The sequence below is a fragment of the Panthera leo genome, chromosome B3 (assembly GCF_018350215.1).
Source record: "Panthera leo isolate Ple1 chromosome B3, P.leo_Ple1_pat1.1, whole genome shotgun sequence".
NCBI classification, from domain to species: domain Eukaryota; kingdom Metazoa; phylum Chordata; class Mammalia; order Carnivora; family Felidae; genus Panthera; species Panthera leo.
The window spans coordinates 111,585,138-111,649,140 of record NC_056684.1 but is presented as its reverse complement, the minus strand read 5'-3'; the positions used below and the strand labels follow the sequence as shown (position 1 = coordinate 111,649,140).

The following is a 64,003-nucleotide window of genomic DNA, read 5'->3' as shown; positions in this document are numbered from 1 at the left end:
TTTCATTTCCTATGGGTATATACCAAGAAATGGAATCTAGATCATATGATAGATCTTTGGTGGAATGTAAATTGACCCAACCAATATGGAAAACAATATGAAGGTTACCTTGGACACTTTGTATCCCTTTACCACTGTACCAAGCCTCATTATTGTCTATGTTCACCAGCTGTGTTGTTTATAACTGAACCCCAGAATTTGAGACTTCACCACAGCAACTTTTCACCCTTTATGTAAATCATGGAATACACATGGATATATTGGAGAAGGTGGCATAACCGAACTCAGCCAGTTCCAACTCAAGCAATCCACATAAGAATAAGAAATGTTTGCTTAAGTGTATAAAGGTATAAGGCTAAGATCTTTTGATAAGGGCATCTGGACCACTTAAGTCTTACTTTTTCTAGGACACTGGTTTTATGGACACTGACAATGTTTGCCTTTATGGCTTTTTTTTTTTCTAAGTGTCATGGATAACCAGCCCACATTTGTATAGTCATAGTTTTCCTTTACTCATGTCAATTAAATCAAAGGTGTGACAGCAATGTTTTGCTGGCAAAGGTGTCAGAATTTTAGGTAAGATTTAACTTCATGAATTCTAGAACTTTTATATTAATAACCCAAAGGGAGTGTTTTTTTGACAGAAATTGATGAGGCTTGTAAAAATCACCAGGAGAGAAGACTCAGTGTTCCTTGATACCCCTCCTATATCTCCTGGATGATTCATGAATCTGTCAGTGGAATCCAGTTTATTTGCTCTAAATGAAGTTATCAATCTGTCTTTCTTTGGTCCCCAAGCATATCATGTATTGTAATAGAAATTACAGTGTTGCACAATCATAACACTATTGTTACTTGTCAAGGGTGACATGAGCATGATTCCTATGGGTCTGGCCTTGTGGCCAACATGTCTTCCACTCCATGCCTTTGCATTGGCTGTACTGGTTTTTTCTCACCTGATTGATTTCTGGAGAGCTGGCTTTAGAGAGATGCTGTATTCCTCATGCCCTGTATGCAGACTGGGCTGAACTGGGCTCTAAGAAGCCACAGATTGGAACATCCATTGTTATTGCTTCTTTTGGATACTCTGTATCCAGATTCTACTGGCTCAGCCTAGAAGATATTTCTTCAACAGAGGAATTGCAGGCCACTGTGAAAGCCATTTAACTAGCACGAGAGAGCAGAATGTCTTCCTCTGACATCCACATCCCTAGGATAGATGGTCTGAGAAATGCATGCACCTTGTCCTACTATCTATAGTGTCATTTCCAAATATACCTCTGTTTGTATGGTGTGGTAACAAAAGCTTTGAATTAAGATCAATGTGGTTGGTTCAAGTTCCAGTTTTACCACTTATCTTGCGACTCTGGGAAAATGACTTTCTTCTTTATGATATACAATGTCCTCATCAGTAAAAAACAGGGCAATAATACTTTCCTCACAGTCCTGAGTGAACCTGAGAAGAATCTGGAACATGATACAGACTCAATAAATATTCATTTCCTGTTCTCTGAGAGATTTTTAAGGTCTAAGTTAGAGTCCCCATGAAATCCCAATGCCAGATAATCACACAGGGCAGTAGAACTAGATACGACCTTGCAACTCAAATTTTATCTTTTTTGGTGTTGTGAACATTGAAGGGCTGATTTGTCCAATCCTGGGCACGGGTGATGATAGAACAGAGAACATACTTGCTGATCAAAGCACCCTGAGGGAAAGTCTGTGCCTAATCCATCTATAGTTCTCTAGAAGGCACAGCATGGTGCCTACCATTGAGGAGGCCCTAGGTAACTATTTTTGAATTAACTTCAGAATAATCTGTGTTTGAAATCTTAGACTGTAATGTGACAATGTTTTGATTTGAATTTACTTGTCCACACAGAGACACAATCACAGCTGAACAATAGTCCTCTGGGTGATTAAAATGATATTTTTTTACATGGAATGATGGTTTATGGTTAAAGTGGCCTCACGAACAAAATCTGGTTAATCCCTATCCCTACCCAACCCTGAGAGGCTGTCCACAATAACTTGATTCTATCAACAAAGAAAGGTAGCCTGGGTGAGATGAAATGGTAAGACCAATGTCTCCTGTCGAGGGTAGTGAAATGGGACCCTATTGCTATAGCAAACTCACACTGGGTATTGTCCCTAAAATCCTAATAGGCCAGTGGTTCTCAACTGGGGTGTGAACCCCAGCTGCAGTGTCACCTGGGTGTCATTTGCAATTACCCAGAGATATTTATAGTTGTCACACTGCAGGGTGAAGTGCTCTTGGCATCTAGTGGAGAGAAGTCAGGGATGCCTCTAAACATTCTGCAATTCGGGGCGCCTGGGTGGCTCAGTCAGTTAAGCGTCTGACTTCAGCTCAGGTCACGATCTCACGGTCCGTGAGTTCGAGCCCCGCGTCGGGCTCTGGGCTGAGGCTCAGAGCCTGGAGCCTGCTTCTGATTCTGTGTCTCCCTCTCTCTCTGCCCCTCCCCCGTTCATGCGCTGTCTCTCTCTGTCTTAAAAATAAATAAACGTTAAAAAAAAAATTAAAAAAACCCCAACATTCTGCAATCCACAGAACAGCCCCCACAACAAAGAATTATCTTGCCAAAAATGTCAACAGTGCCAAACTTGAGGAACTGCAATAGACCCAAAAGTAACTTTGCCAAAGATGAGTGAAAAATGTCTCCCAAGTTTTCTGAGTTCCCTTGAAGAGAGTTGTATTCTAAGTATGTGCTAAGCTACTGAAAAAAATATAATGTTCCTGTTGGCAGAAATGTCGTTTGCTTCTATAGCCTTGGGAAAGTTCTTGCTTTTATGTTTTGTCTTCTTTTTTGTTCACGAACTCTTGTTCTTGTTCCCCCTTTTGTGGGGACAAAAATGAACTCCTGTGGTCCCTTCATTTTTTTTTGTATCTCCCCACAACACTGGATACACGACTCCCTAAGGACTCAGTACTTATTATTAATGATAATCATAAAAATGAGAATTTATTGAGCACTTATTATGTGTCAGGCAATTATCTAAGCATTTTATATCTATCATATTGTTCTAATCCCTCAACCACCTATGAAACGTGTACTATGACATCTATATTTTACAGATTTGGGAACTGGGGCATCAGGAGTCTAAAAAGCTTGCACACAGAATTAGTAAGCAGTGGCACTGAGATTCATAGCTGGGCTCTGGAGTTTCGGTGTGTAACTGTTTAGACATACAATTTCATGTGCCTGGACAACTTTTAAGACTGTAGTCAGCTTTAAAACCCTGGGTGGTTTTGGTAACCATTAACCATAACCATTAGCCAAAACCCTGGAGAAAGGATCAAGCCCCGGTGACCTCATTTCTAGTGTGCTCTAGGGCTTTCTGCAGGGCAGGAATGAGGCAGGTAGGGGAAAAGGGTATGGAGCTCCTATGGAAAGAACCTGAAGTAGAATCAGCAAAGCTGAGAACTGTACAAATGAACTCTTCCCTGGATGTCCTCTTTTCTCCATTCTTCTCTAGGGTAAACAACAACAACAACAACAACAACAACAACAATACGCAAAGTAGAAAACAACAAAACCCCAGGCCAAATGCCCACACTGTGAGTCTTTCAGCTCGGTCCACTCTTGTCCCTGGAAGACATGTGTCTGCTGCTGCCTCTGATCTGTGTGGTCACTGTTTTGTACACTTGAGCTGCAGTGGCTGTGACATATCTCAGCAGAACTCTCCACAGCTGATTCTTGTGCAGGTAGGGCTTGATTAATGATTTTTGCCTCTTGCTATTCATTAAAGGCTGTTTGCACTGAATGTACTATCAGGTTTTTCAGGATACACTCATGCTGAAGAAAGAACAGATCAGACACTTGGGAGGCACTAATTAGAAATGCCCAGAAGAGGTACTGTGGACACTTGTCTCACTTCTTCTTTCATTCAGTCAGTCACATATTCATTCATGCATTCCTTTACCAAACACGCATCAAGTCCTGTGTGCCTGGACTTGTGTAGTTCCTGAGAAAACAAAGATAATAAAGGCATTGACAGGAAACACGTACATGCCAAGGAATGGTTGCCATCTAAGAATGTGATTGGTCTAATGAAGGCCGGAGAATGCAAATATTCTTGAGCACAGGCTACCGGCTTCATATCTTGACATGGTCACTACTCAGGTGAGCTTGGGTGAGTTATTTAATCACTGTGTACCTCAGTTTCCTCATTATAAATAGGAATAAATATTATTCCTATAAAATAGGATTCTTTTAAATTTTAAAATATTTTATTATGTGATCATTTAAATTGTAAAAGTGCTTTAATGATGCCTCATACATTATATGTGCTCAGTAAAGTTTATTGATTGATTGATTGATTGATTATTCAATGTATATTGAATGAAAATTAGTGTCATCATGTATTGAATACAGTGAAAACAGAGGTGAAAGAGAACCTAATACTGTCCAGGGAGTCAGAAATGTTTCAGAGAAGGTAGCATGTGGGTCAAGACTTGAAGAGGAAGCAGTGGATTGCCAGGAAGACTAGCCAAGTGAGGGCATTCCAGACAAAGAAGACAACATAGGTGAGAGCAAAGAGGCATGGGGGAGGTGGTGTATTTGCGACACCAGTTGTGGTTTGGAATGTCATGTCAGAGAGTATGGCGGGGGAGAGGCTGAGGAGGAGAAAGGGCAGGGAAACAGGGACCCATTTATATACCATGATGGGGTTTGAGATCTGTCCTGTGGGGAATTTAAAGTCATTGAGTGATTCTGATCAGGGATGACACAAAAATGCTCTCAGATCACCGGGCAGCATTGGGAGGATAAGAGGAGAAGGAAAGAAATAGAAGCAGAGAGACCAACCAGAAGGCTCCCAGGCACTGGCAAGAGATGATGATGAGTGTGCTGAGGCACCAGCAAAGGCCAGGAGAGAGGCAACCAACTGAGGGATTTGCGGAGGCAGAACTAGTAAGAGCTGATCCGATGTGAGGGCTGAGAGAAGAAGAAACTTGAACGACTCCCAACAACAGGGCAGATGAGGTGGTGCCATTCCTAAGACGAGAAAGTTGGGGGAGGATCAGTGAGGTGGGTGTTAAGGTGAAGATGTTCATTGGGGAGTTGAATTCATTGGCAGTCAAGGCTCCTCTGGAGAATGTAGAGGAAAGAGAGGCAAAGACCGAGCTCTAGGGGATACATTTTGAAAGCAAGAAAATGTCCCCCAATGTCAACACCACAGCAGAGTGAAGTAACAGAGGACCCCAACATTTCTCATTAGGTTTTTCAGCAGGTAGTGTTTATAAACTTGGTGAGAGGTTTTTAGGTGTGAGACCAGCAGCCAGACTGCAGTGGGTGACAAGGTGAAAACTAGGCAAGAACAACTTTTAGAAATCTGATTGCAAGGGGAAATTACTGGATTTTTTTGAAATATGTTTTTAAAAGATATCTATAAATCTAAAGTGCCCAACAGGGAAATCTCTGGAATGGCTTGCTGTGATAAAGAACAGAATACTAACAAGTAGGAAGCTCTGGTGTAGAGACAATTTCGAAAATGAATCTATGTTAAGTTAGGGCAATTTTATAAAGGAGAAGCATATTTTAGAAGCTGTTTACGTGTTTCATAAGCTCTGGCTGCTAGTGTGCTCGCTCTATCACAAGACTTATAATTTCTAGGAACTTATTTGTATATTGGATTCCCTTGGAACATAGTTTATGTCTTTTTCTGGCTAAACTTCTAATGAAGGTAGTTATCAATAGGTACTGTAGTTTATGAAGTCTGACAGCAAAATCTCCAAATTTCAAATGAGGAACCCTTGTAGTATCAGATCCTCACGGATTTTATACGTTCTGAGATTCATAGATTCACATAAATTTGCTACCCTAAGCTCATGAGACGAAGGCTCATATTTTGCATGGCACATTCACAGTCCCCTCTAAATCCTAAATTCTCACAAAAAAAAAAATCCAAAAAGTAATACTTTCTTTAGACCCAGACCATGTTTTGATTTTTCTGGCCAGAGTTTAATGAAATCACTTTCAAAAAGTGGTGACAGAGTATCAGACAAGTAGAAGAATCTCATACTTGAAAGCTATTTAAAATAGCTTGATTCCAACACCAGATTCTAATACCAGTGATGGCAATCATTTCCCACTGAGGGAGCAGTAGGAGTCTCCATGAGGAAAGTTGTTTTTGAGGTAAATTTGAAGAATGACTGGAATTTTGATGGAGAAATAACCACCAAGAAACAAGAATAACACAGGCAAAAGCCCAAAGACTAAGATGTAAAAAACTAGTTGAAGAACCATAATTTAAAGTGTAGTGCTTTGAAAGAAGTATTTATGAAGAAAATAGTAGGGATAAGACTGGAAATGGTGATTAAGTTCTGTTTTTCCAGAACAAGAATTTGGGGAGTTTAAGAAGGAGCTAGAAGCACATAATTACTTTAGTAGGGTGGCAAGTTTCCTTAAAACTATTTTTGCAAGTGTCAGCCAAATTATGAAATCCAAGCCTGGTGGAACAGAAGCAAGAAAGCAGAATCCAAAAGGATAGTTAAATCCTGGTTAGCAGAGAATGGGAAGAAGATGGGCCAAGGGAGCTACAGTCTGTGCTGGGCTCAAAGTGCTCAGTGGAGGTGGGTAGATGTGGTCATGCTGGGCTGCGTGAGGTAGTTGTTTGCATTGGATTGGTCACGGTAGGGTGGTAATGACAGCTTTCCCCCTGAACTCTGCCTGACTCTGCTGTGGTTTCACAGTGTTGACAAACACTTCTTCCACTTGCCCCTGAATGGTCCTGCAGGACATGAGTTTTCCTGCTTGAATCCATCACCTCTGACCTGGCTCATTCTCCAGAAGCAGAGATTTCTCTGTGTAATGCCAACTGGTAGATTTTTGAGCATTCTCTGGGTCTCTTTTCATTCTTCTGTCTGTATATATAGATGAATATAGATAAATTCTCTTTTCCACTTTTATGAGACCAGGAGAAACTGTTAAGAGGTTAAGTCTAAGTTGAGGAAAACCAACTCATTAAATTTTGAAGTAGGTATCTATTGTCCAACACTCCTTTTCCTTAGGGAAATGCCCATTTTTCTATATTGTGTGATGCTCGTGGGACAATTATTCATAATGCTCTGCTCCATTGAGCCATGGGTGTGGGCATGTGACCCAAGTCTGGTCAATCAGTGCCCCACCCTCAGGTCAAAGTTATTGGACATGTGTGGGCATGTGTCTGAAGCAGGACCACGCAGAGTCATTCTCTGGGCTTTTTGGAATGTATTGGGATGATGGTTAGAATTTCCTACAACTAAGATTTTTCTTTAGTCAGAGAGAATGAAGCTATCACACTGAAAGAAGTAGAGCTGAGGGAGAGAACTTCCCGGTGAGTTCCTAAACTTGGGTGTGTTGGAACCTGATCCCCCACTGTCCATTCTCCCCAGGTTTTCTCTGCTTGAGTTATTTTGAGTTGTATTTTGGTCACTTCAACTGAAAGGCAAGTCCTGATCGATGTAAAAATTATTTGTTGGTTGTTTGCTTTGTTAATGGTTTTGCCTTTGTAACTTTTTTGGTCTCAGATAACCAGCAAAGCAAAGATTTCTGAGGGTAGGAACCCCTGCCCATTTAAAGCCCGGAAGGCATCCTTACTGATGTGACACCTTTTCAACATCTTGTTGTAGGTCTGTATGCTCAGTTCTGTGGAGTTACGCACTTCTAAAGAAATCTCAAAATACTTGTTAACAATGTAGACAGGAATCCCTGCTCTTTGGGTTTAGTTTCACAACAAGAAAAATGGAGTTTGCAGAGTATTTCTGAAAAACAGATGAAAATTGTGGTGATAACGTACATTACATACTAAAAAGAAAAGTGGTTCAGAGAAAACGCATTATTTCTAAGAGTATCATTAAAGTGTTTCATTATATAGTAAATGAGATGCAGTTTCACACCCTCTGAACTTATATTTAGGATGTGTGTGTGTGTGTGTGTGTGTGTGTGTGTGTAACTTTGCTATGGAAAATAGGGTAATTTAAAACCATTGCAAAGCCTTCGATCTTTATATTAGGAAAAGGTTTCACTTGTTTATATCTATATCTATATCTCATATTATATATATGTGTGTATATAATATACAAATAAATATATTCGTTTCCTGGCCAGAAGTGTCATTGCTATCTAAATCCATGCTGCTCAGCATGAGTCAGGCTGGGAATGAGCTGAGCAGAAGGAAGAGCCAGGAAAAGGTCACTGAAACGACATCATCTGAACTAGCCTAGCCACTCAGACTGCTCACTCAGGGTGACTTTGAGGGATGAGGTGTGGCATCAGGAGTAGCCAGGTACCTTGAATGGTACCTGGCGTCTGCAGTGGCAGCATTGTGGTTACGAGTGATTCCTCTCTTTGGAAAAGGACTCCAGGGGGTAATGAAAAACAGGGGACAGGTAAGTTTTCCTCATGCAGCTAAGGGAGCTGGTTGCTGGAACCAGAGCAACTAGAAACAAGACCAGATTAGGGAGCAGGTAAACATGGAGGAGGCTGAGGGAAAGGCTATAGTTCAGGGGTCACCTGGCACTCATCCCTGGGACAACGGCTCAGGGCAGCAAGCGAATACAGCCACTCTGTGACCAGGGTAGGCACAGAGCCCTCTATAGAGCCTGTGCACTGTGTGACTTAGGAAAAATGAGACCAAATATGCAGGATGGGTGTCAATGCTAGAGCCAAGACGACACAGGGAAGGCAGGGACTGACCTGTCCCAAAGGAGGGATTGGGCTTGGAGCCTCAGCAGAATTCTGGGGGCACATTCTGAGGCTGTACCTACTTCTCATTTCCTCCCACCTACGCCTGCCATAGGTGAAGACTCATGGTGTAGGGAAAGGAGCTTAACCTGAACCAAAGGGAATAAGACTCACCAGAGTCTCCTTATCTGTGAATCCTGACTCATCCATGTCAAAGGAACTCCCCTTCAACCACAGGGAGGGCCAGGTGCAGACTTCATGAGTAGGACTTTGGACTCTGACTAACACCTACTCTCTGTTAGCTCATGGGTGGGCCTACTTTTGTCATCCTGTCTCAGGACCCACCCCTCCCCTTGTGCTATTTCTGAGACACTTCACTTTTCATCATGATGATTCAGTGATGCTGTAGGTTTAGTTTCTATTTACAGGGCTTAAAGTTGGGCCAGTTTTACCAGTAGCTAAACAGTGATTGTTGGGGTATGGTTTGAGGGACACCAGGACAGCACCCCCCCCTCCCCCCGCCATGTTCCTGCCTCTGCTTGGAATTCTTTCAGCATCATTTATTTACACTAAGTCATCATGTCTCCCCTACGAGACTGTGCTCCATTAGTTCTGTTCGCTGTTGTGCCTACAACAGCACCCAGCACATGATAGGTACTCAATAAATATTGGTTGGATAAAAGGTCTTCAAGGGATACTGCATTAAGGTGCAAATACCTTTGGAACAGTGCACTGAGCTGTTATCAGTCCTTACCACCCTGGCAAGACTGACTGCTTTTCCTTTGTGTCACTGACCCTGAGCCATCCTTCTCTGTACCCTTGAGGGAGTCACATGCAGCCAAGGAGAGTCATAGATAGGAGTTGTCCCTGCTGGTGCACAGATATTTCCCTCCTGTTCCCATTCTACTCCTGTTTCTGCTTGGCCTAGAATCCCTGACTTGGTCTCTTATTTATGACTCTGCTCCTGCCCCTGGAAGCTGGCCTTGTCTCCCAAGCTTGGATTTCAGTTCTCCCTGAAGTGGGTGGCTCAGCCCATCCACATCTATGCCCTGGCCCTTCAGACTGCCTCCTCTAGGAGGATGCCTTACCCTGGAGGGGTCCTCGGCTCTGCCATGTGTGGTCCTTTCTGCAGCAGAGATGCTTGGAGATATGGCTGTGCATTCTGGGTGGAGGGAAGGTAGGGGTGGTGAGTGGTGTGGATTGTAACGGTTTTCTGGACGGTTTTCCCTCCCCACCCACATTCCTCACTGGCCTCTCCTTCCCACTTCAAACTCAATGCTGCCTCTCTGAGCCAGAAAGTGTCCTAGGATTTGATTGGTCTTGGAATATGAAGCTTCTCTCCTCTGACCTTTCTCCTTTGTGATTTTTTGCAGTCTCTATTTACCTGCATATTCCTCTCTGTGGTTGTCTGCAGCTCCTCCTCCACCTCCCCCAGGTGTATGTTTTAGCCTGCGTTTTCTCAGAGAAAGGCTGAGTCAAGACCTTTAGTGTGGGCAGCCAATTTGGGGAAATGATTTCTGGGGCACAGGGGTGGAGACTGGAAAGCTTGCAACAGAGAAGGTGGGAAGGGCACTAGAGGTGGTGTTCTTGACTGAGTCACTCCTGCAGGCTACTGGGACTCAGCCCCACTGGGCTGCTCTGAGGAGTCATGCAGAATGTGCCCAGAATTGTCTGTTTAAGTGACAGAAGGGAGGAACATCCATCGAGTACTTCGGTATTGCGCTGTGAGTTAACTTCCTTGCAGATCCTGGCTGGACTGCATGCTGTTGTGTCCAAGAAACCCGGAGACACAGCACAACTGAGGCACAATGCTCTCAGCTTATCCCTGTGCAAAGCTGGTTACCATGGCAACGACAGTAGGGGATGTGGGCCAGGAAGAAGTGAGGCAAGACGCAAGGACTAGTACTGCCTTGCCCTGTGCAGATTTAGTGATTTCTGCATTAAGTCCCATTTGTCACAAGGACTTCAAGGTGTTGCCAACCACTCTCCACAAAAGACTAAGGACAGGAGGATTAGTGGAACATGCTATGGTTTGTGATCTCACAAATGGTCTCAAGGCCTTGACCCAGATTCAGCATCTATGTATGTCAGGGCTCCTAGACGGTTAACTACCTTTCATTTCTTCTTTCAGCCCAGTGAAACAGGGGTTAATGACTTTGTCCAAAGAAACAAAAGACTCAAATCCAATTAAAAAGGTCTCAAAAACAAGTCAAGCATAAAGAGTGTTCCAGAAACTCTCCAATTGAATTTTTTTCATTGACAAATGATCCTGCCATCATTGTAGATAGGGTAACATATCTAATTCCTATAATTCTATATCCTTAACTGAAGCCTGCAGGAGATGCTTTGATGGAAAGAAAGATCAATGGGACTGAAAGGAACATATTCCACTTCATTCCCTCTCTCTGAATTCAATTTCTCACCAGGTACTCTGATAGCTTCCCTCTTCCACCCCTGCCTGAAGCCAATTCTCATTTATCCAACCCTAATGAAGAACACAGAGCCAATGGATTCACCAAATGTCTAACCTAGCGAAGACCTCAGCCCTCTCCCAAAAGCAAACATCTTCCTCTTGGTAATTTTGTCTTATGTTCTTCAAACAGAAGAGGAAAATAAATAAACTGGAAAATGACCAGAAAGAGAAGAGACAGAGAGAGTATGGAAAGGCTTAGAGAGCTCACAAACAAGGGAACCTGCTTCAGTATTATAAAGTGTCAACTACACTTATTTTGTGTTTAAATTAAACTTTATTTGACTCTTTTGAGCAAGTACCAGCATCCGAATTATTCACCTGGTAGCACATCTGTGGTCTCCTATGTGACACACAAAGCTACACATCGTCAGTATGCAGAGTAATGGACTTCCTGCCTCCAGTACTGTGAGCAATAAATGTTTCTTGTTTATAAGCTACCAAGTCTGTGGTATTTTGTTATAGCAGACTGAATGGACTGAAAACCATTCTTTCCTTTACATGCTTATGGCTGATGTTACCTGGCCCAGTCCTCTTTGTCTCCCTCCTGGACCATTTCCCCATCTTTGGATCTATGTTCTCTAGCCCACCTTGCACAGAAATGGAAGATTAGCCTTCCTAGAGCGCCATTTTCTTGATCCCTCTCATCCTGGTTTAGCAGGACAGTGAAGCTAGCCCTGTCTCAAACCAGTGCTAAAACTGGATCTGAAGTTAATCCTTTCTTTGAGAATAAAGCCTAATTCTGCTTCTCGCCACATGTTCCCAAACCCCTGGAAACCAAGGCCACAAAGAACCTCACATTCAGTCAGAAGCTCCTTTGTAACCAACTGTCTCTTTAAGAGCTGCAAACATCCAGCAGCACCAAGGGGAGCTTAGATGGGATTGGACTTAGTCTTCTAGGGACGGATATACCAGCATCCAGGACTAAAACCCCATGTGATTCTTCCTGCACATCAGGGCTGTTTCCTGCCATCAGCTCTGACCAGGTCAGACTAAGCTTGTTTCCCTGGAGGCTAAACTCAGATGGAGATGTCAGAGAGGGTATGGAATTGGAGAAACAGGTCTAGAGAAGTGAAAAAATGTCTTTGTTTCTGAATGTTACAGTTAACTCAGAAGTTTCACTGGGCTTAAAGGCCCATAAGCACTGTGGCAGTGGTTTATCAAAATAACTTGCTTACAAAGTATCCATATTGGAAAGTAAGCTATTGTTCTGGTTTTGGGGGGTAATGTGATTTCTTTTTATTGTCTTTTAGGGATGATGTAAGTACTCATATAGCACTTTGAGATGAACACTTTTTCCCAAATTGGGCCAAAGCTATGTAATAATAGTAATAGCAGCTATTATTTATAGAATGCTTAATGATGCCACATAGTGTGCTATCTGTTCTGCATATAGTAACTCATTTACTCCTCACAATAACATCACAGGTAATAAACTATTATTACTTACATCTCTCAGATGTGGAAACTGAGGCATTTGCTCAGAGGTTTGCTCAAAGGGAGAGCTAAGAAGTAGCAGAGTCAAGATTTGAATGGGCAGTCTGGCTCCATAGCTCACAGGCACAGGGAAGGAAGGAGACCTGACTGAGTCCTACACTTGGTAGGTGAGAATTCACTCTAATTAGTGCCTAATTAGACACTGGCCAATTGGAAGAGTTTTATTGTAACTAGGGAAGCAGTAATGTCTCTGCAATGGGAGCCTAAACTTGAGACTCCTGACAAGTGACTCAGAACTTTCTAAGATACCAAAGGCTCTCAAATTTGGACTGAAATTAGCTCAAGACAAAACTTAATGCATTCCTGATGGCTGATGGGTTATATGGGGGTGTGGGCCCTCAAGGCTGCTCCCAGTCAGGTCACAGGGCAAGAAGGAGAATGGTTAACAATAACTGAAGATGGATAGAAAATTTCAAAATCTACTTGCTGGAATCAGGAATGATTTCTTTTCAATGATGCGGATTGCTTGAGGGCAGATAGAAAGAGCAGAGGCTTCATGAATGCTGAGTCTAAATTCTCTTGGTGTACAGATAAATTTAATGGATGTTCTGTGTCACAATGATGAGGAGAAGACCCTGGAGCTGTCCAAAGGGACTGACACGCTGTTGACAAGTCTTATGCACTTCTCATGGCAATGGGAAGCTACGGGGGCTGTGTCTCAAAAGATTGTCATCCAGATGGGACTGATGTGTCTGGAGCCTTCTGCATTGTAACCTCTGCTTCCCCGGGCCACACTAACTTTAAGAAGGACATTCAAAAAGTGTAACAATTAGAATGATAACAGAAACCATGTTTGACAATGAGTTCTCAGACAATGGGACTGCTGGGACCCCAAGTGTCTCTCTTCCCTGACACAGTTGCTGGTGGCCTCTGTGTTCTACTTGGCACCATTCAGTTCCTCCGATGGCCACCAATGCATAGCTTGGCTCTTGATGGCTGTGGCATCACATTCCAGCCTCTAGGGAAGGCAAAGTCTCCACAGTCAGTCCTACACCCTGGTTTTGACTGGCTTGAGGACCACTGATTTGGCTTAAAGAGTGGGTAGGATTTGGGGGAGAAGGAAAGAATTTAAAAATTCTGTTTTCTAGGGAATTGTCCTTCTTTTGTAATATTTTCCTTAGTTATACTTTTGGGCTCCCTTATTCCTGCTGTCATCTTCTTCCTCCCCGCTGGATTAATTTAAGAGAAAGTTCCTATGACCTTCTTTCCAGAAGTTGTGGTCCTGGGACAACCTCTTGGTTGGAAGCCCAGCCCCCTGCTCATGTACTGCAAGCAGGAACAAAAGTGGGGCAGGAGGCAAGAGGAAAGCATGCACAGGCTTGGACCAGCTGTCCAAAGCCTGAGAGAGAAATGCCCTCTTTTCTTGTGTGTCTTGTGCTTCTTCTCACCAGCAGAGCAGCCAGAATTTGAGGCTTCAGTCAGGATGTAAGTCTCAGGGAAGAAGCCAGAAGGGCCACCTGACCTGCTTCTGGTTCAGCATACCAGCTGAAGACCAGGTTAGGCCAAATGCCCAGAGCTGCCGTGTATGTTGGGCATGTTGTGCAAAGAACAAGTTGTGATTGGATGGCATCCTGTTAGACATCTTTGGGTGGAAATGAACGAGGCTGTTCACCTCCAGGAGAGCAGCAGTGAGCAACTGGTGTCCACGCACCTTATCCTTGGAACTTTATTTGCTGTATCCTCTTATGTTCTATGTAGGATGGCCTTACCCTCTTTCATTCAGCCTTCCCAGGACAAGCAGCAGGTGGGTCTCAAATCTCTGCTCTAACATTTGGCACCATTCAAGAGGCAATCTCATTAAAGGAAAGGGCTGAGAAACTAGTTTGAGTATTTTCTGATTATAATTTAACATTATCTTGAGTAGAAAATGGAAGGATTTTGTTGAAAAGCCCCTTTTGACTGATGTGTGTCTCTTCTAGCTCTGAACATTTCATTCACTGTCTTATAAAAAGAATTTTATTGATTTGCGGCTTGGCAAAGGGGAATGCTCTACTTTTCAAAAATGGCTTCGTAAAGAGTATGTGACTTCTCCCCCCGACTCCCAGAAATTCTTTGCATCTTCTTTTATGTCTAAAATCTCATGATGATATGCCTTGGTTTTTTCCATTTATTGTACTAAGTGCTTGGTGGGGCCTTTAATCTGAGAAATGGTATCCTGTAGGAAAAACACCTCAGACATTTTCTCCTATTACACTTCTTTGATAATTTTGTCCCCCTCTGTTTACTCTGTTTAGTCTTTCTGGAGCTTGTAGTATTTAGATGTTGGATTTCCTGGGCTAAACGTATAACTTTTCAAAAATCTTTTCTCTCATGATTTTTCTCTTGGTTACTTACTTAATTTTAAAAATTAAAGCAAATCTCAACCATAAAAAAATTGCAGATATACTAGAAAGAACTGTTCTTTTCCTAAAGCATTTGAAAGCAAACTGTGGACATAATTCCATGAACTCCAAATGCTTTAGTGGGTATTTCCCACAAAAAAGGATATTCTCCCACATAACCACAATATACAATAAAACTCAGAAAAATTAACATTGGTACATTTTTACCATCTAATTCTCAAACCTCAGTCAAGATTTTCCAGTTTCATTAAGAAGAACCTTGATAGCAAAAAGATCCAACTTGGATTCACATATTGCATTTATGTGTTTTTCTTTAGAGTCTCTCAATCTAGAACAATTTCTCAGTCTTTCCTTTGTGACCTTGATACTTTTGAATAGTACAGTTCAGTTACTTTGTAGACTTTCCCCCAACTTGGGTTTGTCTGATGTTTCCTCTTGAGTAGTCTGGTCTTGCATCGTTGGTAGGAATATCATAGAGGGGTACTGGTGCTTCTTACTATATCCACTGCATGATTTTGACTTGTCCTATTACTGGTGATGTTATCTTTATTTGATGAAGGATGTATCTTCCAGGCTTCTCTGTAAAGCTTGCCTTTCGCCTTGTAATTAATAAGTATTTTATGGGAAGGAATTTTGAACCCATGTAAATATTCTGTAAACTATGTAAATAGTGTAAATAGAAACTATAAAGAAAAATAGCTTTCAGGAAGAAACCCTTGGCAGCTTGCTCATGTTACTAATCTATTTTTGCATAATTGTTTCATGTGAAGGTATATGAAAGAACACTTACAACTTCATGGAATTGAGAAGGCTGAGGAGTTGAGCCATTGTTGTATTCTGCTTCTCCATTCTTCCTCCTGGAAGCAGACTTTAGTGTATGTCAATCTTAATCTAAGATTTGAGTCTCTATTTTTAATACAACTACAGAATATAGATGTGTGTATGTGTTTATGAGCCCATGCACTTATTTTCTAGCTCTGTCTTCTGAGAGGGTCTAAAACAGATGCAACCCAATAGCAATAATCACACATAGGGCCCACCCTTGTTTTTATATATCATTCTCTAGTAAAAGCAACTGCCATTCCTTGGAGAAATGGCTCATTCTAGGTTAAATTAGAAAAAGGATGGGATAAGCATGGAAATCTTATGGTGTCAGAAAGTGAGAAAGTGCTCAAAAAATGGTGGGGACATGTTGAAAGGACAGAGGAGCCAACTAAAAACAGCTTTCACTGGCCAAATCTGGGACAATTTGAGCAATGAAATAAGTAATAAGAGTAGAATAAGGTAAGGTAGAAGATGGTAGCTACCCTTGTGGTAAGCATAGCATAACCTATAAACTTGATGAATCACTATGTTGTATACCTGAAATTAATATAACATTGCGTAGCAACTATACTTCCATCTAAAAAAAAGATAAGATAGAATAGAATAAGATAAATATCTGTGAGTCTATGCTGATATAAATAAATGATTTAGTAGATAAATAAATTGTTAGGGGAGAAGATAAAGCTCTAACTACAGAATTTCAATTAAAAATGTAGAAGGATACAGGAGTGCTGATTCATAGGGGCACATGCACCCCAATGTTTATAGCAGTGCTATCAAATTATGGATAGAGCCCAAATGCCCATCAACTGATGAATGGGTAAATAAGATGTGGTGTGTGTGTGTATGTGTGTGTGTGTGTGTGTGTGTGTGTGTGTATACACACACACATATATACAAAAGAATGAACTCTTGCCATTTGCAACAATGTGGATGGAACTGGAGGGTATTATGCTAAGTGAAAGAAGTCAGTTAGAAAAAGACAGATGTCAAATGTTTTCACTCATATATGGAATTTGGGAAACTTAACAGAAGACCATAGGGGAAGGGAAGGAAAAATAAGTTACAAACAGAGAGGGAGGCAAACCATGACAGACTCTTAAATACAGAGGACAAACTGAGGGTTGGTGGGGGTGGCAGGTTGGAGGGGGCAGGGAAAATGGGAGATGGGCATTGAGGAGGGCACTTGTTGGGATGAGCACTGGGTGCTGTACGTAAGTGATGAATCACAGGAATCTACTCTCAAAGCCAAGACTACACTGTATACACTGTATATTCGCTAACATGAAAATAAGTTATTAAAACAGCAACAACAACAAAAATAAAGTTGTAGAAGGAATGGTGGAAATCTTAAAAAATCACTATTTGGCAAACAACTCAGTAATAATTGTTATAATCAAGAACATTAGTGGATGATAAAATTAGCAAATTAAAGTGTGTGGGAAACAGGATATTTTGTTCCCCACAATATAGTTATTAATTAGAAAAGAAACAATGGAGTGGAGAATCCTGGCAGATATCACCTAACCAAGTGATTGAAGTTAACATAGCCAGTAATGAGATATATTGATATCATGTGCTTCCTAATATGATGCACTTAGAATAAACATTCTAGAATGTAGCTGACCAATCCTTTTAAAAAATGTCAAAGTAATCTAAGACAGAGAAATAATGAGCATTTGTTCTAAATTATAGGAGGAGTCTAAGGATACATGACAACTAAGTGCAATGCATGGTCCCGGGTTAGATCCCGGACCAGAGAAGAAAAGTTGGTGAAGTTTGAATAAGGTCTCTATATTAATTAATAGTATGGTATCAGTGTTAATTTCCCGATTTTGATCACTTTACTGTAGTTACGTAAAACATTAACGTTTGGGAAAGGTGAATGAAGGTTCTGTGGTAACTCTATGTACTGTATTTGCAACTTTTTGGTAAGTCAGATTATTTCAAAATGAAAAGCTTAAAAATTTTTAGTGAAATAATTGTCAGATGCTGTGTCTTTCTACTAGCAGCCCTGAAATGTCATCATAGGTAAGTCTTTCTCTAGTGTTGTTTATTTTCTCCAAAGCACCTGTATGCCAGCCTTCGGGGAGGGGTTGAGACAGGGCTTGGAGCCTGACTGTCCAGTATGTAAACATTCATGCATTTAGTACTTTACCCTTTATTGAACCTGGTGTCTCCAGGCCTGAAAATGTGTCAGTTCAGTTTCTCCAGGGAATATGTCTCTTGTTGACCATGAGAGGTAGAGGAACACTGGCCATTTGATTGCATGTGGTATGGGAAAGGACAGGGCTGAGGTGTAAATGCTCCTCATGAAGGCTTTTGCCTCTCAGGTTGTTTCCAGACCCACTCCCCATCCTTGCCTTTAGAGGTACTTGGTGCCTTCAAAGCCAAAGCCTTGTAGGGGCTCCATGGAACACACCTGCTTTCTTGTCATTGGCCATCTCTCTGAAGGCAGTTGGGTTTGAACTTTCTCTGACCTGCAGGTATCACTCATCCATTCACTTTCCATTGTCTTGATTCCCATCATCTTGCCATTCATTCTCTTTGACCATGTGCTTTCTTTCATTATATTTCTTTTTTAAAAAGTTATTTTTAAGTAGAGATTATTTTTAAGTAATCTCTACACCTAATGTGGGGCTTGAACTTACAACCCCAAGATCAAGAGTCATATGTTCTTCCAAATGAGCTGGTCAAGCACCCCTCCTTTACATTTCTGTACTGTCATTTTTGAGATTGTTCCATGGGAAGCAAAGCTAATTACATGTTTTCAATATCCAGGCTTTACTAGAAGTCCTCCCCATATTTTGTACCATTTCTCTGAGCAGGTCTATCTGACCCTCCTGCAGAAAAGGCCAACACTGTAACCTGCAGAACTCCTGAGATGTACATGAAAATTAGATGCCTCTGTTGGGGACTTGCATCCCTGAGATGTTGGCATTTAAAAAGGACTTCCAGGGGCACCTGGGTGGCTCAGTTATTTTAGCATGCAACTCTTGATTTCGACTCAGGTCATGATCTCATGGTCATGAGATCAAGCCCTGCATGGGGCTCTGCACTGGGCATGTAGCCTGCTTGGGATTCTCTCTTCTCTCTCTCTCCCCCTCCCTCTTGCCCTCCCCTGGTCACTTTCTCTCTCTTTCTCAAAAACAAAATAAATAAATAAATAAACAAATAAATAAATGGTAATGTATAAAATTAATAAAAAATGAAAAGGACTTTCATTCATAGGAGATAGACCAATGTAGGTTTTAATTTCAGCAAATAGTGCATAAAATATTCAGATGACAGACCTCAAGGAGTGTTATAGAGATCATTTTCTTCTGATGGTTTGGCATACACAAGGTCACAGGCCCAAGACTTGAGGTGCAGTCACTCTGGGCAGGGAGGGCATGGAAGGTAGAGAGGGAAGATAGCCTGACAAAGAACATGTGCTTTGGGGCCTGGTTCAAATCCCTCCTCAGCCATTGACTTGCTGCATATTCTCAAATAAGCTATTTATCCCCTAATATTTTCAAGATATTCACATACAAAATAAAAATAATAATACTCATCTCATTGGCTCATTGTGAGGATTTAATAATATAATGTATATAAAACATAAATGATACCTAATATCGCTATGTATTAAAATAGCTTATCTACTGGGCTCCCAAGGATGACAGAAGCAGTGGGAAAAAAATAATCTTGCACTCATTCGAGAGGTGAACTACGCTCATCTCTGCATCTAGAACCGAGTCAAAAAGCAGGGGTCCGATGCTGCACTACCCCCAATTTTTAATTTCTGAGCCTCTCAAGCTGCAGGAGTCCCATTCCTTCTCTGTGTTCTTACCTGCAAGTGGTGCTGCTGTCTCCTTAGCAAACCAGAGACCTGTCAGGTCAGGCTTCTTCCCCAAAAGCTCCATTTTTGTTCTCCTTTGGAGTCTCTTCAGCAAAGAGGATCCTTGCCTTGTTCCTTTGGAGGTTAAAACTCATGAGTATCTCTGGTGCAAAGTGCTGACGCCTGACCTAAGGCCTTCCCAGTATCCAGATGGGAAGTCATGCCTGAAGGAAGCAGCTGCCTCGATACAGAGGAATGCTGTCCAGGCTCTTGGAGAGCTCTCTTTCTCTCTCTTTTTCATTTCCTTCTTGTGTAGTTCATTGGAGGAGGGGCTCATGGGCCCCACCTTGCATAGCTAGCTGGTGGCTGGCAGGGCGTCTTCTGGATCACACAGAGGTCAGGAATTGGTGGGGATCACTTTTGAATTTCAGTGGGTTCCCTCCAGGGAAGTTATAAAAGCCCATCTCAGTGCTGCCAAGAGAGTTGCTGTTACAACAATAAGAAAGAGCAGCTGTTGCCTCTGGGACTGTTGTTCCAGAAACTCATAACAGCACGAGCCTTGATTTTAATATTCTTTTATAGAGGGGCTTGGAGAAGACATTTTGAGCTGGCAAATGTTTTTAATCATAACAGGGTATGTGTTCACCAAGGAGCCCTACAGAAACCAAGGGGAAAGCTGAGTATGACCCGAAGCCTTGCAATTTCTTTGTGATAAAAGACATTTGACAGAGAGAAGAGGGCAAAGTAGGGAAGGAAAAGTGATAGTTGTTGTCTTAGAAGGCAGAATAGAGTCCAAATAAGGTTATTTTTGTTTTTTTTTAAGAGCATACACTGAGGAGTAAGATTGTTTCTACTCAGATACAGGCAAATATTTTAAAACCTACATTCTCTGTAACCCATGGGTAAAACTTCAAAAATATTATGGCTTATTCTCTGCATATGAGAGACTAACAGAATTTCCCCTCTTGTGAGTGTTGATTTTTAAATTATAACTGAAAAATTGCGGCGTCCGTGAAGTAATGCTGTTTTCAGGTCATGGATGATACTGATATAAATGGATGGTAAAGCCTGTGTGTGCAGCATGAATGAAGGATTCTTGCTCGTGTCCAAACATGTCTTGTCATGGTTTCTTCATTGATACCCAACTACTAGATAGGGGCCACCAAGTGGTTCAATGCATTTAAGAAAGTACCCAACTCTCTTGTTCTTTGATGAATTTGAAAAATCAACAGTTAGAGGAAGATCTGGGTAGGTCAGACCCATCCATCTACTGTAACATTAGCCAGTCCCCAAAGGAGAAGACTCTAAGAAACATCTTAAGTAAATAGGCTATCTTATAGAATGGAAGATGTAGGATATGATTTTTTTAATGAGACCGGCTGGTGGCCCATGCGGGCCTCATGAAGTGACCACTAGGAGGACAACTTAGTCCAGCATGTGAGTCCTTAGCCTTGCAATTTGGGAACTCCCTTGCCTCCAAGGAGCACTCCAGTATGTGCTAGCTCTGAAGTATGGAGGGCCACTTTCCAAATTCATGAGACAGTGATTTAGAGACACAATATTGTAGGACTCCTACTAACTGGATACTCATGTCCACTTATCTGGATCGCCTCCTTCACAGTGTCTTCCCTGGAGATCCTAAGGTTCCTTGGAGAACTGAAATCAAAGAGAGGGTTTACCTAGTCTCACAGGACTAGCTCTTCCAGAACCTGAAGAATTGTCCCAATTTTTTCAGGGGAGGACACTTTTCCACCAACCAAAGCCATAAATAGGTCACTCTCGGTTAGACTTATTTTCCATTTTTAACAATTATTTTCTTTGAGTACAGTTGACATGCTATGTTACATTAGTTTCAAGTGTACAACATATTGATTCAACAGCTCTATACATTATGCTATGCACACCACAAATGTAGCTACCATCTATCACCATGTGACATTATTATAGTATTACTATATTACTATATTCCCTATATTGTGACTTTTATTCCTTTAGATTTATTTTTAAAACCCTGACCAGGACTTTTCTATTTGTCTCCTATCTCTAGATTCCAAGGAGAGTTTTCCATTGTATTTGTCATTAGCATGTTACAATTTTCAAAATTATAGTTTATCTCAATAAGATAAGGTCCATTTGAGATTAGTAGTTTCCGGTGGCAATGCAGAAGTCTCCTGGGGCGCTTGACTGGTTTTGGGAGGCACTCCAGTCTTCTCTAAGATGTGTTTGCTGAGCATCTCTGAGGTGGATGATTTACAGGGGATGAATAACTACAGGGGACTAATCCCATTCATTGTATGTTGATTTTTATCATTTCCAGTTTTCAAAGATGTCATTTTCTGACCTTGTTTCTAAATCCTAGGGCTAACTTCTGGAACTTTTCTGACTATTCAGAAGAATTACTTTTTTAGCATATTTCCTGGGTCATCAGGAACACAATTTGCTATAATTCTACTTAGCTGAGTTGCATATGTACAAAATCAATAAGAAATAAAACAATTCCATGACTTGCCCCTTTCAGCTTGAGGATTCTTCTTTCTCATTTAAAGTGGGGGCTGGGAGAATCTTGGGGATATCTCATAAATCAGTCTGTCCTCCAGATGTGCTCATGGCAAAGTCTCAGACCATCCCCACGGATTCAGGGGCCTGAGGCTATGGGACTGCCAGTATTTGGCCATCACCTGTGCACTTCTATTTGGAGACTCCACGGCCTCTCTGAAGAGCTCCTCTGCGTCTGTTCTAGGGACAGATAGTGGTCAACACCATCTGATAAAAGTGTTGTAAATGTCCCCGGAAACAGTAGGCTTTGTCATGTCACAATGGCTGTGCTGAGATGTACATGTGCAACCTACAGGTATGTGTGATGAGAAAAACACTGAGAGCCCAGGAAAGGAAACCTCAACCTTCTTCAGGCCCTCCCCTTAGTGAGGGCGGTGCCTGCCTCTGATATATTTGGGAAAATCTTTTAATTTCCTGGAGAAAGCCCAAGAACTTTGACCTTAAGGCCCCGTGTAAGAATTTGATCCAGGATGTTGGAAAACCTTTAAAGAAAAGCTTTATTTTCAAAGCCCTTACTGACTTTCTGCGTTGTTAAAGGTTGAGATCAAAATTCACTTTGATCCTTTTGTTTAGGGAAAAATCATTCTGTGGGAACTTTAAAAAGGAAAAACGTTATTTTTTTTAAACAGTTTTAGATTTACCCATCTCCTTCGACTTCTCTTGGCTGTGACAGTTTGTCAGCTTCTCCTCGTTTTTAAGGACCTTAGTCAGGCATTTTGGAGAATGCCCCTCTACTAGAATCTATCTAATGATTTTTTTCATGACGAGGCTGGGGTTGTGAATTTTGAGGAGGAAGATCCCAGGGGCAAAGTGTCATCTTTATCACATGATACCAAGGTTACATACTATTAGCATGATTTATGACTGTTGATGTTGACCTTGACCACCAGACTGAGATGAGCTTGTCAGTCTTCTCCACTGTGAAGCTATTCTTTTTCCCTCTTTCCCTGCTGTCCTCTTTGCGAGGAGGCCACTGTGCACAGCCACATTACAGGAGTGGGAAATTATGCCCTCCCTCTCTTAGGGCCGAGCATCTACAGAAATTATTTGGAATTCTTTTGCACGAGATTTATTTTGTCTCCTCTCCCTACCATTTATAATTTATTTATATTAGTGTGGGCTCATAGGTATCTATTTTATATTTGGATTATAGTCCAATACTACTTTATTTACATTGTTGCCCACATTGTTCCAATGTTGGCCATAGGGAATTCTGTGCTGTTTTGACATACACATCCATATGGGTTACTTCATGTTAATTTTTTTTAGTCCTTTTTTACTTTATGGCATTAGAAGATGCTCTAGGCTCATCTTGTATGTTTTACACCCTAGTCCTAGAATCAGCCATTTCTTTAAGGAGCCCTGGTTCCTTTTATTGGAGAATGGTATTAGAAATAAAGATGTGGGCATGAGGTATGCTCCTTGGTACTGGTATGTCATTTCTTCTAGGCCCTCTCAGCTGACAAAACAAAGAAATATGTGTGCATATATTAACCTGCGTGTGTACACATATCTATAAATATTCTATATGCCACCATCTGTGTCTATACTAAGCTAAACATGAGTTCATACTGCTGCCTCAAACTCTAATCCATTAACATATGGATTATTCCAGCTTCCTCCCCTTGCCTATTTGTAAATTTCAACTCCAACAGCGAGAAACCTGGTTCTGCAGGAAATTTTTTATGCAGATAAACAATGCTAACATTTGGGTGAAATTTTTCCAAACATCTCAGTATTCATCTCAGTTCATGTTCTTGCCTTTCTGCTAATATTTTTTTAAATATATATATTTATTCAATTTTTTGATTTTCACGTGTATGGTCCTTACCTTACATGCTACTTCATATTGTGTTTTTTCCTACTTAACTACATACCAGCTATAACTTTTCAGGTTAATAAAGTCTGATGCCCATCTGTGTTTTTAAAAATATGTATTTGATAAATTAACTAGCCCCCTATTCATGAATGCTTTGGTTGTTCCCAGTTTTGTCACTATTAAAAATAATGCCATAGTGAAAAATCATTTTGCACATGTTCTCTATAGAAAATATTCCTAGGAGTAGAATTTATTCTAAGATGGGAGTCTTTGAATTTTTCAGAGCACTTCCAGGAACATGTGATTTTATTTAGACTGAACTTCTAGGAGTCAGCCCCAATCTGATGGTTGATTTGGGGGCGTGGCAAGCACAAAGGGGCTGCTTGGTGGGAGTCATGTCTATTTTCACCTCCATAGCAGAACCGATGCCTTCTCTCCTGCTGGCTGCCTTAGACATCACTGCTCTTCAGTCAGCACCTGGCGTCTCCCTAAAGTAAGAGTGTGGGGCTGGAACTTGATTGTTCTCCAGCTTAGTCTGACCCTACCCAGGGGCCAACTGCTGAAATCTGTGACCCTCAGTCTCCTCTCTCCCCTATGCTCCTATACTCGAACATTTCTATAGATTCCACCCTGTCCTAATTGACCGTGAAAGCTCTGAGTACGTCAGCCCCTGCTTGATTCCCAGAGCACCATTATCACATATCTTTAAGTATCTGGGATGGGTGAGTCAATTTGCAGATCAAGCAAAAAAGAACAGAAATTAGATTAAATCTTCCCTCAAAACTTGGAGCTAAACCCAGGGCAAGACCTACTCGAAAGTGCCAGGGAAAGGCTTTGTCTGACATCCTAGTGTGCTGATGCTACAAATCTCTGCCTTGGTGTCAGATGTTAAGATGCTTGCTGAAAAGTGCATAGAGACCTTTCACAGAGGTGTTTTCATTAAAGAATTTCTTAAGGATTAGAAGTCTTCAATGAAAAGGCAAAATGACAGGTACCGGGGCCTGGGACCCCTCCTGAACTCATACCATGTGGGTGGACATTTATTTCCCTTGTGCATTTGTTGTGAGGATTAGAAAAGATAATTTGGTGCATTTGGCATATAATAGATATTCAGTAAATAGTTACAGCTTAAAAATAGCTAATATTTATTGAGGGCTTATTATGCACCAGACACTATTCTAAGTATTTTACATGTGCTAACTGATTTTATCCCCATGAAATACTGTGAGCTGGGTGGGATTCCCCCCCCCCCCCGCCAAATTTTATAGATGAGGAAAGTGAGGAAGGAAAATATAAAGCAATTGGCCCAAGGTCGCACAGACAGTAAAGGAAACGGCCAAGATTCAAGGTTAGCCACCATCTCCAGAGTTTGTATCTCCTTTCCAGCCCACTGGCTCTCAGCAAACAGTGTTCCCTGGTGGAATGGACACTGCCTTTGGAATCTGGGGCAGACACTGCTAGACACCCCCTCAATATTCATTCTTCCCTACTTCCTTACTCACTGAACCCAAATATTTTTTGCAGTGTGGTATAACGTGCCCAATTAAAACTACCTACGGGGGTACCTGGGTGACTCAGTTGGTTAAGCCTTGGACTTTTAATTTCAGGCCAGGTCATGATCTTGCACAAGTTCTTTCCTGAGGTCAGGCCCCGTTTCAGGCTCTGCACTGCCAGTGTGGAGCCTGCTTGGGATTCTCTCTCTCTCTCTCTCTCTCTCTCTCTGCCTCTCCCCTGATAGTGCATTCTCTCTCTCCCTCTCTCTCTCTCTCAAAAATAAATAAATAAACCTAAAAAATAAAAATAAAGATAAGCACCTCCACAGACTTTCTTGTAGGTAGAGTGGTCGTGTGACCCAGTCTGACCAATGAGACGTAAGCCAAAGGGACAGACTCAGCTGGCCCTCACCTTTCCATCTTGTCCCCTCTCTGCTTTTACTGCCCAATTACAGTTGTGACTCCTAGAAGTTCAATAGCCTTCTTGTGAGCAAAGGGATGAAAGCCATATGGCAGTATAGAGAAGCAGAAAGACAGAGGGAGCCTGGGATGTCAATAGCATTGCAAAACCACCCAGAAGTCCTGGAGGGCTTACATCTGACCCTTCTGGGAAAGAGAATAATTGTCCCCCTTTTAGTGAAGCTATTCTAAGTCTGGTTTCTTTCTCTTACCTGGAGCCCACAGCAATCATAACTGATATAAAACCCCAGCTGTACTAGTAGGTCTGTCAGGTGAGGGAGGTGTGTATGCATGTCTGTGTTTGACTTCATTAAGCTCTGAGCCTCAGTTTATTTATTTACTCTCATGTCTCCTGTTGTATCTCATAATATCTGGAAAGGCAGGTGCACAGCCATTAACAGCATCAAAGAAAGGAAGAGAAAGTGAGGAAAGGAGGAGAGAGGGAGAGAGGGAAGAAAAGAGAAAGAGAAGGAGCAGGGGGAGAACAGTAGGAAGGAGGGATGAAGGGAGGAGAGCAACAGGAAAGAAATTTCTCCCAGCTGGTCATGAATACCCATAGCGCAGAGTGTGGTGCAAAATAGGACTTGCTTCATTCCCATCAGGCCACACAGAGTCAGCCTCAATGGATGCCTAGTGGTTTTGTGTTTCTGGGGCCTTGTCTTTACTCCCTCTTTTCTAGCCCTCTCCCAGTCTCTGTTTTATCTTAATGGTGCTTCCTGTGGTCAAGCCAAGGAGGCCTTCGATTCTATCTTACAAGGGCAAAAGGGGTATCCCCTACAGTTTTCTAGGTGGGGTCAGCTTGGTGGGTTCTGAGACTTAATAAAATCGACAGTGGCAAAAGCATGGATACAGGAACTAGACAATATGGATTGTTGTCCCATTCTATCACTTACCAGCTGTGTGACCCTGAAGAAGTTACTTAGCCTTTCTGTGCCTTAGATTACTTATCTCTAAAATGAAGATAATAACAAGACCTATTTCATTTAGTTTTTGTGAGTTTATATGTAAAACATGCAGGATAGTTGTTCTCAACTGGGGACAACTTTGTCTCCACCTTCACCCCCAAAGGGCATTTGGCAATGTCTGGAGACATTTTTGGTGGTCATAACTGGAGGAAGAGTTGCATTTACCTAGTGGATAGAGGTCAGGGATGCTGCAGAACATCCTACAATGCACAGGACAACCCCCCCCCCCCCCCACAAAGAATTATCCAGCCCAAATGTCAGTAGTGACATGGTTGAGAACTCCTCAAAACAATGCCTTGCTCATGACAAGTGCTATATAAGTTATTGTGACTTGATGTTTTATGCTAAAGATTCCTTTTCCACTCAGAGTGAAGATAGAAGAGAATAAAAGGGGAAAAGGGGACCATTATCTCTGTTCTTCCACATATATGGGAAGGGGAGGGGAAGGAGAGGGGAATAAAGATGAGAACTTCTAAAGAGGTTCCCGAAACTCAAAATGGTGTCTTTAAAATATCTCATGCAGTGCCTGGCATGTAGTAGGTGGTCAATAAACGAAGAGACTTCAGGACTATCCCACCTTCATCACTGATTGTAGGGAGGGTTGTTAATCTTTCTGTGAGCTGTAATTGCTTTGTATTTTCCTGAAGCCTTTTGATACCAAATAAGAGGTGTGTGTGGTTGGGAGCATGGAGTTAAGCACTGACAGGGAGTGAGTCCTTCTCCACAGACAATGCTGCCATTCAAGGAAGGGGAGTCACAGGCTTGGTCTTGGATGGATTGTGGGGGTGGGGGTGGATGTTAGGACTGAATCATGCCAAGCCATTCAGAGCAGAGGTCAGCAAACTGTTTCTGTAAAAGGCCACATAGTAAATAATTTAATCTTCATGGGCCAAGAAGCAAAATCAGGAATATTATGTAGGTAATCAGAGAACAAGAGGAAAAACAAATTGCCATAAACTTTTAAGAAAATTAAAAATCTTATTTACATAATCAAATTTGAATTTGATATAATTTTCACATCATGAAATACTATTCTTTTGATTTTTTTTTACACTTAAGAATATGAAATCCAATCTGTACTCCCAGGCCATACAAAAACAGGAGGTGAGCTAGATTTGGACTGCGGGCCATAGTTTGCCAAACCACTCAGCCTGTGGCTATTCTCATGCTGAACCCCTAGTCTGGTTCTCTGTCACCAGTTCTGGTCATTCTCTGTCCAGTTCCCCAGGAGCAGACTTACCACAAAAGTACCTTTGATTGCCTAGGGCTCTGGATTGGGCATACATGGGAGAAGTGTCTGTCCCTGCCCTGGCATTGCTCACCACTGTGGGGAGACAGCCACAAATCAGGACAGTAAGAGAAAGGCCATTGTTGCACAGTGCCACAAGGCAGAGGGTGCGGGGGTTGGAGCCCCCCAAGCCACCGGAGAGCATAGACATGTGTATGTGGGGGAGTGTCATAGAAGCCATGTGCTTGAGCTGAGACCTGAGTTTTCTAGGGGGGGTGGTGTAAGTTTTCAGGGAGCAAATGGTGTAAATGATGGCGGGGGCATCCTGTGTTCAGGGATCTAGAGAGAAGTGTTGTTTTCAACCACTGGGATGCAATTTGAGGAGGGACAGTGTCTCACTAGAGGTGAAACCAGCAGACAGGGGCAGCGTGAAGTCCTGTGGCTCAGCCTCTCAGACCTGCCAGGACCCTGCCTCGTTCTCATCTGTCGCCCAAGGGCCTGGCCCCGCTCCTCATGCCCATGCCTTGAGGCTGTGCCAAGACGCCTGCCTAGACCTCAGTGAATCACCTCCCACTGGACGGGGCAGATGCTGCTCTTTGCCTGCCCGGCAGCCTGCCACTCTGTGCCCTGCTGCTGGTCCACCTGCCCTGCCCCAGGGGGTTCCCGGTCTTCTGGCTTCTGCAGAAAGCAGCACTAATTTCTGGCTAATAAAATGGTTCCCCGGAATCTGGCCTGTTTCCGCTCCTTCTACTTCCCAATGAGATCTAGACTCCCCTTTTCTTTCCTCATCTGATTTGCAAGTGGGGGCCCTGGGGGCACCATGCTTGCACGTTCATACCTAACAGATCTAGGGGATGGGGCATAAGGTGTCCTTGCAATTCTGAGCTGTTCAGAAGCCCTGCTTCAGGGGCAGCTGCAGGGAGAGTGTCTCTCAGGATGTGTGATGAGGTGTTGGCTATCAGCTCAGGTTCGGCTGGAGGCCATTTTCCCATTTCAGATGTTAGATTTGGACTCTGTCGCTATTCAATTGGTTGTATTTCTGGAAGGTCTATAAGGAAGATACCAATATGAGGAGTTAAGACCCCTGGACTTCTGGCTTAGATAGCTAAGATTTCAGAAAGTGAGTGAATTGGAACCCTTAGACATTGCTGGTGCGATTGTAAAATTTAGTGCAGTTGCTGAGGAAAGCATATTGGCAGTTCCTCAAAAAATGTTAAACATTTGATGAAGCAATTTCACTCCCAGCTATATACCCAAGAGAAGCGAAACCATATGTTCACACAAAGACTTGTACACAAATTTCATAGCAGCCAAATATTCGTAATTGCTAAAAAGTGGTAGCGACCTAATGTCCATTGACTGATGAATGGATAAACAAATCGGATCGTCGTACAAAAGGATATCATTCAGCCATAAAACTAGAAGGAGGTGCTAACGCACGCTTTAAGATGGACGGCCAGCAAAGCACCACGCAAAGTGAATGAAGCCAGACACAAAAGACCACATATTATGTTACTGCATTTCTATGAAATGGTCAGAACAGGTAAATCTACAGACGGTAAGTAGGTTAGCGGCCGCCAAGGGTTGGGACGGGATGAATGGGGAGTGACGACGTAATGGGTAGGGGTTTCCTTGGGGGTAATGGACATATCTTGGAAGTGGACAGTGGTGATGGTTACACAACATTGTGAATGTCATAAAAGTCACTAAATTATATACTTTAAAAATGGTTAAAATGGTAATTTTTATGCTGTGAATTTTATCTCAAAAGAAAAGTGAGCGAAGTCATCTTTCAGCCTCCTGTGTACATAGAGTGGTGAAGCAGTGGTGTTTCAGATGTCCTTCTGTCCTGGTTCTTACAGATTCTGAAGTTGGATGGGCCTGAATCCACCTTAGAATGCTCCTGCAGAATAGGACAAAATGCAAGATCGGCGTCTCTCTAATCCCAGGAGCAGGCAACGATTTCTCTCCTGTGACACCATGGGGACAAGGTATTGGTATTTTTATGTTTCATCTGTTATTCTGATGGACTTTGGTGTCTGCACTCAATTTTCCCACTTGCCCTAGAGGCCCAGGACTTGTCCAGGCAAGATTCTAGGCCCACTGTGTGCCCTGAGTTGTCCCTGGTCTCTCTCCACAGTGTGTCTCTGCCCAAGAAGGAGCAATTCACAGGCTCACACCTTCCGTGGACCCCTGTTCAGACTTTTGTGTCAAGTTCTGTCCTGGGCCTGAGGATCTAAAGATGAACATGATGGAGTTCCTGCTCTCAGGGAACTGGTCGGGGAGGCAGAAAGGTGCCTGAGAACCACTGGTGTGATAGAGGACATGCGTGAGGTGATGGGGGGAAGGGTCCACGGGGAGACACCTGCACGGAATCTGGAGAGACAGGCAAGAATTCATCAGGAAGACAAGGCAAAGAGCCATAATGTGTGAAAGGGCCTGGAACACTGAGGGAAGGAGTTGAGAATGGAGTTGGGGGTGGGTAAGTAGACAAGCAGATAAAGTTGGACCACTAGATAGGGGCAAAGCTTGCAATGCCTGGTACACTAGCCTGAGTTTAGAATTTATCCTGATAGCAAAGGAAAACCACTCAAGGAATTTAGGAAGGGAAGTTCCATCGTTTGATTTGCATTTCAGGGGGTAGGTCATCTTGGGAGAAAAATAGAGGCTAGATCAGAGAAAGCGTGGCATGGGGGTTGGCAGGAGGCTGCCTCAGAGTCCATGCGAGATGATGGAGCCAGACAGAGGCCATGTGCATGAAGGAGACAGAGACAGAGCTGGGCTGAGATGCTGATTAGCTGGTGGTGGTTCAGGAAGGCAGGAGGAATAGGGAGAGAACAGTTCTGGGAGACCCCTGGACTTCTGGCTTGGGAAGGAGTCATCATGTGACAAGAGACCCAAAGGAGGAGCAGATTTGGAAGACAGATGACAGGATGAGTGTGGGGCAGGGTGAGCCTAAGTGCCTGAGGCACATCCAAGTAGAAAGGTCCAGCAGGCCAGTGGGTAGAGAGTTGGCACCTAGGTTGGAAGGCTGGGTGACTTCCGCCTGTGTTTCCCTGCGTGCGTGTTCCATTCCTCCCCAGGAGTTCAGTTTTGGCAACTGTAACTTGGAAGCTGCTGGTGTCTGCTCCTGTCAAGGTTATTCTGGTTTAAACTCTCTCTTCCTGTTGGCATGTGATTTCATGCTTTTCACTTCTCCCTTTAAATGGAAATGCAGAAAGAAAATGATCTTCGCCCTCCAGTGGGGATTGAGATTTTTTTTCCTCTCTCAGCTCTGACACCTGCTACTGTTTCACTCGCTATTAAAGGTCTGTGTGACCGGGTGGCTTGCCTCAGGCAGTGCTAAATGGGTGTGTGGGAGGGCCGGGAGAAGAGTCAGGAAAGAGGTATTAGAAAGTGACTCACAAAGATGGGCAAGCTGGGGCTTGGGAACCAGAGTGAGGGTTTCCCAGGAAGGACCCATGGTATGTGCCCCAGAATAAAGCTGCCACCCCATCTCTGGTACCTAAGGCTCTGCAGCCCTTTCTAGGGCTCCTTCCTACCACTCACCTCCTCTCATCTGCCTTCTGGCCACACTGTATTCTGCCTTGTCTAAGGTCACACAGCTCATACACAGTGGAACCAGAATACAAAGTTGGGTCGCAGATGTCAGTGTGCCCTTTATCCCTCCACTCCAATACCTCTGTCACCATGACAAATGATTCCATCAGGGGGAGAATAAAGGGCAAGCTACCTGCCAACCCAACCCAACCCAACCCTCCTTGGCTCTAACCATGAATGACCCGGCGGGGTGGCGGGGGGGGGGTGGGGTTCCACCTGTAAGGCCAGCCATCAGGAGAGAGAGAACAGGCTGGGGTGTTCTGTGCAGCCCCTTGTTCTGCTTCCTGTGGGAGCCTGCCACCACCTTGGTTTCCTCTTCCTCTTCAGCCCTGCTCAGGCTGTAGAGCAAGGTGGGAGCCACCTTCTAGTCCCAGCTTGTTTGCCAATCTATTCTCTTGCAAACAAATCCTGCCTTGTGGTATTGTTGCTGTAATGGGAAAGAGGTTTATCTATTACCAATTCTGCACTGTGGGCAGACTTTTAAGGGATCTGTCTGTTTTCAGTTCCATATTAATCTGCTTTGTGCTATAGCTCCAAATATCTTCTGCTCATAAATGTGGGGTCATTTTACGTATGGGCTCAGGGTGGACAGGGGATAATATTTCTCTTCTTACATTTTCAAATGAGGCAAGGTTAAAGGAACTTGTCCTACCTCAAGACAATACCTGAAAGGATTTGGGCAAGATAAAAACCCAAATCCTTTACCTACGAAAAGTCTTTGCACAACAGAGCTGATAAGAAGCATATGTACTGTGTGTGTGTGTGTGTGTGTGTGTGTGTGTGTGCGCGCGTGTGCACGTGCACTCATGCAAGCATGCACATTAAAGCTGTTGAGATCTCAAACTACCCTTCTTGGCCAGCAGTACTTCCTTACTGGAAAGAAGAGGAGTCTCAGTGATGTTCAAGGCTTCCTTTTTATCTGGAAACACTGTGTGTCTTCAAAGGACTAAATCAAAGAGTCGGAGATCCTTCCTCATGTTCTTCAGGCCGGCCGAGGGCACATTTTTCAAGATCTTCTTCCTGTTTCTCCCAGAGAGCTCTAGGCTGAGACCCTGCTGGTTAGAAATCCCGTATCACAAGGCTTTGCCGGAGTTTAATCTCCCTAATCCATATGATGTCAAGGCATTATGTCATGTTTAACAAATGAAAACCACACATCTTGGCCTCGGTGGGCAGACCAGTCAGAGGTAAGCTGTCGGAGGCCAGGAGTGTAATCTTGGAATGGACCTAGGAATTCTGCAGCCACCCACCCCACCCTGCATCTGCTGCCCCAACCATTTTTCCTCTTATGCCAGTCCCTGCTGAGCTTAAGGAGCAGGAAGGAGTTCTAACCCAGAAAGGAAGATTTAAATATCCTTAATTCTCTGCCCTGAAACATCGTTCATTAAAACCCTAATGCTTCAATCTTTTTTTAGATTGCATTTCTTGATTTATCTCCCCTCTCCTCAAATGGGAACCTAGCGACTTGCAATTACCATTATCTGAGAGGAGATGTGCTTGCGTACATAGCCAGGGGCTTAGATGTGCTTATTATTTGCAGAGTGTGTTTTGTGCTTTCCCAGGTTTTTCCTTGCTTACGTGATGCTACTTAAAATCTACTGTGTAATCTTCACACTCTGGGTCTCATTTACTTTCAGGCTTCTGGGCCTTCAGATCTGTGTGTGGCCTGCCCATCTATGTATTATTCATAGACACACCTGTTCTCAAGTAAGAATCCAAATAGAGATTAATTTATTTATTTTTTTTTAAATCGGAAGAGAAGGAATCACAGCTCTGGTTGTAAACCCACTGTCCCCTCCACTCAGAAGTTATTCCCAAAACATCTCTCAAAAGCCCTTCTCTCCACAGCAAAAGCCTGCCTCCTCTCCAAAGGAGATCTCCAGCAGGGTGCCTGCTGTGGGGACCTCTGGCCAGAGGCACGCCTACGCCTCTGTAACCTTGGATGTTGTTCAGTTGTGTTCTTTGCCTGACAGGAATGGTTCAGCTGTGAGAGCAGGACTGGAAGCACTGGAAAACCTTTAATTTTGATATAAAAAAATTTCCAGAATTTAGAGGAGGGAGCACATTGTATCCTAGGAGAATCTTGCAAGGCTTACATTATTGTCAGACTTTAACCTCTGCTAATATTGATTAGTTTTGTTCCTAAAATTAACTTAAAACATATTTGATGTAGTCTTGCAATTGAGGATTACTCCTAATCTCTTAGTAATTCCTTTAGTATGTAGTTGTCTTTGAGCTTCTTCGTTGCGTTGGCTTGAATAACACCTCATGCTATGGTAGATTTTTCTCCCAGAATGAACCAGCTGTCATTTTGTCACAAAGCAATGCAGCAGGTGGCCATGACTTAAGTGGCAGAGAAACCCAGGAAAACTCCTGACAGGAAGTTGATATTCTGAATTTAACAAAACTACAAAGATGTTTGTGACTTTGTAACACAGTTTACATGACTGAAAGTGTAGCCCCTGGGGTCAGGACAGACTCTACCACATATTGGTCAGCAGACCTGGGACAGGCTGTTTAACATCTCTAAAGGTACATAACCTCAGCTGGAGTAAGACAGAGAGACAGAGAGAGGGAGAAGATAAAGGATTAAATAAGATGTTACATTTTAATGTCAAACACCTTCAGTAAGTGATAGGGATTGCATTATTACAGTTGAGTTTTTAAACCGAGATTTAAAAGCATGACACTGAATGGGAGACGCTGACATGTGGCTAGAGCATAGGATGGTTTGTGGTGAGGATAGCCATCTCCATGACAACCACAGTGCCTTCCACTTAGCAGGTTTCCTGACAAATCACCCAAGGCACCATTTTGCTTATAGCTCAGATTCCCTGGCTCTTCCAGGAGTTTTATGAATAAAGATTAAGAAAGGTTTTCTTCTTTTTAGTTTAAGAATAGATTTTATTAATTTTAATTATACAAGTATTACAGAAATATATTCTCTTTTTAAAAACCTTAAACTTTACAGGTAAGGCTGATGTCTTCTTTGAACACCATGTCCAGCCCTCACCACCACCCCAGGAAAGACTCACACCATCAGTTTGATGTGTCATCTTCTATACACTTACCATGCATCGAACCACCTGTGGTATCTATACCCATAGAAAAAAATATAATATCATTTAATGTGCACGAGTGTGTTTATATATGTTATCATATTAAGTGTCATATTACAGCTTGATTTTTATTCACACCACAATAGGTCTTGAAGATCCTTCCATGTCAGTATATGTAGTACATTTTTTAAAAACTGCTATACAGATGTGTGTGTGTATGTGTGTGTGTGGTATGGATGAACTACACTTTATTTAGCCAATCCCATTTTGATGGTCATTTAAGTTATTTCTGACTTGTTGCTATTGCAAACAAAGTTGCCACAAAATTCTTGGACCTGCATTCTGAGTACGTGGATAATTGTTTTTCTGGGGGAGATATGGAGAAGCTGAATCACTGACTCATAGCGTACGAACATTTTTAACTTTAAAAAAATGTTTATTTATTTTTGAGAGAGACAGAGAGAGAGTGCGAGTGCGGGAGGGACAGAGAGAGAGGGACACAGAGGGTCTGAAGTGATCTCTGCGCTGACAGCAGAGAGCCAGATGCTGGGCTGGAACTCACGAACCCGTGAGATCATGACATGAGCTGAAGTTGGACACTTAACCCACTGAGCCACCCAGGCACCTTGAACGTTTTTCACTTTAATAGATACTGCCAAATTACTCTGCAAAATGATCATACCAGCTTACAATCCCACTGATACAGCATGGAAAAATTTTTTTTCCTTTTTAACTTTTTCCAATTTAGTAGGTAAGAAAAAAAAAATTCCCTCATGTTTGAATTTCCATTTTTCTAATTACCAATATGGAGCATTTTGGTCACACATTTTGGAGCCATTCATATTTCCTTTTTATTTATATTTTACTTTTTTATTTCATAAATTTTACACTTATATTTTGCATTTATATTTCTGTGAATTAGAATTTTATATCTTTAGAATATTTTTATTGGATTATTTTGTTTTTATTTGATCTGTAGATGTTCTTTATATATTCTGGATACTTATCCTTTGCTGTAAGTATTTTCTCCTTTTTTTCTTTAATTTTGTTTATGCGGTCTTCTGTCATACAGAAGTTCTTATTTTTGAGGTAGTCAAATTTTTCAGTCTTTCATGTGTTTTTGTACCTTGTTTTCTTTTCTATACCAAGTCATGAAAAACATCTTCCTGCATCATATTAAAATATTTCTTTGCATCTAGGTTCTTCATGAGAAGAATATTCTAGGTATGTAAGGTATTACCTACATAGCAGGTGTAGCTGCCCAACCCAGGTGGGAGGTTTAGACCCTGACATCGCAGAACTGTCACACAATCCTCACTGAAGACTTGAGCAATCCCAACAGTTTCCAGCAGAGGACAGTGTCTGAGCGAGTGTGCCTCCCTATATTGGGACCCTCAAGGGTTCCCTGACTCACCAAAGGGAACAGTTTAACTGCTCTAAAATTAGCAAGTGCCAGCTAGGAATTTATCCAAGGGATACAGGAGTACTGATGCATAGGGGCACCTGTACCCCAATGTTTATAGCGGCACTCTCAACAATAGCCAAATTATGGAAAGAGCCTAAATGTCCATCAACTGATGAATGGATAAAGAAATTGTGGTTTATATACACAATGGAATACTATGTGGCAATGAGAAAAAATGAAATATGGCCTTTTGTAGCAACATGGATGGAACTGGAGAGTGTGATGCTAAGTGAAATAAGCCATACAGAGAAAGACAGATACCATATGGTTTCACTCTTATGTGGATCCTGAGAAACATAACAGAAACCCATGGGGGAGGGGAAGGAAAAAAAAAAAAAAAAAAAAAAAGAGGTTAGAGTGGGAGAGAGCCAAAGCATAAGAGACTGTTAAAAACTGAGAACAAACTGAGGGTTGATGGGGGGTGGGAGGGAGGGCAGGGTGGGTGATGGGTATTGAGGAGGGCACCTTTTGGGATGAGCACTGGGTGTTGTATGGAAACCAATTTGACAGTAAATTTCATATATTAAAAAAATAATAATAATAAAAAAATAAAAAAATAAAAATAAAATAAAATAAAATTAGCAAGTGCCAGTGAAGAGAAAATATGTCTAGTCAGGGAAAAGATGAGGAGCAAAGTCTGTTGCAAGTGTGCTACATGGTGGGAAATAAAACAGGGCCCAGGGGAAAGTGTCCTGGTATAGTCTGTGTGTTATGACTGCATTTGGGGAAGAACTGATCAAAGTTAGCCAGGATCACAAAGGGTTTTCTCCAAGGGCAGCTTTGATGTCTGCTTATGTCTGGCCCACACACTTGAGATGAAATCTCAAGCTCTACAGAGGAAATGTGATTTACTGGACAAACAGCAAGCAGGATGGAAACATGCAATCCCCAAACTTATCCTTTTGATTCCATCAATAATGCAAGCCCTGTCTTCTTCAGAGGGGAAACTGAGGAAACAACAGGCAGTGCTATTCAGTACAGTTCCCAACCCACCTCACCCCAGGCACATCCTGGGCTAGCAGGTGTTTTCTGTTGTTTCTTGGTTTAATACCATCCAAGGTGGGATTAACTATATCATCATGAACCCGGAAGAGCTTTGGTGGTGAAATTCATAGATTTTGATAAATATATTGAACCATACAAATTTGCAAATCTGACTCAGCCTCTCAGCTCACGTGCTGGGCTGTCTCTGTTGTCCCTGCTCATCCATTCTCCACCTTTCTGGCCCTGCCTTGTGCCCGGGCAGACTGCCTGTGCGAACTGAGTCTCAGTTCCTTGTTCATTGGTTTCTGATTTGGATGAACTGATGAGAAGCACCTGTAAGAAGAGAGGTTTATGGATTTATTCCCCAGGCTCCCTGCCTGCTGGGCTGTGGCTGGCAGCAGCTTCATTTCTCTGCAGACTCAGGGTAGTCCTACAGCTATAGGAAAAACTAACCACTCTCTCTTCTTCCCCTCTCATGCCTTAGGGTGTTAGAGCTTTCCAGATAGCCTGGGTGCTTCCCTAATCCTGGGTTGGCCTCCTTTAGTCCTTTATTAACTTCTCTTTAGTCATCTCTTCTGAGTGTACTGTTTGATCCCTGTCCCAACCCAATCCAGACTAATGCAGAAACCTAAATCTATCTGGAGTCTTCATCCTGAAACAGATCAAATGCACAATTAAAATTTTATCATACGCACACACAATCTCCAAGCCCAGTGGTGCCTGCTGCCCACACGCTTTTCCAAGAGCCAGTACAAGTCATTTCAAACCTGCCTAAAAAACCCCTCAATAGCTGGGTTCATTTTCTGTAATTCTCTAGTGTTTAGTTATCAAAGACCCCTTCCCCTAGGGTCACAGAAATGTCTCATTACTATAAATGCTCTTCAATTCCATTTTAAACTTTAAAGGCAAACAACCTGGAAGATGAAAGGATCACAAGAACCAATTTTGATGCCTTGATGGTTTGACTAATTCATTGAGAGATGGCTGTAGAAAGTTGCCACAGATGTAAATTATTGCATTTCTAGGCAACTCTCCCCTTCAGGGAGAGGAGTGCTGTTCTGTAAGCTAAATAGTCACAATAAACAGGCACTGCAAGTAGATAGGTGCCCATCTCTCCACCAGATACACATGACAAAGTGACCTGGTGCCCCACCCCATCCCTTCTCTTCTCCTTCCACCTGCAGCAGAGGCGTGAGTGAACAAAGCCCAGAGATCCCATTAGGAGGAAGGGACCCTGATCAATACATGAGATCACCAAGAATACCTGAGAGATGTTTGGACACCTGCTTTAATTAAACACTAGGTGAGTTTTATTCACTGAAGACTGTTCCAGTTATATATCACTTGTCCTTTCTGGGCACATCACTTCTACAGTTGTAGCTGATCCACTCTACCTCATTCCCAATCCAGTTCCCACACCACATTCAGCCCTTATCTAGTGACGTAAGAGACACCCTTGATGCTTTTTCAGGCTCTGACCACATGCGCTATCCATGCCCAAGGACTGTGTATTTCATCTACGTCTCTGTACTCTGTGTTCTCCTCACTCCCACCACCAGCACTCAGCAGAACCCCCTGGACCACTCTACTGGCTTCATAACTGGTGTACCCTCCTGCCATCTGCTCTCCCCTCTCCATGGCACAGCCAGAGTGAGGGTTATGACTTGTGATTCTGTCCCTGATACCTTTCTGCTTGAAATCCTTCAAAGACTCCCCATTGCTTTGAGGATAAAGACGAAAAGCTTTATAAACCTGCCAAGCTACAGAGCCTGCAGGGTCCCTCCTGTGTCATCTGATACCATGCCTCCCTCTGCCATGGTCTGGGTCCCTTCCTTGGGTCTTCTTTCTGAGCCTCAAACTTGCCATGTTCCATTTCGGCTTATGTCCTGTGCCTTTGCCTGTACTGATCTCACCACCACAACACTGACCTTTGCCTAGTAAACACCTTTAGACCCTGCCTCAAACAGCCCCATCCCCAGGGAAGCCTTCCCTTACCTGAGACTTGGCAGGTCCCTGTTACACACTCCCCTGCCATGCTCACAGGCTGTAATTATAAACTTAACTGAGAGATAGGTGCCCGTTTCCTCCACTAGAATGTACATCTTGTGAAACTGGGAATGGTGTCTGTCTTTGTTTACTTGGCATTGTGCCTGGCACATGGGGCAATCTGAAACAAGACTTGCTGAAAAAAATTAATGGAGGGGCGCCTGGGTGGCGCAGTCGGTTAAGCGTCCGACTTCAGCCAGGTCACGATCTCGCGGTCCGTGAGTTCGAGCCCCGCGTCAGGCTCTGGGCTGATGGCTCGGAGCCTGGAGCCTGTTTCCGACTCTGTGTCTCCCTCTCTCTCTGCCCCTCCCCCGTTCATGCTCTGTCTCTCTCTGTCCCAAAAATAAATTAAAAACGTTGGAAAAAAAAAATTAAAAAAAAAAAAATTAATGGATGTCATCATGCTCTTTCCTTTAATATCAGCTAGTGGTGTCAGCACCTCCCCAGACCAAAGAAATGTAGGTTCAGGGTCTGGAGAGATGTAGACAAGGTACCAATCAGAGTTAGGGGGTAAACTAGATTGTTCTCTGACAGCCAGCAATTCTCTGACTTGGGGGATATCCATATCCTCTTGCCTCTTCAGTCTGTAGACACTCCCCCAATCTGGCTCTGTCTTGTGCCAGTGTTGTTGTGTCCATGCCCATACACACCCCCAGCCTGTGACCATAAGAGCCCCTCTTCCTTGTGACCTCAAGGCCTCACTTATTCTTGGCCTGGGAAACCTGAGCCTTCCACTTCCAAGCCTGCTTCTGAGCAGATACAATAAAGCACTTAAAAGCCAGTTGGTATCCAGGAACTTCTTTCCTCCCACATTATTGGCAATGCAAATGATGGATTAAAGTACAAGCAAAAAAGGTTTTGTTCAGAAGTTTGAGTTTTCAGAACCATCCCCAGGGTAATAAAATGGCAAAGGGAAAACCAAGCACACAAGCCTTTCCTTCCATTCCCCAAGTGTCAGCCAAGATTGCAGCCTAAGTGATGTATAAGAAGGAAAGGAGCCAGGGCTGGATGAGGGAATTGTCTAAACCAGTGGTTCTCAAACTTGAGCATGCATCAGGATTACTTGGAAGGCATAGTAAACACAGATAGCTGGACCCCACTGTCAAAATTTCTGATTCAGTTAGTCTAGGGTGGTGCCCAAGAATCTGCATTTCTAACAAGTTTCCAGGTGAGGCCAATGCTGTTGGTCTGTGGGACCACACCTTGGGAACCACTGTGCCACACTACACTGTCTCCCCTCATATGCAAATTTTCATGTGTATTCCAATGATGTGGTTGTTGAAGCCTAGACTCAGATTGAGTAGGTTAGACTGGAGCTTGGTGCCCAGGCTGCCACAGTGAGGACCACATACTCAGAAGCAAGTCTCAAGTAAGCCATCACTTTCTTGAGCCTTGGTCCTCTTTGATAGAGATCTCTTCCTCCCTTTATGCCTTCTTGGAATATTAGGGGATGTTTTGGATGACCTTAGAAAGAGGGGCTACCTCATTCTAACTGAAGTTTCCAAGGTCTCATTGGTCTAGCCAACAGGAATCCAATGTCTGCATGCCAAGGGAGGCTTTTATCCCAGAAGGAAACCTGGCTTCCTTTATCCTCCTTTTCTGAAAAGCCCCTTACTCAGAGTGCTGATGGGTGTGAAGAGGAAATATGGTGTAAAAGATATACAGACACACCTGGGATATATCACGGGTTTGGTTCCAGGCCACCACTATAAAGCAAATATTTCAATAAAGTGAATTAAATGGACTTTTTGGTTTCCCAGCACATATAAAAGTTATATTTACACTATACTGTAGTCCATTAAAGCTGTGCAACAACATTGTCTAGAAAAATAATGTATATACCTCAATTAAAAATATTTTGCTAAAAAATGCTAACCATCATCTGAGCTTTCAATAAGTGATTCTTACTGAACAAATATATATATAGATATAGACAGATATAGATATAGATATATATAACAAATATAATAATAATGAAAAGTTTGAAATGTGAGAATTACCAAAATGTGACACAGAGACACAGAGTGACAAATGCTGTTAGAAAATGGTGCCGATAACCTTTTGGGATGAGCACTGGGTGTTGTATGGAAACCAATTTGACAGTAAATTTCATATATTAAAAAAATAAATTAATTAAAAAATAAATAAATAAATAAATAAACATTTAAAACAACAACAACAACAAAAAAGACATGTGGCCATCATAAGCCAGAAATAGTAATATTGGTAATATGCTGGTAAAAACATCATGAGTGTAAAGTTTCTCTAATAGAGATGAGAAATAAATACATAATTAGTAAAAAAAAAAAAAGAAAAAAAAATGGTGCCGATAAACTTGCTTGATGCAGGATTGCTGCAAGCCTTCAACTGATAAAAAACAAAACAAAACAAAACAAAACAAAAACCCCCACAATATCTATGAAGCACAATAAAGCAAAGCACAATGAAATGGGGTATGTCTGCAGTGGAAGAATCATGCTTCCAGGTCAGACAGATGGATAGTGTCTCTCTACTGGGAGGTGGGTCTCACTGAGACTATACAAGGTTAGGGAGTTAATATGGAAAAGTAAAATTTTCTCCTTTGGAAGAGAAGATTATGTGTTATAGCATTTCATTTAAAAGCAGGAGCTCTGGGCTTACATGTTTAAATGAAATAGAATTTGTAAACTGTTTACCACAGTGCTTGGCTCTTAGTACATAATGAATGATGGCTATTGTTATTTTTTTTAACAGGACGTACTAATCATAGTAGAATCAGAATCCATATCAAGAGGAAGATGGGTAGCCTAAGAGCCTATAGAATAAAACAGCAGGACTGTTCAGCCATTGGGACCTCCTTTTCCCTGCCTGCTCAACGCCTGGCCCACAGAGATGCTCGGTACACATTTGTTGGAAAGAAGGAAGGGATTACACAAGTCTAGGTAAGTTAGGAGATGGGAGGATTTGAGCTCATGGAAATCTTCCCGAGGGAAAGGATGATGAAAACACCTGAATCCTTTAAAGTGGGGGGTTTGGGGCCCTGAGGAACCTTGCTCAGTTTCTTTATTTATACAAGTGGTCGTACCACTACTTTACAGGGTTATTACAGAAACACTTGACAATGCATGCCAAAGTGCTGGGTTAATTGTAAAGCACAAATCAAGTATTAGCTGCTTTAATCAAGTGGAGCAATTACTGAACAGATCCTTTGGGCTGTGACAACTTCAATGCTATGCTGAGACCGAGAGTAAAGGTTTCCCGCCCTCAAGGCAATGACATATTGGCTTTGCCTTTTAGGTTGGCTCTTGTGTGCTAGAAAAATCTCTGAACTTCTTCATATTATTTGCTAAATGGGACATAACTCTCTTCAGAAGGCCTGCGTACAGGTGGGTGAACAGGTAAAGCCACCTGAGAAGGAAGAAGGGCCCATATTGGTGGGTAATACAGGGTGTCCCTGAGCCTGGCTGGTGAGGAGCTGCACTCAAACCTCCCTCCCTCCTCTCCACAGCCTCCTGCACCTCATTTATTGTTAATGCTGTTTCCACTGGCTCGTTTGCAAATAGCTTGAATAAAACATCAGAGCAGGGAGGGGGGCAGCACTCATAGTCTTCCATGACTGCCTCTGCTGTGTTCCTTCCCTCCTTCCTTTTTCTCAGTTTCCTTCTCCCTTTATTACTCTGATTAACAGTCATGATATAATTGGCTTATCCTGAAACAGCCAAATAGGACTCATGGGCTCTTGCAGGGATGGTGAGGAGAATGGTTCACACAGGCCCAGCATTTGTGTTTGCTTTCTGTTTTCCTGGATGGAGGGAGGAAAAAAGCAAAGGCTGAATTTGCAACCTTAGAGAGGAGATCTGAGGATCAAGTGGTGGCTCTGCTCCTCCCAGGAAACTGTCTCAGACCACAGGAGGATGGCAAAGGCTCATCCTGGAGAGGACCACTCAGGCCCTGTTGGGTGGGAAGCCCCATGGCTGCTACCACAGGGGACACCAATCCAGCTAGAGAGGCAAACCTATGCACCATCTGAGACAAGGCTGATTAGGGAAAACACAGCCATAGAGACATATACTGAACATGAGGCTCAATCCATACCCCCAGCTGCACAGGGAACAGTTTCTGTTATTTTCTCTAGCTTAGCTTAATTACTGACTCTCCTGATTCTTCCAGCAACCACTTCCTTGTGTTTCCTGATAGCTTTCTCACTAAAAAGTGCATCCCTTAAAACACTATAATTTAGCCCTGCCAATTTCTAAAACTGTGGTAGGTCTTTAAAATCATTTTTAACCTACAAATTCCACAAACTCCCTCTTATTTTTTATAAATTTTCTGTTTGAGATCCTGAGCCTTTTAACCTGTCAAGTTTCCCACAGTCTGGATTTAGCTGATTGCATATTCAAGGAACAGTTTAATATGTTCCAATGAGACTGTATTTCCTGCAAATTAGTAACAGGATCCAAAGGCTTGATTAGGCTTAAGTTTGATCCCTTTGGCAAGATTATAGATGGTGGTGTGGTTTTCATCAGGAGGCACATCGTGTCTGCATGTCCCCTTTTTGTGATATTAGCAGCTGTTGATGGCTAATGCCTGGATCCACTCATTCACTGGGGTGGCAAAATGGTGATGTTCTATCATTTCTTTTTTCATTTATTGTTGGATACTTCCACAAAGAGATGTTTCCTCTCATCTACAATTTGGTTACCCAGTGGTATCATTCACAAAGGCAAGCCAAATGCTTGATTCTTTGTCTTTATGTATCAGTTTTCCAGATAATGAGTAAATTCTTCTCATCCTTCAATAGCGATCAATTAAATTTTTTTCACTAGAAAAAATCACTAGAAACTATGGCTTTAAACATATTTGATGGATTCAAATATATTTCTACAATTATTATCCTATTGAAATACAAACTTGCCATCTTTGGCAAGTGGGAGTTTCTTCAGTTGGCTCCTGAAACCTTTGGGCATGGTGCCAGTAGTCTTTGATAGCTTTCCTGCTATTCAGGATGATGAGGTTCAGGTTATAGACCTGCCCCAGACCCAAAACCAGCCCTTCCTCTAAGAAGCCCTGATTTCTTAGACTGGGATATGGTGCCAGTGATGCTCATTGCTAATTTGCTACAATATTAATCACTGTTTTTAGTCCTTTCAGTGGACAGACCTAAGGAATTAATGGGTGTGGGGGGGGGGTATATCTACATACAGTCAGTTCTGCTGTAATGCTTGTTTTGAAAATGTAAACTTGTTCAAACATGATCGGTATATTAAGGAACAATTTGAGCCTAACACAAATTTTGTGTTTGGCTATGGGTGGTTTCATACAGGAGAAATATTGGGTGAAGGCAGCAAACTGCACACAGCTGATCCAAGCTGCTTAAGAATACATGAAACAGTGAAAAAACAATCAGGACTAATCTTTCCAACAGACAGACAGAAAGCACAGCTATACACAAAGGCCTTAAACCCAAATTGCCAAATCCTGCAGAAGTGGCATCTTTTGCTGCGATGAGTGGCTGGTTTGGTGGTTTGGAATATCTCCAGTCTCCAGAATTTTCAGCTGTCAGGTGAAGCCACAAGTACAGACTAGAAAGCAGCAAAAGAATTTCCAGCAGCGACACAGAAGCTACCTGAAGAAGCTGTGCATCGGGTCACATTCTCGATGGTGATGAAACAGGTATCTATTATAAATGCAATGCTCAAACAGCCTCCATCTCAAAGGCAGAAAAACATGACCCAGGATTTAAGGCTACAAAAGATCTCGGAACTCTCAGCACCAATGCCCAACAGAGGATAAAGAGCCAGCCGCCCACACACAGCAGGTATTCCAACTTTCTACCCAGTTTCAACTAAGCCTCCTTCCCACTGCTTCACAATAACCAACAAGCCACACCCTTCCGATGCCCCCTTCCACAAGCAACCCTCAGGTCTTGTTCAAGGCAAAGTGCCATATTTATTGTCCTCTTTATGTATTTCTTACCCATTTAACATGTATAGAATTGCGCCACCATCTTTGCTAAATGTCTACCCTTAAAAAAATGTCACCGATGAAGTGTTTGAGTGTTGTGCCTTTATTCTCATTTCTGCCATAAGCCTTGTGGCTTTTATGGAATGGTTTTGCACACGGCGATCATTCTTAGGACCACGTATATCATATTCCGCATGCACACACCTCATGAGTTCGTATTCATCCTTCCAATTCAATTTCAGGGCTGTAAGATTTTCACTTACTTAACCTCCTCTGTAGTACATGTGTATCTCCTTTCCTCCATGCGAAAATCCTGGTTCTCAAGGATGTAGGAGATGGTAGAACATTCCATAAGTACTCATTAGCTTTAGCCCATCTCACACACACAACATTATCAGAATAACAATACAAAAATTGCCACAACATATATAATTATTGACAATTCTCCCAGGGGAGAGCTCCGAGTGGTCACTCTCGAGAGTAGGCAGTGTAAAGACTGCTCCGGGGCCCCTCAAGGCCTCATCCCAGACCCCCTTTCACTCACCGCTATTGGATTGGGCAAACTCCTTTCTAGATTCAGCTGCTGTTCTCAAATTGTCTGTACTTCTGTCAGCTTCCCCTCCCTCCTTCAGCTTCCTCTGATACACCTGCTAGTACCTTGCAAATCTTGAAGCTACTGGTGACGTGCCCTGCCTACTTGTGTTTTGGGGTTTCTGGGGATACCTTGTCGCTTGGACTTGTTGGAAGCGTTGTCCATGGCTTTTTAATTTTTTGCTCTCTAGCCGCTTCATCTTTGTGTGGGAATTCTGGGAGACTTAAAAACTGATCCACTGTCATTTGCTTTCCTCGTTTGATAAGAATTTTTTCATAGTTTGTCTTTGAATATTGACAATGATTTTTTTAAATATATACAGTGTTTTAAATTTTTATTTAGTCAAATCTATTTGAACTTCTATTATTTTTATGTTTAAAAAATCCTTTGCCATATAGATGCCACATAAAAATCTTTTTACAATTTCTTATGATATTTTAAGTTTCATTGTGTGTGTGTGTGTATGTGTGTGTGTACATATGTGTATATGTGTGTGTGTGTGTGTGTATACACTTCTCTCATATATCTCACTCATTTGAAATTATTTTATAAAATACTGTGGGAGTAATATTTAAGTTAATTCTTTTCCTCCTGAAACATCTAATTACCCCAAATCCATTTGTTGAATTTGTAATTCTTCCTTTATTATAGATCAATTATAAATCTCAAGGTCTATATCTAGGTTATGTCTTCTTAATATGTGTATTTTTCTAGTTATACCAAAATGTTTATTTATTTTATTTTTCAGCTTAATAGTATATTTTGAAGTCTAGGGCATGTCCCTCCTCATTATTTTTATTTTATTAAAAAAGAAAAGCTTAGTTGCTTTCTTTTTTTTTAAAGAATTTTTTTAATATTTATTTATTCTTGAGAGAGAGAGTGCAGGTGGGGAGGAGCAGAGAGAGATGGAGACACAGAATCTGAAGCAGGCTCCAGGCTCTGAGCTGTCAGCACAGAGCCCGATGCAGGGCTCAAACCCACAAACAGTGAGATCATAACCTAAGTCAAAGTCAGACGCTCAACCAACTGAGCCACCCAGCAGCCCCAAAGCTTAGTTGCTTTCATCCACATTATTTCTTGATGAATTCCAGCAAAAGGAAAGTCCAAAGTCAATTTTTTTGGGTAGCCCTTTGGTTCTCTGGCAATTTCCTTATTTAAAATGTGACCATGTCTGCTTGTTTGATCTCTTCCAAATGTTGTACAATATCCTAAGAGGTTCTGTCCCTGGCTGCATCTCATGATGGGTTGGCAAGGCTCACAACAGCTTACTCAAGGCTCGGCAGAGAAGTGTGGGGTAAGGTTTAGACCTGACATTAGACTTGCTTAGGAAAATGATAGGAGAGCCATTGAGCTGGGGGATGCCATATGAAAGTCAGGATTCAACCAGGCAGACAAGCCTTCCTATACCAAGAGACTTGACCTTTCCAGTTGTGATTCAGGAAAGTGCTCAACGTTGGTAGGTCCAAGATGAGAAGAAATTCCATCCACAGGTAACAAGAACGCAGTACCAAACTTCAGTTTAGAATAAATGTTTCTTACAACCAGTAACACACATTTGTAAGAGCTGAGTGAAGTTAGGACTATGGTATGAAACCATAAAACAAAACAAAGCTAATGGAATTATAAGAACATTAATCCATGATTGTGATCTCTCAAGGTGACTGAAACCAGCTGATTTTCACAGCCACAAGCCAGCAGTAACAGTACAACGTATTTGCATTCTAGAGTTGACTTTTTCTAAATGGGGATTTCAGCTCTGACCTTGTGAGGTGAAGCCTGACAGTTTATAAATGCCTTCCTTTGTCTTCCTGAGACAAAAACAAAAACAAAATTAATATGTCCAATAAATGGAATGTAAAGACTCCCATCGTGTAAATAAACTTGGAAAAATATTCTGGAATATCTTCTATAAAATAGCAGCCTAGAGCCTCAGTTGAGATTCAGTAGATTTTATTTTATGCGCAGCCTGTTGTTTAAAGGGATAGGAGTCAAATAGTAAAACTCAGCCTTCAGGAAGATGCAGAGATACTAAACTGGAACAGGCAGCTCATGTCTGTTGGCAGTGAATCCTCTAGTGACACTGGCCCATGAATCTTCCTCTGTTTTTTCCCTTGCCATCAGTGAGAACCTTCAATGTACCTGCAAGAAAGCATATTCACTTATTCTCTTAACTTATTCAAATTTATAGCTTCGAAAACTTGCAAGGCTGACCACTTCATCTCCCTCATTTTGCAGCCCAGAGAGCAGACCTGTGGGCCTGGGGAGGTGGAAGGATTTCTGTGAAACTTGTCTGCAGAAAAGCCAGACCTGCCAGGACATTGCTGCAAAATGACAGCTGCATTCACAGAATCCACTCTTCTCAGTTTGCAGATGGGCCATAGAAAACCAACAACAACAGGAGACTTTTCAACAAATAACCGAGGGATGTTCTGGGAATTCTACTGGTAAGAAAAGCATCAGACTAACTCTTTAGAAGGACCAGAGCTTATGAGTGGTCATTTTTATGTAAACTGCCCATAAGGCTCTCTCAGAAGGTGCAAGCCCTATAAACACCCACAACTAGAACAAATAAACAGTGCATTTTAATTATCTAAAGGAACCAGTAAGGAATGGTTTTAAGCTAGGAGGGCTGCCATAACACTGTAAGTAAAGTCAATACTTTCCTGAGTCCATGAATTAATTAGTGTTTAAATAATAGAAATGACTATCAATTGCAAAACATTACCACAAATTACTTGCTGTGCAAACAGCTTCTTTTGTTATTATTAATAATTCTAGCTACTGATTTTCTGTAATTAAAAGCCACAGTCTCCCTTTGGGTGAACAGCAGAGCAGAGTTAGACGGCAGAGTCAAGTTCCCACTCACACCAATAAAAGTCACCTGGTGCCCCTGTCCCCTTCTGCTGACCCTTTAAGGCTAGTTTGCTTCTAGCCTCCATTCTCAGCTGTCTGAGAAATCTAAGAGAGTCAGTCACTTGGTATTTGCTCCTTATGGTCAGAACCAGCTTTGATATTAAAATCAAACATCCAAGAAAATGCCTGAGGCAACATTTTCTGTTTCTGAGCCGTGACTTGCGGGATGAAATCATTCCACCTTGTGTGAGCAGTTCAGCAACGGTGGAGGGCAGGTCTAGCTGGGTAGTAAATGACAGACAGGAAGCCTGGTGATTTATTAGGAGGCCTGAGCCTGTGGTTTAGAGGATCAGAGTTCAGGTCCCCACTCTTCAATAATCTCAGTGTGGGATTGGGGATGAGTTAGTTAACCAATGGGAGGTTTCATTCTCCCCATTAGGAGAAGTAGACCATGCTCCTTGCCATTTATTTCACAAGGAAATGAATGAGAATTACGACTGGTATTTAAACCCCAAATAAGGCATACAAGAGATGAAGAAAAACTTTGCTCTCCTTTTTCCATTTAAAGTAATTGTACATTAACTCTCGGGCCGATTCTGACGGGGTCGGCCACCCATTCTGTGTGAATAGGGCCCAAGGAACAAAGGTGCAGACCCTGGTGTTCCTTGTTCTCCCTGTCCTTTCTGAAACTCATACAGCGTCGGGTCCTGCCCTGGTAAGAGCTGGTACTTACCGAGAGCACCTGGTGGGAAAGCACTCCTCGGACTTTACGTGGATTTTCTCACTCAGTCCCCTCAGCAACCCGATGAGGCAAGTTATCTTCGCACACTTTATACACTAAAGAAATAGAGATACAAAAAGGTTATGGCCACAGAGCCAGCAAATGAGAGAGCCACGATATCAACACAGGAGAATTCTTCTCCACCCTGCTAGCCTACCAAATACACAACTGTCGTTCTTGGAATGGGCTTTGGTCCTGCCCCTCTACCTTCTTTCCTATTCAGCACCTGGGGCCTAACAACTTAGAGGGCACTTATCGCACATCAAAGGGGCCTTCCGAGCAGCAGCCTCTACTTCCTCCGGGAAGCTCTTCCTAGTGCTCTTGTGGCACCCTGGGCCCACCCTGTCCTGACTCTCAGCTCAGTGACCCCGTGTGACTGGGAGCATCTGGAGGACAGAGACAATTCAATGTTGAGTCCTCATGCTCTCACCCAAAGTCTGCCACTAGTAGGTAAATGTTTGTATAACAAATAAGTCTTTCTGTCTCACACCATCCCCCCCAACATGTGCACATGAGGACTCACAAACTTCAGCTGCCCAAAGTCCCAGAATTCCTCTCCAGAACACTCTAACCAATGATTCTTTCCTTTAGACTCAAAGATGGCTGAAGGGGGTGGAGGTGGGAGAGAATGGCTGCTCTACTCTAATTCTTCTGGGGTGGCCTCCACCGTGGTGTGCAGTTTCCCCTCTGCACCTGCTTCCCCCAGGACGCTTGATATCTTTTTCCAGACCCGTCCTCCAGGAGACTGGCTGGAGTAGGCAACAGATGGAGTCCCAGAGAGCAACAGGATGCCTCTCTCTACTCAGTCACACCCTTACCACTGCCCGTGAGTCACCCCCATCCTGCCAACCACACCACCGTATCTTAAAAGTGACTGCAGTAAAGCAGGAAATAAAAAGCAGAAAGGCCATATTCTTTGGCTGATCGGTCTTTGTAATAAATGCTACAAGGTGGAACAGAATAAATTTATGAACTATCTGGGCTGCAATTCCTTGATTTCAAAGGAATCCAATCGTGGGGAAGTGTCAGTTCCAATTGAAAAAGAAAACAAACTTCTGGTGTTCCCCAACCTGAGCAATCACTGAGGTCATAAATGTGGTAATTGTTTGAGAGCCCCAGCAGATCCTGTGTTGGGCACTGTGGCCACGTGTGTTTGCATGTGAGCCATGCAAGGCTTTCACTCCTCAACATGCTCACGTTCTCACCTCCTCTCCAGCGTGTCCTCCTGTCCTCCCTCAGAGGGGTATTGATATTTTAGCCCCCAGCTGGTCTATAGAACTCGGACTCCAGAACACAAGGGGAAAGAGCCAACTATGCCATTGAAAGCAGGCGTTACCATGGGTGCCGACAGCAGAAGCCAGGCTGGATCGATTAGAGGCTTCCAAGGCATTCAGAAAATTCACCCGAATCAATGGGAAATGAGTCAGAGGGACTGTGGACAGCCCTGGCACCTATCAGACACTGCTTCTACTGGACTTGTCAGGCTTGCCAAGACCTCTTGGTAGAGTAGCCTGGATGACATGGTAACCTGCTGCAGGGAAAGCAAAGTTCTTCTCCAATGCACCACTCATCCAGAGGGACCAGGAGAGGATAATGTCTCAAAATGCCCTGAATCTCGCTTTTGCTCACTTTCTGAACATCTCAACGAGTCTCAGCGTCTGACCTTGGGGTGAGGACTATGTTGACTTTCTGGGGCAAAAATATCTTTCCTTTTTTTGTAAATTAAATAGATTCTTTGTGGTTCCTCATAAATTCTTTACCTCTTTCCTCACCAGTTTTCTGCACAATTGACCACACCCTCCTTTTTCTTAGAGTCCTCTTATTCTTTGCTCCCAGACACTACACTCCCTGGGTATTTCTTTTTCTTTTTTGGCTACTTTTCCTTGGTCTTCTTTGAAGACTCTTGTAGTTTTGTCCTTGAGTGCAGCTTCCTTAGAATTCTATCCTCCACAGTTTTGCTCTGTACTTTTTCTCAAGGGTCTTTATCTAGGCCCATGGCTGTGGTGAACACCTGCATGTTCATTTATGGCTCAGCTTAGACCTTTCCCAAGCTCTAGATCCATGTCTACTGGACCTCTCCTCTTGGATATCTCACAGATGCCTCAAATTCAACATAACAAAACACATCATCCTCCCTTTGTGCTCCCCATCTTAGTGGATAATTATCCAAGAAACAACCTCAGGGGACTTTCATAAGCAACTCCTTTCTATACCTACTATGTCATAGCAATTCTGTTTTCTCATATCTTTTGAATCTGTCTGTTTTTGTCCATCCCCATCCTCATTATCTTGGTTCAGGTGACTATAAGCTTTCTCCTTCAGCTACAATAGTCTCCTAATACACCACTCTGTTTTTTGTGTGGCCTTCTCTTAGTTAGTAGTTGTCACAATGATGCTGCATAGTGAAGAATCTCAACATCCCATAAAGACAAAAACATTTATGAGTTTGTGGGGCAACTGAGTCGGCTATGCTTTAGACTGTAGCAGCTGGAGTGGTTCTGCTCCACTTGTCTCCTCTCTTCCTCCTGGACCCAGTGAACCAGCCACAGCACGTTCTCCTCATGGCAAAGACAGAGGTACAAAAGGGCAAGAGGAAATACCCAAGGTTTCTTAAGGACTCAGCTTAGAAATGGCACATGATTGCTTCTACCCACATGCCATTGGCCAAAACAAGTCACATGTCCTGGCCTAAAGTCAAAAGGTGGACAAATATATTTGGCTTGCTATGAGGCCATGGCAACAGTGTGGATGCAGGGAGCAGTAAGCAATAGGGCCAATAATACAGTCTACCACTGGACCTCTCTAATCCATTTTCCACCAACAGCTAGATTTAATTTTTATGTGTGTTTTTTTTTTTTTTTTTTGAGAGAGAGACAGAGTGAGAGCGGGTGGGAGGGGGCAGTGGACAGAGAGAGAGGGAGACAGAATCCAAGGCAGGCTTTGAGCTGTCATCATAGAGCCCAACATGGGGCTCAAACTCACGGACTGTGAGACCATGACCTGAGCCAAGGTTGGATACCCAACCGAGTGAGCCATCCAGGTGCCCCACCAACAGCTAGATTTCTAACATGCAAATCTGATTATGTAACTCACCACTGTCCTTGAGAGAGAGTCTGAATTCATGATGTGACTCCAGTCTATCTCCTCACACCACCAATCACTCTGGTCCTGCCATATTGAATTATATTTATTTTCAAAAATAAAGTCTTTCAAAAAAGAAGTCTTACCTCTAGGTCTTTTCACAGCTAGTTCCTTCATCTGGAATACTTCCTCATCCTCTCCTCACCCCATAACTTAGTCCCCATCTCATGCCTCATTTGGCTAACCCCATTTGTCCTTCAGTTATCTCTAAAGTGTCACATCCTCCAAACATTCTCCATAGCCCCAACATAGGGCTCTCCTTGTTCCATGTACTTGCACCTGTAATAATACTTAACCATCTCTATTGTAATTATTCAAGGAGAGGAACTATATCTTAAACCTAGTGCTTAGCTCCTGTGCCAGGGATATTACAGGTATTTAATAAATAGCTTACAATGGATGATTACCACATAGGAATCTGTCCCTGGATACAAATTTTAATGTCTTTGCTTATTTTTGACACAAAATTAGGTAAAGTTAGACTAACTGTGTATATTACCATAATCATTCTGGTCCAAATTGATGAGAAGATTAGCTTGATATGTATCTTATATTTAACAAAAAACTTGTTTTGTTCTGAATGGAGAGCCACCTACTTATGTGTTAGCACGCTGAAAAATAAATAGCAGCTAATGTTTTTGAGACACACACCATTGGTTGTCAACCCAATAGCTATTCTCCTTCTTCTGTTTTAGGAGACCCCCAGTTCTACTTGGAGTGGCAATGTGCTCATCCCCAGAGGGACAACTCTGGTTAGTCTAGGCCAATTATGGAATGCCATTCCTCTTTGCCAAGAAATAGCCAATGAGTGGGAATGTGACCTAACTGGCCCACTGAGAGTGAGATCTGAGGTGAAGTCTACTGGCTACTTGTGGGAAAGTTTTCATGTCTGATGAAAGATAGCAGGAGGAGAAGAAAGGGTCCTCTTCCCCATGCTCACCCCTTGTGCTTGGGATGATGTTCTGTAAGGACATGATTCTTGGAACTGTGGCAGCCATCTTACTACCACAAGGGGAGACATAACTGACCTGAGAAAGAGCAGAAAGGTGAGAGACTCTGGGTCTTGGCTGATGCTCAGCTGCTGCCCGCATGTTGGAACTAACTACCTCTGAGTTTTCTGTTACGTGAAATAATAAAATGTCTTTATTGCTTAAGCCATTTCCATGTGGTTATTCTGTTATTTGCAGCTGAAATAATTCCTGGCACAAATAGCTTTAAGATTTACCCCAGAATACCCCAAATTTGTTATTGGCAAATATCAGAGACTTCCCATTTCTTGAGTCTATTATTTAACATCGTTTTCTTCAGGCTTAAAATGTTTTCACAGCTGGCTTTTATTGATTGCAGTGGATGATGTGCTAGAGAATGGGTCTCACTGGCATGAGGATTCTACCACTCCTTTTGTTTATTAATCAGTGTTCCAATCCTCACCTCTTTCTTATTGTATTCCTTGAATCCTCAGAGGAACTGTCAGTTGTGGAGCTACAACCTCTTCACCTGTTTTTTGAGACTTGTCCTGGGAATAATTTACCAGTGCAGTAGAGAGAATAATGCCCCCACCCTAGTCCCCACAAACTAGTCCATGTGTTCTAATCCTTGGAACCTTTACAAGGCAAAAGTGACTTTACAGATGTGATTAAGGTAAGGTCCTGAGATGAGGAGATTATCCTGGATCATCTGAGTGGACCTCCATATAGTCACAAGAATCCTTAAATGTGGAAGGGGGAAATTCAGGAAGAGCAGGAAAGGAATATGTGACTATGGAAGAATGAGCAGAGAGATGCAACCTGTTGGTTTTGAAGATGAAGGAAAGGGGTGAAAGCCCGGGAATGTGGGCAGCCTGTAGAATGGGCAAGAGGCAAGGAATGGGATTCTCACCCTATAGCTTCCAGAAGAGAACACAGTTCTCCCAACACAGTAATTTTAGCCCAGTGAGACTTGCTTCAGGTGTCTACCTGCAGAACTGTAAGGTAATAAATATGTGTTTAATTTGTGGTAATTTGTTATAGTAGCCACAGGAAACTGATACAAATAATTGGCTTTATTGACTGCAAAACTGAACACCTCTGCCTCATGCAAGTGGCTGGGTGCTGCCTGACTGAGGGAGAAAATGATAAAACATAAACTTAAGCCCAAGCCAGAGGGTGGCTGGGCTCAGTTGTGGAGTTGATGTAGTTTGGGAAGTATCAAAGAGTTGGTAGTTCTCAAGGGAAAAGACCCCCCCTCCATGCGATGAAAGATGAACAGGCCCACATAGCCTTGGAGTTCTAAAGTGTCCTTTAATACTTTGGAGACAAGGACCTTGGGTGAGTGCCCAAAGTGCATCACTTACGTCCAATGAGCAGTCCTCATAGGACATAAGGGTCTACTGAGCAGTCAGTAAGACCCTCTGCCAAAGTAATAAGGTGGAGAGTATGCTCAGACTCTGATCCACTGGAAGGATGCTGGCCTTTTCTCTTATCGACAGCAACAATTAATGGTCATTCACTCAATAAATATGAGTTAAGTGCCAATTCACTGCACAGTATGAGATGCTAGGGATACAGTGTTGTTGTATAAAACAGATATGTTCTCCATATTCTCCCCCGTCTTAGTAGGCTTGGGCTACTTTAAAAAATTGTTTTAAATGCTTATTTATTTATTTTGGAGAGAGAGAGAGAGAGAGAGAGAGAGAGAGAGAGAATGAGAGAATGAGCCAGGGAAGGGCAGAGAGAGAGGGAGACAGAGAATCCCAAGCAGACTGCACTGTCAGCATGGAATCTGACATGGGACTCAAACTCATGAACCGTGAGGTCATGACCTGAGCCAAAATCAATAGATGCTTAACCGACTGAGCCACCCAGCTACCCCAGGCTTAGGCTGCTTTAACAAAAATACCATAGGCTGGATGGCTTAAACAATAAATATTTACTTCTCACCATTCTGGAGGCTACAAGTCCAAGATAGGGTGCCAGTATGGTCAGGTTATGGTGGGGGACTTCTTCTTGACTTGTAGACAGCTACTTTTTTCCTGTGTCCTCACATGGCAGAGAGAGAGCACTGCTCTCTTAATCTCTTTATACAGATACCAATTTCATCATGGAGGCTCCATCCCCAAGACCTCCTCCAAAACTAACTGCCTCCCTCAAATTCCACTTCCAAATGCCATCATATTGGGGATTAGGGCTTTAACATAAGAATTTGGGGTAGGGAGATACAAACATTCAGTCCACAGCATGCTTCTACTTTCCTCTGGGGAAGACAGATTTCAAAGCAAGAGACAATGAATAAATCTAAAACACTTAACGATAAATGTGATGAGGGAGGAGACTAGGATACTAGAAAAGAATAAAAGGGGGAACTAAATTTAGACTAGAGGACCAAGGGAGGTATTTTTATAGGAAACCATATGTGAACTGAGACCTGAAAGAGGAGTAGGAATTTATCAGGGACAAGCTGAAGGAAGAGAGATCTAGGCTCAAGGAATATCATGTGCAAAGGCCCTGAGACAAGAAGGAAGGGGGGAGTTGCTGCGGCAGGTGTATGGTATAGAAAGGAGAAAAGGGCACAAGAGGAGCTGGTGCCTTTTTAAAGCCTTTGGTGGTTTCAGGCTAAGGTTCTGTGTTCCCTTTGTCAATCTCCCTGTGGCATTAACTAAGAGTACCCACTTACTGAAGAAAAACCAGGATAGCTCTGAAGCTCCACAGTCCCAAGCAGTCTGCAGCTGTCTCCTCTCTCTGGAGGGTGCAGAGTGAAGCAGAGGTGAGGGGAGTCAGCACCTTCCTGTCATTTCTGTCCATCTTTTTTTCTGGCCCAGCTTCTTTGCTGTGACCTCTGGAGATTTTCTAAATTAGAATCATTACCTATATGGGGAGCCTGCAATGCAAATCAAATGAGAGGCCACGGGCAAGCTAATGAAGGCCAGTGACCCGGGGATCTAATGAAGATGAACAGCTCTGTTACAGGGAGAGTACGCCACCATATCACATGCCGCTTGGAGCAGGAAAAGAGGTAAATTCAGGATTTTTATTGTGCTCTACAAGGCAGGTAAAATTGAAATATACCTCTATTTCCATTTATGTCTTACTTATCTCTATTTACATAAATATGTATCTATGTTCATCTATATATCATCTATCTATATCTGTGTGTGTGTGTGTGTGTGTGTGTGTGTGTGTGTGTGTGACAAGAGAAAGAAAATAATAATATGTTTTGGATAGGCAAAGGACTCTTCTTATGTGGCCCAGTTAATCTCATTTTCCCCATTCTCATTCAAGTTTCAGATGATGAGGTCACCAAAGGTCAGAAGATGAGCCTCCAAAGGAAATACAGAAGAATATACTTTGGAATGGCTGAGCAAAGTGTGGACATGGAAACTAAGGTAAAGAATTTAAACAGACAGAAAATGCAAAACAAAACAAAACAAAAAAACAAAAACAAAACAAACAACAAACCAAACCATTTTGTTCTTTTATGTGTAAGGAAACATAAACACCTTATGTATACACACTTAAAAACGTTGATAGTCACATAAATATGTAAAGCTATTTTATTCATTCAAAAATCATGTATTGAATGCCTTTGGATTTTCTCAATATCGCATGTTTAAAAATCATAGGTAGTTTCTGAATATCACTTCTAAGTTTGGTGACAATTTGGGAAAGTGCTTTCAATCCAACTGGTAGACCATCATACTCAGAATCTATTTTAATGAGTTTTCAGATTAGGAACTCAGATCCAAAGCTAGCAGTTTGTTTTTGTGTTTCCCCACTAATGTAGTGAGATTACAGATTCTTGGTTTTCTGGTATTTCGTTCATTCAAGGAATGCTATGGCAAGTGTGCCTAGGAGGTGCCTGGCTAGAACAGTGAAGACGTCAACCAACGCTGCAACTCTCAGTGAGCCAACAACAGACTAAGAGTTGGGGGATCAATTTTCCCCACTGAACAATCAAGAAAAACTTGGAGGCCCCCAACTGGAAAACATTTACTTGAAAATCACTGATGCAGGGTAAGTCAATTAAGCTAGTATTTTCTTAGCTCATCCAGTTTTGCTAGTCACATTTGTTGGTTAATTTTCATGAAAATTCAGCCTTGACTTTTATTCTCAATAAGTTAATAGATTTTAGTTTTATATCCTTTTATCCTGGCACGTAATTCTTGATGTTCATAGATCAATATTAGGGGGAAATTTCTTTGCCAAGTAATGATCCATGTAGTCATAATAAAAGGGAAAATTTTCAAAGGTCTTCAGAGCCAGAAAGAATTATTGCAGATACAAGTGGGTCTATAATTGTGTTGTCCAAATGTCCCACCAAATTTATTGGCCATTTTCAGCTCTTTCGTGATGGAGAGTAAACCTTTTGGTGATTGAAGCTGGAAAATAATCTGTTGGCTGTTAGAGCTGGAAGTATCTTAGATACTGTATAATCCAATTCACACATTTAGGAACGAGAAGACAGACTGAGGCCAAGCTTATTGATAGCTCCCACCTGTTCAAAATCTTCTAGGTTAGGGTCATTGATTTCATAAGTTACACACAAGATTCATGCTTAACCGCTTGCTAGACCCTTCCCACAAGCCTCAAATTGTTTCTTGAGGAAGACTGAGGCTGCTCAGCCTGAAGTTAATTTGCTTCAGATGATATGGTTATGATAGAAATTAGACTAAAACTCAAGCCCAGGACTAATTTTTGTGTAACCAAAAAGCATCTGTAAAATGTAAATTTCTTCCCCTGCTGCACTGCTATGAGGATTAAAGAGGATGCACTGTGTGAAATCATTCTATTTACCTAAAATTCATTTTTCAGCAGGTAATCTGTCTAATCAAAAAGGTGAGTTTCTCAAATCACCTGAGGGCAGATTGGCAGGGCTTCAGGGAAGGAATGGAATCAGGGACTAGAATCCAACAGTGCTCTCTCTCCTCCTCCCTTCACATCTGTTTGATTCTTTTTTTTACCTGCAGACAAATCCCTTCTGCTTTCCTGATCTACATAAATCACGGTCACCCAACTGACATGTGGGAGAGACTGAATCTCTCCCTCTCAGTTTCCACTGGCATTCTCAAGAAAGGGGCTTTACATGATCATGGTTAAGTGTGGACCAAATAACTGGGTGTGTTGGGGATGGAGTATGGGAGTGGGGACAGTAGTAGGGTTACCATATGTTTGGGAAATGTCAAGGAGTAGGTAGTTCTCCTCAAGGGAGAAGAAAACCCACGAGAGGAAGAAGACACAACACGTGCCCATCTGGTTTAGAGTTCCAAAGTTTCCTTTAGCACTCTGGAAACAAGGACATTGTACTCTGCTGACTGTTCCTCCTACTCTTTTCCCCTGTTAATGCCAGTGCAAGTTTCCAGAGTGCATCACTTACCTCTTCCCATGAGCAGTCCTGCATGTGATGAGTAAGAACCTGTCTTAGTCAACTGCTATAACAAAACACCATAAACTATCTGGATTATAAACCACAGAAATTTATTTCCTACAGTTACAGAGGCTGGAGGTCCAAGGTCAGAGCGCCAGCTCAGTTAGGTTATGGTGAGGACCCTCTTCCTTGTTCAGACTGCTGACTGTGTCCTCCTAGAGTGGAGGGCCTCCTGTATAAGGGCACTAGTCCCATACATGAGGCTCCACCCTCATGACCTAATCACCTCCCAAAGGCCCACCTACTAATACCATCACATTGGTGGTTAGGATTTTGACAAAAGAATTTTATAGGAACATAAACATGCAGTCCATAACAGAACCTCAATCCAAATTGCAGAGTGGAGAGAGTGCTTAGACTCCAGCCCACTGGAACGATGTCTCTCTTTTCTTTTGCAAAAATGGAAAATGATGGGTCATTCATTCAGCAAGTGTTAAGTAAGTGCCAACTCACTGCATGGTGTGAGACGTTGAGGATGCAGTGTTGTACAAAAGAGATATGGTCCTCATATTCTCCCCCTAAGTTCTTTTGGAGAAGACAGATTTAAACCAAAAGACAAAAATTAAATATGTAATAACACCTATGATAAATGTGGGAGGAGATTAGGATACTAAGAGAGAATAATACATATTTAACAAAAATTAAATACGTAATAACACCTATGATAAATGTGGGAGGAGATTAGGATACTAAGAGAGAATAATAAAGGGAAATGGTTTACATTGGAGGGCCAGGGAAGGTAATTCTTAGAAATTATATGTAAATTGAGGCCTGAAACTTAAATAGGAATTAATCAGAGTAAGAACTGGGAGAAGAGACATCTAGGCCCAGGTACAGCATGTACAAAGGTCCTGAGGCAGGAAATTGGGGCTTTGGGCCTTCTTTAGGCACATATCCTATAGGATGTGATTCCTGGAGGTGGGGAGAAATGGTACTCAGAAAAAATGGATGGACCATTAGCCTAGGAGGTGTTCCCTATTACTATAAAACAGTGGAGACCTGAGAGTCTTATTAGAATCTCCATCCTCCCGTGGGCAGATTAATTATATAATTAACAACCTGACACTGGGTTTTTTGGGAAGCTACTGATATAACCAGTACTATGAAAACAGAGTGGGACATTCTATGGGCTGTGGTAGAAGAAGATGGCAGGACCCCATAAATTCCAGTATCTAGTCTGGACTTGACATTGGCCCTGTGGGGCAGAGGGGAATGATTGTCAATTTGCTCATCAGGTAAGTCAACAACAGTTTAGGTTTTTGTCTCTCACCTCTTTTCCCTTTATGAATACAGAGCAATTTACTTCTAAATAGAAAATATTCCTTATAGAGCCTATATATATTCTATTACTAGGCTGGGGTGTAAGAGAAATGTTATTGGTTTAGGGTCAGGAAAATGAGGTTATCTGGTTCTTTTGTCTCCACTCCTCCCTCACTGAGGTTAACTCTGGAGTTCTTTGATAGGGTTCAAGAGTGAAGGAGATTGCTGGGATAACTATCCCAGGGGTGGGCAAAAGGTAGTCCATAAGCCAAATCCAGCCTGTTACCTATTTTTTGAAATAAAGTTTTATTGGAAGACAGTCACTCCCATTGGTTTACCTTTGTCAGTTGCTGCTTTTTCACTTGACTGAATGGCCCACAAAGCCTAAAATATGTATTATCTGGCTCTTTAAAGGAGAAGTTTACTTACCCTTAGATATACCAGATTGTCCATAAATTATTCTGTGAATGATGATTTAACCCTAAAAAGCTAGGAACAAGAACCAAACAGAAGTAATGCCAGTGCAATTATTTTCATCATTGAGAAAATTGTTCCATACTTTAAAAGAAAATGAGAGAGAGAGAGAGAGAGAGAGAGAGAGAGAAGACAGGAAGGAAGCAAGGCAAAAGAAGAAAAAAGAAAGAATTGTTTCTATTCTAATCTGATTCTCTCCATTTACTAATGAGAACATGGAAGCTCAGAGATATGATATGTCCCACCCAATATAATATGAGTAGTGACCCAACTCCCCATCTCATGAATAGAGTGCTTTCCCTACTCCGTAGGGCCTAATATATCAATGTGCTACAGTTCTTTGCTCTAACCTCCATTTTGGGTGCTTATAAAAATGATATATTCTCCTTGCTTGGGAAGTACAGGAGTTAATAGCATACAAACCTGCCCTTTGGATAGTCAGAGAGTTGCCTGGATCCCTAAGACACAAGTCTCTTTCACAATGACAAAAAGGAAGAGGAAGTCCATTCAAGGACCATGTGTCTGGGGTCAGGGGTGACAGTGTGTGGGCTGGGCCAGTGTGAGCCATGATAATATTTGATTTTCCTCTTCCCTAACTCCTGCAAACATTAATCAGCCTTCCCAAACAGAGCTGATGGGTCTGCATAAATAATTTCAAGTACACTGCACACCAACCATCTGAATGCAGTCAAGTCAAGGACTATTGGAGCTTGCATTCACATATGCCACTCAACTCCTCTTATCTGCCACTGTCAGCAGCACATCAGCAGCTGGAGGCGCTTAACGCACATTCTTTAGTCTCTCCCATTTCCTCTCAGTGCTGGGAAGGGTCAGACAACCTCCAAAATAGGTCTGGCCAAATTGCATGAGGCTAGGCTACTTGGCAGAATATCCGTTTTCTGAAGAACAAGTTGCGAGATGGAATCTGGGGCTGGGCTCATTCCCTCCTGGTCAGAAGGCTAGTGACAACAGTTGGGGACAGTCTCACCCCAGGTGAGTCACATAAGTCACTGCCATGATCTCTGTTCTATGTCTCTGCTCTGGCTGCCCTCTACCCTCCACCAGGGAGACTATGACTCTGAATATTTGTCCTGGCCCCTAAATGGTCACAGCCTTTTTGAACTTTCGGATGTTTGCTTAGCCCTTTCAGTTTATGGTCCTTTCTGTCAGGTAATTTTCTTTTTCAGGTATTTTAGAAGGAAGCCCCCAGTGCTGGGTCAGAGGGCATCTGGGGCTGAGCAGCCATCCCTGTCTCTGGCCCCCAAAGACCCTAGCATATGCTGTCATGTCTTCTTAGGCTTGCTCCTTTACTGCCACTCTCCCCTCCCCCCAGAACTTCTGAGACTGGAGCAGCCCACATGTATGCTTATAAAAGGGAGGCAGAGGGAGACTTGACCAATAAACAGGAGGATTCAATGTGATCATGGAGGCACCGAAGCTGGAAGAGGCAAAAACAGAGTCTTCCCTAAAGCCGTTGTGGTGCACAGCCATGCTGATATTCTGACTTCAACCCAGGGACACTGATTTTGGACTTCTGACTCCTGGAACTGTGAGAAAATGTTTTTCTATTGTTTTAACCCACCAAATTTGTGGTAATTTGTTATAGTGGCCACAGGAAATGAATACATCCTCCATTTTTCAGAGTAAAGGCCTGTAAAATTCAGGGTCCCCGGGTGGTTCAGTTGGTTAAGCCTCCAACTTCAGTTCGGGTCATGATCTTGCAGTTGGTGAGTTCAAGCCTCAAGTTGGGCTCTGTGCTGACAGCTCGGAGCCTGGAGCCTGCTTGGGATTCTATGTCTCGCTCTCTCTTTGCCCCACCCTCACTTGCACTCTGTTTCTCTTTCTCTCTCTCAAAAATAAGCAAAGTGTTTTTAAAAATTAAAAAAAAAAAATAAGCCTGTAAAATTCTATGGAATCTAGCCCCTGTCAACTCCCTGAGTGCCCTCCTACATCTCTTCCTAGCCTCCCCAGCTCCAGGCACACCTGTCCTTGTCCTTAAACAGACCATGACCCATCTCCCCAAGGTCTTTTCTCTAGCGGCTCCCTCAAGCTGATGCTCTGGGACCTTCCTCACATCCTTCAGATTTGCTCAGGTGAGGTCTCTCTAGACCACGCTGTTTAATACCACACTGCCCTTCACCACCGACTCCTGATCCTCTTTGTCCTAATCTTTTTTTTTCTTTTTCTAAGTGCTCATCTCCTTTGAACCTGCCATGGAATTTACTTTTTTATTATTTATTTATCCCTTATTATTCTTGTCCCCTATTAGAATACAAGATTCTCAAGGGCAGAACTGATTACCTATTTTATTCTCCACTGTGTCCCAAGCTCCTAGAATAGGTCCCGACACATGCAGGCATCCAATTAACATGTGTGGAAAGCGTGAATAGATGTCCTCAGAGTTCCTGTGACAGTAATATTAGAGATGCCCTCTTTTCTCCCCTTCTTCCACCTCCTTCCCGTCTTGGCCCTCACTATACTGGCAGAGCCAGTTAACACGGAAAGACACAGAATAGTCAGTTCAAGATGGTAGAGAACAGCTCGGTAGGTTAATGAAGGCAAAAGGTTCAACCTTCTCAACCTCTGATCCGGGGGTGGGGGGGAGGAGTGGGGGGGGGTGTTATACACATTAATATGCAACACTTGTGACCTAACATATTTTTGATGGTTAGCCTAGAGACTTGTCTCTGTAGCAGGGAAAATAATTTCAGGCCCCAAATCTCAGGTGTCCAAAACATAAGTTTTAAATTTCTGTCTTGAGTCCCATTCCACCTAGTAGCAGAAAACACAATCTCACCAACTCAGGATAAACTCGGTCACTTCAGGGTTACTTCCTTAACCCACTTTCCCTGGCATGGCCTCTATGCCTAGGGGACTAGTAGAGTTTTGAGGCATCAGGAGTTGGCCACGGAGGTACCTGCACAAGCTGTCATTTCCTGAAATGCCCATCCTTTTTTGGGCCTCAGCAATTACAATTCATAGTAGCTCCATCAAGGGCATCTTCCTGTCCCAGTTAAGAGGCCAGATCCAAGAATCACACCTGTGCCACTCTCAGCCACAGGAGAGAACAGCAGCTTGCCTCAGTTTGGCTGCCCAAGCAACCAGGTGATCTGCAAATATTTCTGAAGCACCCTCAACCCAGGTACTGACCGTCTCTGCCCTCCAAGATTATAGTCTATAGGGAGGACCCAGCTCATAGGCACAAGAACAAAATAAATAAGAAGGGGTGATGTGGGATACTGTAAAGG

At 42.6% G+C, this 64,003-nt stretch overlaps 3 long non-coding RNA genes across 6 annotated transcripts; 2 read left to right on the top strand and 1 right to left on the bottom strand.

Annotated features, from left to right (window-relative positions):
- Positions 1 to 3,504: 3,504 nt before the first annotated feature.
- LOC122222841 lies at positions 3,505 to 34,843 on the top strand. Its single transcript, XR_006203908.1, has 4 exons — positions 3,505 to 3,724; positions 30,021 to 30,149; positions 30,299 to 30,452; positions 34,730 to 34,843. It is a non-coding gene; the product is annotated as an uncharacterized LOC122222841 (long non-coding RNA).
- On the bottom strand, positions 13,160 to 28,248 carry LOC122222839. Of its 4 annotated transcripts, none has more exons than XR_006203906.1 (4): positions 22,317 to 22,391; positions 21,219 to 21,294; positions 19,651 to 20,124; positions 13,160 to 13,389 (listed from the first exon to the last, which is right to left on the bottom strand). It is a non-coding gene; the product is annotated as an uncharacterized LOC122222839 (long non-coding RNA). The 4 variants fall into 4 exon arrangements; XR_006203904.1 differs by lacking the exons at positions 13,160 to 13,389; positions 22,317 to 22,391 and adding exons at positions 19,076 to 19,235; positions 28,171 to 28,248; XR_006203903.1 differs by lacking the exon at positions 13,160 to 13,389 and adding an exon at positions 19,076 to 19,235.
- A 3,624-nt stretch (positions 34,844 to 38,467) lies between the features above and the next one.
- Positions 38,468 to 44,691, top strand: LOC122222840. Its single transcript, XR_006203907.1, has 4 exons — positions 38,468 to 38,569; positions 42,046 to 42,233; positions 42,589 to 42,677; positions 44,615 to 44,691. It is a non-coding gene; the product is annotated as an uncharacterized LOC122222840 (long non-coding RNA).
- The last annotated feature ends 19,312 nt before the right edge of the window (positions 44,692 to 64,003 follow it).